At 33.7% G+C, this 71,513-nt stretch overlaps 5 protein-coding genes, 2 long non-coding RNA genes and 1 pseudogene across 20 annotated transcripts in view; all 8 read right to left on the bottom strand.

Annotated features, from left to right (window-relative positions):
* Nucleotides 1–3,934: 3,934 nt before the first annotated feature.
* LOC115979200 (amidase 1-like) lies at nt 3,935–8,351 on the bottom strand. 7 transcript variants are annotated; one of them, XM_031101180.1, is made up of 10 exons: nt 8,213–8,301; nt 8,011–8,060; nt 7,513–7,665; nt 7,003–7,127; nt 6,798–6,923; nt 6,122–6,304; nt 5,616–5,763; nt 5,314–5,482; nt 4,424–4,567; nt 3,935–4,296 (listed from the first exon to the last, which is right to left on the bottom strand). In XM_031101180.1, the coding sequence occupies exons 3-10, from the start codon at nt 7,521–7,523 to the stop codon at nt 4,144–4,146; spliced, it is 1,059 nt and encodes a 352-aa protein (XP_030957040.1). In that variant the 5' UTR covers nt 7,524–7,665; nt 8,011–8,060; nt 8,213–8,301; the 3' UTR covers nt 3,935–4,143. The 7 variants fall into 7 exon arrangements, with proteins under 7 accessions (XP_030957040.1, XP_030957036.1, XP_030957037.1 ...); XM_031101176.1 differs by lacking the exon at nt 8,011–8,060 and having other exon boundaries at nt 8,183–8,351; XM_031101177.1 differs by lacking the exon at nt 8,011–8,060 and having other exon boundaries at nt 4,424–4,558; nt 8,183–8,351.
* Nucleotides 8,352–18,963: 10,612 nt separating this feature from the next.
* On the bottom strand, nt 18,964–22,637 carry LOC115979321 (protein FAM32A-like). Its single transcript, XM_031101345.1, has 3 exons — nt 22,540–22,637; nt 21,021–21,173; nt 18,964–19,448 (listed from the first exon to the last, which is right to left on the bottom strand). The coding sequence occupies exons 2-3, from the start codon at nt 21,166–21,168 to the stop codon at nt 19,186–19,188; spliced, it is 411 nt and encodes a 136-aa protein (XP_030957205.1). The 5' UTR covers nt 21,169–21,173; nt 22,540–22,637; the 3' UTR covers nt 18,964–19,185.
* Nucleotides 22,638–25,241: 2,604 nt separating this feature from the next.
* Nucleotides 25,242–29,501, bottom strand: LOC115979719 (amidase 1-like). The gene is made up of 9 exons (XM_031101784.1): nt 29,347–29,501; nt 28,741–28,893; nt 28,293–28,417; nt 28,087–28,212; nt 27,604–27,786; nt 27,085–27,232; nt 26,781–26,949; nt 25,762–25,896; nt 25,242–25,603 (listed from the first exon to the last, which is right to left on the bottom strand). Exons 1-9 carry the CDS (start codon nt 29,454–29,456, stop codon nt 25,451–25,453), a joined length of 1,302 nt encoding a protein of 433 aa, XP_030957644.1. The 5' UTR covers nt 29,457–29,501; the 3' UTR covers nt 25,242–25,450.
* Nucleotides 29,502–31,563: 2,062 nt separating this feature from the next.
* On the bottom strand, nt 31,564–35,711 carry LOC115979720 (amidase 1-like). Of its 2 annotated transcripts, XM_031101785.1 has the most exons (9): nt 35,541–35,711; nt 34,936–35,088; nt 34,504–34,628; nt 34,298–34,423; nt 33,820–34,002; nt 33,305–33,452; nt 33,001–33,169; nt 31,963–32,097; nt 31,564–31,825 (listed from the first exon to the last, which is right to left on the bottom strand). In XM_031101785.1, the coding sequence occupies exons 1-9, from the start codon at nt 35,648–35,650 to the stop codon at nt 31,673–31,675; spliced, it is 1,302 nt and encodes a 433-aa protein (XP_030957645.1). In that variant the 5' UTR covers nt 35,651–35,711; the 3' UTR covers nt 31,564–31,672. The 2 variants fall into 2 exon arrangements, with proteins under 2 accessions (XP_030957645.1, XP_030957646.1); XM_031101786.1 differs by lacking the exon at nt 31,963–32,097.
* A 2,268-nt stretch (nt 35,712–37,979) lies between these two features.
* LOC115979721 lies at nt 37,980–44,166 on the bottom strand. 5 transcript variants are annotated; one of them, XR_004089170.1, is made up of 6 exons: nt 43,921–44,166; nt 43,614–43,762; nt 42,221–42,339; nt 41,313–42,049; nt 39,415–39,483; nt 37,980–38,338 (listed from the first exon to the last, which is right to left on the bottom strand). It is a non-coding gene; the product is annotated as an uncharacterized LOC115979721 (long non-coding RNA). The 5 variants fall into 5 exon arrangements; XR_004089171.1 differs by lacking the exon at nt 39,415–39,483 and having other exon boundaries at nt 43,614–43,806; XR_004089168.1 differs by lacking the exon at nt 39,415–39,483.
* A 7,892-nt stretch (nt 44,167–52,058) lies between these two features.
* On the bottom strand, nt 52,059–53,617 carry LOC115979722. 2 transcript variants are annotated; one of them, XR_004089173.1, is made up of 2 exons: nt 52,744–53,617; nt 52,059–52,541 (listed from the first exon to the last, which is right to left on the bottom strand). It is a non-coding gene; the product is annotated as an uncharacterized LOC115979722 (long non-coding RNA). The 2 variants fall into 2 exon arrangements; XR_004089174.1 differs by having other exon boundaries at nt 52,059–52,381.
* Nucleotides 53,618–61,142: 7,525 nt separating this feature from the next.
* On the bottom strand, nt 61,143–65,661 carry LOC115980063 (annotated as a pseudogene). The gene is made up of 9 exons (XR_004089304.1): nt 65,363–65,661; nt 64,766–64,917; nt 64,329–64,453; nt 64,124–64,249; nt 63,438–63,620; nt 62,923–63,070; nt 62,621–62,789; nt 61,566–61,700; nt 61,143–61,454 (listed from the first exon to the last, which is right to left on the bottom strand). The product of XR_004089304.1 is annotated as an amidase 1-like (transcript).
* Nucleotides 65,662–66,287: 626 nt separating this feature from the next.
* The window catches only part of LOC115980064, a 6,012-nt gene continuing 786 nt past the window's right edge, over nt 66,288–71,513 (bottom strand). The window contains exons 2-7 of the mRNA XM_031102269.1: nt 70,173–70,267; nt 69,706–69,785; nt 69,558–69,613; nt 69,322–69,434; nt 66,951–67,012; nt 66,288–66,738 (exon numbers count right to left, since the gene is read on the bottom strand). Of these exons, the coding sequence (XP_030958129.1) occupies nt 66,441–66,738; nt 66,951–67,012; nt 69,322–69,434; nt 69,558–69,613; nt 69,706–69,785; nt 70,173–70,267 (704 nt within the window). The 3' untranslated portion in view covers nt 66,288–66,440. The remainder of the gene's footprint in view (nt 66,739–66,950; nt 67,013–69,321; nt 69,435–69,557; nt 69,614–69,705; nt 69,786–70,172; nt 70,268–71,513) is intronic.

Below are 71,513 nucleotides of genomic sequence, written 5' to 3'. Positions count from 1 at the left end.
CACATTAGTTTAGGTTGGTCTCTTATCTTACTCCCACTTATTTGTCAAAAGTTTGGAAGATGATGCGAGATTTTAGCCTTGCCCCACCCTGCGTTAATAAAGGATATAATTCTAAATTTTGCATGCCCTAAATCTCTATTATTTGAATAAACAAATCAACAATAGCTTATTTAAATGCGTGGGATATTAAGATTTTTGTTTTTGTTGTAATATTGTCTTGTTAAACACTTGAATAATATTATTCAATTTTTGCTAAAAATTAGTTTAATTTAATGGGATAAATTTAATTGTAATTTCAAGTATATTTATATTAATGAAATAGAATTATTAAAAAAATTATAATAGTTGCGCGGAAAATTAACTCGAAATAGAATTTTACAGGACGAGAATGGAGCAAAGAAGTTTTTCTTGTCATACAAGGAGAGGCAGGACAACGATATGGTAAGAGAAAACCATGCGGGGCGGGATGAAATCCCATCCTTAGTCCCCGCGCCTCCCATTTCCATCCCTATCAATTCCCCATTACTATCAAATTATCAGGAAAAAAAATTCTCACTTGCTAACTCATAAGTGTGTATTTAAATGAGTTTATTTTAGTTACCTTATTTTTGTTTAATGTGTTGAGGGGGAAAAAATACTTTTGAATATGTACATGAACGGACACCTTGAAACTAAAACAAAAAAGCACTAAATCACATTATTCCCATCCTATCCCATAAACAAAATTTTGAATAAAAATTAATAATTTAACAAATATTCAAATTTTAGTGGGCAAGAAAATTATAGAATTAAATTTTTTTGGTGAAGAATATAGAATATAAATTTAATTGTAAAACAAAAAAAAATTGAACTAGAGGATTCAAAAAAAAAATTTCTTATTGTTTTTTGTTTTTAATTTTCATGAGAGAGAGAGAGAGAGAGAGAGAGAGCATGTGCCCTTTTGATAGGTAGTCACCCTCATATGGATCAGTGAATGTGAGCATGAGAACCTAGAAGCAGATTATAATTAATTTAATTGGTAAAGTTCTTTGTTATCGAATAAGGCTTGAATCTGCCTATACTAAAAATAAATTAGTATATTAACTTGATAATATAGAAAAAATAATCATGAAATTGATTTGATTGATATTATCAAATCTCATATTAAAAAAAGAAAAAAGATTACTATCAAAATCAATCTACCTATAAACTTATGACATCTTGCATAACAATTTTGGCACCATAATAATATAATACAATTGAAAAAAAAAAAAAAAAAAAACTCTAAATTAGAAATTAGGGTAGCCTTGTTGGAAAAATGGTTTATTAACCTCATGGACACTTTCCCAAAACCATTAAGGTTAATGAGAAATTGATTTTGTAAGTGTTGGCCCAAAAGTTGCGCTTATTTCAATGTCTGTTTGTGTGCACTTTACTTAATGCCAAACCAATATGTTTATTGGCTATTGCACTTTTTTGAACTGGTGCAAGTTTGTAACAATATTTCTATTCACTATTGCATTTTTTTTTGAACTAGTGCAAATGTGTAACAATAAGTCTATTTAGCATTGCACCTATTCTAAACTTTTGCCAGTATGTCTATAAATAGACATCCCTCATTTCATTTAAGTTAGTTTATTCATTCATTTCATTAGAGTCTTCAAAGACAGAGAGAGAGAGAGAGAAAATTATGTTCATTGTGCAAGGAGATTGTAATGTTTTTTCTACGTGTTGTCGATCATTGTATCTTAAGAAGTAGATGTTTGAGAGACTTAAAGCATTGCTGAATAAATAGTGTGAGGAAGAAATCTGGCTTAAGGAGATAGTGTCAAACATTAGTCTTTATCAATTTTGTATCAACCATTTTGCATTCATTTGATTTGTAAGTTTTACTATATTTTCTCTCGTACATTCACACATAAATTTGTGTATATATTGATTTTTTTTTTTCCATCTTGTTCACAAAATCACAAAAGTAAATTATTTGTGAAATAATTCCACAAGCTCTACTAAAGAGTTTCAAAAAATTTATCTATTTATTTTAAAAATAGTGAATTTGATTTTATCACATAATTAATACTAATTTAAATAGATACCAAAATTATAATTATCAATGTTTTGTTTAAATCTAAAGTCTAAATAGGGGGTATCCTTCTATTGTGCTTAAACAAAAAATTAAGTTAATCTAATAAAGGACGGAATGTTTATAAGAAATAAGGTTAGATGATCATTGAATAGTATGCAAGCTCATTTTTACTTTGTTGTGTCAATTGTGCGATTGGGTGTTTCCATTCGATCATCCTAAGTCAACTCACATTCATGATTCATGATTCATGATTCATGATTCATGATTCAACTCCAGCACCTTAAAGATTCATGTTCCATTTGATTGGGTCGTGTTTTGCACAAGGTTGATAGGCGCTTGGGTTTCCTCCTTCTCCACCAATGTGGGTTTACTTCCATTATTTTTTAGAGGTCAAAAGCCCATCATATTTAGCAGTCCATCTTTGATCATATTTGTTTATTCAACTTTCAATGGAAGATGATTGAGGGAGTCTACATTCTACAATACACACCTACCTACCTTCTTGTTGACCATGGGCCTCATTATTGTGAACAATATTTCATTCTGTTCTGTGAAACCAGGCCTAATGTTTTTCTTAAAATAAAAAGGAAAAAAAGTCAATATGAGTCCATACAACAAGAAATCAAACGTTGTCCTTTATACTCAAAAGATGATGTTTGTGGCACATCAATCAGGGGCGGCTGCACATTCATTTCAGGGATTCAAATGACCCCCCTGACTTGAAGGGAAAAAAAAAAAAATATATATATATATATATATAATATTGCTTTACTAATTTAATACTTTTAAAAATATTTTTGCACACTTTATTTTAAATCTTGCACACTCTAATCACATATCAACTTATTTCACAGTCAAACAACAACTTATTGTATCATTTATGGATGGATGAGTATGGTTATGTGAGTTAGTAATTATACCGTGCAAGTGGAGTTAAGATTTTTCATTTAGTTTAAAATATTTTTATTAAAAAAATGACAAATATATACCCATAATTTGCATAAAAACAAAAATATTATACAAACTTAACAAAATAAAATGGTCATACTTATATTAACAATAGGTAATAAAAACTGATAATAAACTATCATGAGACGATTTCAAAATATGAAAACTCGTAAAAAGAAATTGTAAAATTTCATGTATTTGTGTGTTTTTGTTTTCAATAACTCAATATATTCAAGTTTTTTTTTAATTAAATTTTTATTTAATTTAAGTTTATTAATGACCCCCTTAGAAAAAATTCCTAGAGCCGTCACTGACATCAATCATCATCTTAGAGCCGCCACTGACATCAATCATCGTCAACCTTTTCACTGTGCTTGCTTGTCTGGCTTGCCACTAGAGAAAACAAAAGGGAAAAAAAAGGGTAAAATTTGAAGAGGATGTTTGAAGTTAGAATACTAATTTGTATTTTTCTTTCACTTTCTCTGCATAAGCAATAAACCAAACAAAAAATATGTGTATGTTGCTTCATTTGATCGTTTGGAAGATGAAGATAACTCAAATCTAGACCTTACTACTTTTTTAAGGTTGAGATAATATTAATTGAACTTTTCTTCTTCTACTCTGGGAAAAATAATGAAGCATAACTGATCTTGCAGATCCCTTCTATGACTGTTTTATGTTTACATAAAACATGAGTTCATTTTTAGATACATCGACAGCATACAAAGTTGTCATTCTGCTAGCCATCTTATGCAATAGCTCCTATCTTTTTGTCCAAGTTATACTATCCAATCTCCAATATTAAATGATAAATTTAGATAAGTAAATTGTTCCAAACCTTAATCTGTTATCCCAAAGGAATATCTAGCACATCATTCTTGATTTTCTCAAAATGAAGATAAAACTGGAGAAAGTTCTGGCTACGTTAATCCATTAAGTTGGAAATAACACAATATATTGATGATCAAGTAGTTATTAATTAGTTACATTTCAGAGTGACTTAGAGAATTAAATGTTTCAAGAAGAATTACCTCTGTGGCACAAAAGTGCAAGCAGAAAGCTCTTTCCCCTTTTTTTTAATCTTTGAGTAGGATATAAGATTTACAATAAAACATAGGGACTGAAAGAATTCAGTAACCCTTTTGCTCAGCAATGCCAACCTCTTCTTGGAGAGTATCATAAAGAATCTCAACAAAATTAAGCAGGAATCCATCTGAACCATGTTTCGCCAACAAGGAAATTGCCACAGGAAGATTATCATACATCCCTAGTGGTATGCTCACCTGTAGATATGCAGAAACAAATTTATGTGGTTTTTCAAAGGTATTAAGATAAACAAGGAAAACGTAAAATTGTCATGTATTACAACAAACACACAGAGAGAGAGAGAGAGAGAGAGAGAGAGAGAACTTGGCAGAATCCAGATACTCCAGCAATTGACTGCAAGCTAGAAGCCTTGGCACGAAAAGCTTCCAATGGAATTTGATCACTTTGTAGTTTTGGTGGAGGCCCTGGAACTGTGGGAATTGCCAGGACACCAAAATCCTGAATAATCTTCAGAAGTGTTACTCAAGCTAGTAGAGAAGTTGAATTCATATATTAGAGATGGTGGCACTTTCTTTTGCTGCAATAGGTTGCTTGTGAGAGCAAAGAGAAGAGAGATGCAGATATGGAAAACTATAATTCCTAAAGTTACTCAATTTTGAAATACAAACATGAGGTCATAACTGTATGCTACTCTCACTACCCTTACCACTTTTCAAAAATTTTAAACTCCATTCAATTCCTTTGGAAAGAAGATGATTACAACCATAGTGGAAAACAGAAATTAATATTGTTCTTGCAACGAACCAATATATGTAATTTTCTAAAAACAATATGTAATTCTTCAAGAAAAATATTACACTTGAAATAGGCAGGATATGCCATCTTCTTTTATATCAATAGCATGATAACACTTTTCCTTTGAATTCAAGAGAATATGATTGAGATGTGTGTATATGATAGAAGGAACAAATGTTTTAAGTGTAGAAATTCATTTTAAATGCATAGATATTATCTATGACTTTTTATTGTCTCTTTTGCCTTAAGGGTGTTTCTCTTTATGGAAGATGAGGGTGTGTCCTATTAAGAGGCATACCAGCATGCATACAAACACATAGTGCCATCTCATAGACAACCATTATCACATATTAAGCTCCAAACTTATTGTTTATAAAATTTAAATTGTGGGATCATGGGATCTCCACACAGCACAATCCTAGTTTTATGAAACATTCAGCGGACAAGAAAGAGAGTACCCCAAGAAGAACATTCAGAGCAGCACGTAGTTCAGTCTTCACAGAGTGACAAACATCCAAATTTTCATCTGTTGCCCTAAGGGCTTCCCGTACACGTTCTGATATTCCAGGACCTAAATCAGGTTTGACAGTACTAATCCACTCGCCATGGTTATTCTTGAATTCATACCTACGCTTTAAAAGATTAAGAATTTCAGGAACCACTGTTTATATAAGAACAATATTTTCATCTAAGCAAGTTCCACACCAACATCACAGTCATTCAAGTCATTTGAATTAGATGAGCTAGTGACCATCTGCACCTTAAAAGCAACTGTACTGCACTTGCAAGAGCTGCCAAAGATGGTATATTATACTCTTGATCGACGTTTCCCTTGATCATAAATTGTTTTAAACTTGGAAGCTTTTCCTTGACATAGTCCCCAAGGACTGCATGCTTTACCAGATCACCTGCATTATATATAAAAATATGAAGTGACATCTCATATAGTGGAAAAAGGTATTTATCCAGATGTGTTTGATGCAGAATAACAATGAGATATTACTACATGACATAGAATTGATGATGAGCGAAGCTTTCTCTTTTCACAGCATTTGAGAGGTATCTTTTGCAGCATGGCTAAGGAGACAGTCTAGTTAATTACCATCACTTTCAGGGGGATACTGCAAAAATTCACTATAGACAGTGCTTTTGTTCTTAAAATTATAAGGAAGTAAAAACGGATTTATTTAGAATTTATATGACGTATGAATTCCTCCCATGTATAGAACTACACAAATAACAAATTTATGTGGTCAATGCACTAACCCCCAAATAACTTGTTCACTGATTTAAGAAGAGGTTCAGTAACTCGATCACTTGGAATGGTTGAAAGCTGGAAACAATCTTCAGCAATAATTATCTGAGAGGGTATGACAGGATCCACCTCAGGTAATTGCAGTAGTACTCGTCCAACTCTGTTCAAAATCATAGGATCTCTAGCAAACCATCCTGGATAAGAAATTGGTGTAGGAAAAAAAATCTTTTCCATTAAAAGGACAAAAATAGAGCAGGAATTACTAATCACACTATTAAACAAAATAGAAGCGATTCACTGTTTTATCATGTAAAGAATAGCTGAAGATATGATTTGAGTACATCACTAAGCTTCTAGACAAACTACTACTGATAGCTTAAACTATATTATTCAAAAGTATTTGAGGTTATATGAATGCATGCATACACACAAACAGACACAAATTCTAAGGTAAGCACAGGATAATTTGCAAGAATGTAAAACAAGAAAACTTTGGTCATGAGACATTGAGTAAAAATGCAAACAACACAAGTTCTTGTTGCATCGTTTTCTAAACTAATGTGCCAATGTCAACAATATCATTGCCATTTGGCATACTTTTCAGGTGCAGAGTTGAATTTTTTTTAGATATATCTAAATATTTAGTTAGACATTTCAAATCAAGACATCAAATACTTGGTTCCTTACCCACACTATCAAAACTCTGTGCCATAGGAATTACTCCAGTTGTAGAAATGGCACCATGTGAAGGCCGAAAGCCAAGAATTCTACAATGCGATGCAGGTATTCTTACACTTCCTCCAGTGTCAGTTCCTATGATAGAGAGAACCTTTTGGTTAAATTTATTGAGGACAAGGAAAGAAACATAAAATTGTCCACAAAAGAAACTCACCTAAGGAGAAATCAACAAGCTTTGCACCTACTGCAACAGCAGATCCACTGGAAGATCCTCCAGGCACCCGATCAGGCGCACATGGATTTTTAGGTGTGCCATAATGTTTGTTTTCTCCATTCATACTGCCAAAACAATGTGGTCCTTCAATCATATGCCCAACAATAATTATGATGTGAATGTTCAAGGACATTCCTCTTCTTCTTTTTAAAGATGAATAACTAAGTGAGAGGCCTCAAGTATTTAGGAAGCAATTAGAAACCGCACAGATACGTACCGTGTGAAAAAAAAAATGTTTAGACTAGGGATATGCCATACATAAAGAAGTGGTTATAATCAAGAATTGAAATTGTCATTATTTCCCCAAATAATATTAGTTTTAAAGGAAATACAAACTCATTTCTAATTACTATTATGAATCATAAATTTCTTTCACCCCACGCCCCCTCATACCCCAAAAAAAAAATGTTAATAGATGGTAATCAAGTTATTGATTTTTTTAATACTAACCTGTATGCCATTTCGTCCAAGACAGTTTTACCAACACATGTTGCACCTCCCCTTAAGACAGCCAAAACGGCTGGGGCTGTTGATGTGGCAGCCGGATGAGTCCTCGCCCAGTCAGGATTTCCGAACCCAGTCACATATCCATCCACATCAAATCTGTTTCCAAATAAAAAACTTCAAGAAAAATCTAATACCCACAACACACCCACAAATTATTCTGCAAAACAACAAATAAAAATACCCAATTGCTGATATTAATATCTGAAACTGATATTGACCGGGACTCACAAACACACATTAACACACAAATCTTCTAAACAACATAGATAATCACAAACAATAGCTGACATTGATGCATAGGCTTGCACACACACACACACACACACACACACACGAAGAATATAGATACAAACATAAAAATACACACAAAGACAGAAACTTTAAACTTCATTAGAGCATGGATTAAACCCAATAGTTAAATTCATAAAAAAAGTATCTCACTCTGAATTTCATTATTTCAACTGTACATGATTCTGCAAGCACCCAACACACTTCCAAAAAAAAATGGAGAAAACCCAGTTGTTAAAATGATGAATGAGTCCAAAAGCAGAAGAAAAAAAAGTACGAAAGCTTTGGATTTTTGGAGGATATAGAAGAGAGATAGATAGTATAACTCTGAGCAAAGAGTGTAATTAGGACTGACATGTCTTTAACAGCAAAGGTGAGTGAATTCAAAGGAAGCTCACGGGCTGATGAGCTTTGTTGTAGAACGAACTTCTCCATGAAAGCTCCATAGTCAGTGTCTTTTGCCATGACTGAGCTCTCTCTCTCTCTCTCTTTCATCTTTATGTTTAAAAATAGAGAAATATATTGTTGGTCTGTAATTTTTACGAACGGCGTCGTTTTCAGTCCATAAAATTTTTAGTCGATTTTTTTTTTTTTTTTTTTTATAGAAATAAAATTTTTAATTGTTATCTATTTCTATAAGACTATATCTATAAATTTTTATAGATTTTAATTGGGTTCTCAATTTTACGTCATATGTTCTATTTTAATTTTTAATTTTGTGTCAAGTGAATTATTGAGTATAAAAATTAAAAAAGTCCAATTCCAATTATATTCTAAATTGGATTTCAATTGGAATTGAATTTTTCGCCACATGTGCATCTAAATTTTTTATTTTTGTGGCAAATGAATTATTAGGTGTAAAAACTGAAAAGTCTAAATCCAATTAAATTCTAAATCATATGTGTGTGTGTATATATATATATATATATATGAGAAATCATTATGTAGGGACACGATTCCTTTGCGGCCCAATACTGTTGTTGGGCTCGCACACGAAAGATCCCTCACAATATGATTTGTAGAGAGTGGACTTGAAAAGCTTGGGTTTGGTCACGGGGCGATGTTCCGGTCCTGATTTTAGAGGAATTCCTGCGGAAGAAAGAGTTGGGTTTGAATATTTAAACCCTATGGCGTCGCATCCTATGGGATTGGACTCCTCGGAATTGATCCGAGGACCATTGAGGTCTTCCCTGGTTTCCCGACGGCGGGTCTTTTTTATAATCTGCATGTGTTATTAGGGTGTTTCCACCCATGGAGTCTTTCTTTCTGGAGGTAGGATCCCCCTCCCAGATTCACTTACTTCTTCTTTTATACTAGCCTGCGTTCGCTGTCCTTCATCCACGTGTAGAGTCAATCTTTACAAAACTGACATTTGTCCCATCAGTCCAATCCCGGAATTGTTGGGGATGGTTGATAAAGCTGAAGAGTACGGCTCTGTCAGGGGCAGAGCATTGAATGGCAATGAGAGCAGCTTTTCCGAATATTCTTAAATTCTCTTTTAAGTTTGGCCTTATACCAATTTTACCCCTCTTCTTCTGGTGGGATTTTGGATCTGCCGAGGATTGAATTGTCCTCGGCTGCATCCCAAAACTGTTTTGTGCTCTGTATTGTAGAGCTTGGGCCATAATTCTCCTCGGCTCGGGCCTTCGGACTCTCTACGGGCAAATGGGTCTGGCCCATAAATTATTGGGCCCCACAATAGCCCCTCAAGGCCCTGCTATCTGACTTCTTGGTTGGAAATGAGGGTTTTGGTAAACCCGGGCAGTCAGTATGGCTTATTTAATTCAGCCCTGCTTTAATGTGGGCGGTTTTCCACCTGTCCAGGAAGCTCGCCGGTTTACAAGATATTCCCTTTAATCTGCTCGTGATTTACTCCTGCCGCTTGGCTGTCCAAGACGCGCCTTTAATGACTCCCCTTTACGAGGCTCATTTATGTCCGGCGGCTCATCTGATGAGCTGGGGAAGTGGAACGGACACATCTTTTTTCTCCAGATTCCTTTGGAAACCTGAATGAGTTTAATACCCCCCGTTTTGCCCTTCCTATAAGAAGGCAAGCAGGAGGCCATCACTTTCGTGCAGACTTCCCTCCATCCTTTTGAGATCTGAAATCCATAGCCTCCCTCAGCGTTTGTTTAACCCGATTGTTATACTCCATATCAGTGTACGTCTACCATAACGAGTGATGAAGGAACCATGCCCCTCCTCAAAACACCATGTTCTAATAAAGCTCGAAATGGCCCGGTCAGGGCAAGGATGGCGCAGACTTAAGATTTGTTCCGCCTCCCTTTCAGCCAAAATCCGAAGCAGGGGCTCGTCACGTCAAACTTTTGGCGCGACTGAGTCGAGAACACCCACTATTAGCACCACCCGGCTCCTCACGAGCATACCTAACATGGCACCAGTGTGTTAGGAGTCAGGGCTGAGGCAGGGGCTAAGTGCTTCTGCTTCTTCCTCTCTTCGTTCACTGGTGCCCTCCTCCGCCTTCCTCTCCTAGTCTTCCCAGCACCAGCTCCGTCCTGGTGCTGTCCTTCTCCCTCTTTTGCTCCTTTCTTTCTCTTTTCATCTCTTCCCCTCTTCTTCTCCTCCTTCTCTTACTCATGTCCTCCATCTTCTTCATTCATCTCCCCCATCTTCTTCATTGATTTCTTCCTTACTATTTCCTTCTCCTTCATTTTTTTTTTTTTTTCCAAAGAGGGTTCTTCTCTTAATATGAGCAACAATGAGGCAGAGATTGGAGAGACTTTGAAGACGAGTTTAAAAGGCGCCTGACCGTTTACTTATCTGTACTGCGGATGTTAGTGCTGCTTCGGCAGCCCCTCTTTTGTATAGGCTTGTTGAAGCCCCTTTTTGTACGTTGTAATAATTTTTCATATTAATAAAAATTGTTATTATTTCATTTTGCATGTTCTGTCTCTCTGTTTTTATAAATTTGCAAGCGCTGCTCGGCACAATAATATAGCATCTAAATCAATGACGACTAAGACCAAAATACTTGATAATAAAAGTAATACTTACCCCATGTTAGCCGAGGAGAGAACCGAAGGCTTGATGCCGTGTGAGAAATAATCATTTGAAGACGTATCACCCACCAAATGAACAGCTCTCTTAGGCTACTGAATACTGGGGCGTTCCACCACCTTCCTTACACCTTTGTTGGCCTTAACCTTTTATGGTGTTTAAGCCGTGGATGAAGTGACCTGACATTTTTATCAAGTAGCCCATCTTACGAAATTCAAACCTTTTCTTATCCAAGTAGTTGGTTTCCCCATTGGCTTGGGTCCGAGGACCATGCAAGGCCTTGGCTCTGTCCAAAACTTGTAATAATAATAATTTTGTACTTGGTTTCCCCATAGGCTTGAGTCCGAGGACCATACAAGGCCTTGGTTCTGTCCAGAACTTGTAATAATAAATCTTTTTGTACTTGGTTTCCCCATAGGCTTGAGTCCGAGGACCATACAAGGCTTTGGTTCTGTCCAAAACTTGTAATAATAAAAAAAATTTTGTACTTGGTTTCCCCATAGGCTTAAGTCCGAGGACCATACAAGGCCTTGGTTCTGTCCAGAACTTGTAATAATAAATATTTTTTTGTACTTGGTTTCCCCATAGGCTTGAGTCCGAGGACCATACAAGGCCTTGGTTCTGTCCAGAACTTTATGCTTTTTTTATGCACTTGGTTTTTCCTCAGGTATCTCACAAGTTGCCGAACAGGAGGTTGTCCTCGGTAACGGTTATTCCTTGGCGTGGGCCGTAGTCCGTGGGCCTCCATGCAGAACGGGCCTGGGCCGCGCATTTACCAGGCCCACAAATTAAGAGGCATTTCCGTAGTCTTTGGTCACGCGGTACTTTTTGGCGTCCCAGTGTTCGAGATGCGCCTTCACGAGGCTCCTTTAATATCGTGGTTGCAGATGGCGTGGGAAATCGAGCCGGAGACATTTTGTCCGTAGCGTTCCTTGGGACGCTGCGTGCATTAAATGCCACCACCTTAGCTTTTTAAATAAATAGGAGAGAAAGCTGCCTTACCTGTGCGCAGGTCCTTCAGTTTCCTCCCTTAGTATATCATGTTTGAAGCGAGGGTTGGGGAAAAAGAATTCTCTCCGCCACAGAGGCGCTGTGTCCTCCTGAGACTCAGAGTAGTGAGTTACGGGCAAAGGAGGCGTAAATTCAAGGGAGCATTCCGTTTTGTCAGAGGGGAAAGGGTGTTTCTCCCTCTTTTAGTCAAAATCCGAAGCAGGTTCTGTTCACGCCAGAATTTTGGTGTGTCAGAAGAAAGGTTCTCCGCCGTCAGCGCCTCTGCCTCTTTGCAGGCAAATTTTTGGTGAAGGCTCCTCAACTTCCGGCTCCCTGCACCTTTCCTTCAGCGGTGTGAGGCTCGAGTTGGGTTCTTTTGCTGCCTGAGTTATGGGCGTGCAAAAGCATTGAGGAGGAATAAGGTCTCGAAGCAGTAGCCAACCTCTCGACTGAGCTACCTCCTCGGCTTTATCTTCACTCTCTTGTATTTTTCTTTTACTTACGTAGTTAAATCTAATGTAAGCTTGTTTCAGCTTTTCATTGTACATTGTACTGTTCCTTTGTCTTAATAAAAGATGTGTTTATTTCTTTATGCATACTTTTCTTCTCTGCAACAACTACTTTGTGCATGAACATTAAATCTAAGCCTGCCTTTAATGATATTCCGGGCAGGAAAATGCCTTAACATAGATTCCTATTGGTTTAAACTCACAAATATTATCAAGTATAACAATGGTAATCCTCAATAGATTAAACCCTTGGAACTAACCGGGATAACTGCTGAGTGCTGCGCGATGCACGCTAGACCAATGTCCGAGAGCGATAAACTCTAAATAATTCGTCCGAGAGGGTAGCCGAGTAGCGAGGGAATTTGATTGTGCTTTTGGGTAATATATTGTACCGTATCGCATCAACCCTTTTGGCACTGGGGATCCGAGGGCAGACCGGGGAACCCGCGCAATCAAGGGATTGACCCAACTGTTAAAGAGGAGTTCTCTTCGGACGGATTGACCCATAGTTGGTTTCCCCATAGGCTTGAGTCCGAGGACCATGCAAGGCCTTGGTTCTGTCCAAAACTTATGATCTTTTTATGTACTTGGTTTCCCCATAGGCTTGAGTCCGAGGACCATGCAAGGCCTTGGTTCTGTCCAAAACTTATGTATGTACTTGGTTTCCCCATAGGCTTGAGTCCGTGGACCATGCAAGGCCTTGGTTCTGTCCAAAACTTTTGATCTTTTTTGTACTTGGTTTCCCCATAGGCTTGAGTCCGAGGACCATGCAAGGCCTTGGTTCTGTCCAAAACTTTATCTTTTTATGTACTTGGTTTCCCCATAGGCTTGAGTCCGAGGACCATGCAAGGCCTTGGTTCTGTCCAAAACTTATGATCTTTTTATGTACTTGGTTTCCCCATAGGCTTGAGTCCGAGGACCATGCAAGGCCTTGGTTCTGTCCAAAACTTATGATCTTTTTATGTACTTGGTTTCCCCATAGGCTTGAGTCCGAGGACCATGCAAGGCCTTGGTTCTGTCCAAAACTTATGATCTTTTTATGTACTTGGTTTCCCCATAGGCTTGAGTCCGAGGACCATGCAAGGCCTTGGTTCTGTCCAAAACTTATGATCTTTTTATGTACTTGGTTTCCCCATAGGCTTGAGTCCGAGGACCATGCAAGGCCTTGGTTCTGTCCAAAACTTATGATCTTTTTATGTACTTGGTTTCCCCATAGGCTTGAGTCCGAGGACCATGCAAGGCCTTGGTTCTGTCCAAAACTTATGATCTTTTTATGTACTTGGTTTCCCCATAGGCTTGAGTCCGAGGACCATGCAAGGCCTTGGTTCTGTCCAAAACTTATGATCTTTTATGTACTTGGTTTCCCCATAGGCTTGAGTCCGTGGATCATGCAAGGCCTTGGTTCTGTCCAAAACTTATGATCTTTTTATGTACTTGGTTTCCCCATAGGCTTGAGTCCGAGGACCATGCAAGGCCTTGGTTCTGTCCAAAACTTATGATCTTTTTATGTACTTGGTTTCCCCATGGGCTTGAGTCCGAGGACCATGCAAGGCCTTGGTTCTGTCCAAAACTTGTGATCTTTTTATGTACTTGGTTTCCCCATAGGCTTGAGTCCGAGGACCATGCAAGGCCTTGGTTCTGTCCAAAACTTATGATCTTTTGCTTTTTTTTTACTTGGATTATTTTTCGACCATAAGCCCCTACACCAGGGCGGGGAAAGTTGGCTTGAGGCTAGAAGCCCCTAGAGATGCCCGCGCCCTTAGCACCGCGAGGCGTAGCCCCTAGCAGAAGTTTACGTCGGAGCAACAACTATATGTCGCCGGAGACGGAGGAGACCACAGAAATTTCTGCTTGCCAAAGAGTTGATTCCACCGCCATCTGCGCCAACGCGCAAGCTTCCCACAGACAGCGCCAATTGTAGGGACACGATTCCTTTGCGGCCCAATACTGTTGTTGGGCTCGCACACGAAAGATCCCTCACAATATGATTTGTAGAGAGTGGACTTGAAAAGCTTGGGTTTGGTCACGGGGCGATGTTCCGGTCTTGATTTTAGAGGAATTCCTGCGGAAGAAAGAGTTGGGTTTGAATATTTAAACCCTATGGCGTCGCATCCTATGGGATTGGGCTCCTCGGAATTGATCCGAGGACCATTGAGGTCTTCCCTGGTTTCCCGACGGCGGGTCTTTTTTATAATCTGCATGTGTTATTAGGGTGTTTCCACCCATGAAGTCTTTCTTTCTGGAGGTAGGATCCCCCTCCCAGATTCACTTACTTCTTCTTTTATACTAGCCTGCGTTCGCTGTCCTTCGTCCACGTGTAGGGTCAATCTTTACAAAACTGACATTTGTTCCATCAGTCCAATCCCGGAATTGTTGGGGATGGTTGATAAAGCTGAAGAGTACGGCTCTGTCAGGGGCAGAGTATTGAATGGCAATGAGAGCAGCTTTCCCGGATATTCTTAGATTCTCTTTTAAGTTTGGCCTTATACCAGTTTTACCCCTCTTCTTCTGGTGGGATTTTGGATCTGCCGAGGACTGAATTGTCCTCGACTGCATCCCAAAACTGTTTTGTGCTCTGTATTGTAGAGCTTGGGTCATAGTTCTCCTCGGCTCGGGCCTTCGGACTCTCTACGGGCAAATGGGCCTGGCCCATAAATTATTGGGCCCCACACATTATATATTTTAGAAATTTGTAGTTTAAAAAAAGTGTAAACTAATACCATATATAATTTGAATATCTTCTAAAAATTTTAATTGTACATGTGCATATGCACGATACACACTAATTTATATAAATAAATAAATAAATATATATATATATATATTAATAGCCAAAGATGAGAAAAAATCTAATTAGATTTCAAATTGGAATTCAATTAGAATATAATTTTGTACCAAATGTCTCATTTAATCTAAATTTTTAAATTTTTGTGCCAAGTTAGTTAATTTAGTGTAAATATTGGATTTCAATTAGGATTTAATTTTGCGTCATGTGTTCCATCTAATCTTAAGGTCTGTTTGTATTGGGCGTCCGCGTTTCAACCCCCCCCCCCTTTTTTTTTTAAATCAGCGTGTTATGCACTGTTCATTGGCCATGAACAGTGTATTTAGGCCAATGAACAGTTCCAAACAGTAATAAACAATTAAAAAGAAATTATTATTTTCAGATTTCAACAAAATAAGTTGTATCCAAACGCACACTTAGTTTTTAAATTTTTGTGCTAAGTGAGCTAATTCAGTGTAAGTATTGGATTTCAATTGGGGTTTAATTTTGCACCATGTGTCCTATTTACTAAGTTATTTTAATTTTTGTATCAAATGAATTAATTTAGTGTAGAAAATGAGGAGTTCAATATAAATAAACCATAAAAAAACCTAATCATATAACTAACTCTTTATATAAAATTAGAGGAAGAGAAAGTTTGAATGATTTTATATTTATGATACATTTTTTTGTGTAACTACAAATAATTCAAATTTATAAGTCATTTATGTAACATACATACATACATATATATATATATATATATATATATAACCAAAGCTTAGAGGAAAATTCAATTATAATCAAAATTGAATTTTGCTTTTGTTTGTTTTCCATACAAATTAAATTATTTAGATTTTTGCTATTGAGATAGATATGTTTGAATTTTCATTTTTTTTTTAAAGTAATGCAATAAGACCTTGTCATGTTCATCCTTACCAACATTCTATACAAAAAATGAATACTAACATTCTATACAAAAAATGAAATCTTTTTAATGATCTGGATTTTTTTCAATCACCTTAATGAAGAAGGTGGACTTCAACCAAGTCAGCCCTTCTTATGAAGTGATTATGGAGATTTCCAAAGGAAAAAAAAAGTCCATGGTGCTCATATTTGGCTACTAAGTACCTCTCTCATGGCAAAAATAAATGGACCAACCCACATCTAAAATCTCCTACATCTAGAAAGGTATTGTTTGGTATAGAGAGACTTTTAGGCAAAACTTGGGTTAGACTTTGATTGGGTAATGGTAAGCATCCAAAGACTTTTGTAATGATGTTTCTGTTATTTTTTTCTCTGTACTAATGGGAATTTTTTATAGAATTCTTTTTCTATTTAGATATTTTGTATGTGAAGATCTTAAATATAACAAATTGTAATTGAGTTGAGTGATCCCATACACCTAACCCCATTCAATTTAGAAGATATTATTGGATCAATTTATTCTTTTATTTTGTGTTGTATTTAGTAGAATTTCATAGAGAACAATTGTGAATTGATATTGTATATGTGTAGACACCTTATTTTGTACCCATTAATAAATTTTGGTCCCCGAACCCAATGATGAGCTTGACATATGTCAACCAAGGATAATTAAAGAGTTCACAATAATTTGGAAGTAATCACAACTTAAAAGTGCTCAAATCGCTTTGAAATCGACACTGAAAAATGACATTTGCTTACTATTTTGATCATAACTTTTGATTCACAAAGAATATTTGAGTGAGATTTATTTAATTGGAAAGAAGACATTCTGAGCTTCAATTTGAATATCAATTTTTCCTAATTTAGATTTCTTTTGAGTAAGTTATGACCGTTTGAAATTGGGCCATCAGAGCTGTTAGGAATTAGGGTATGCGTATGCATGAATCAAGTGTGTGTGCGCACACCTGAAATATGCGTATGCCCACTCATTTTCTAGGTAGTGGAACTTCATTTTTAAGGGCCCAAAACATCATTTTTTGATATGGGCTGGCCCTTAGACCCTTGGGAACATCTAAAAAGCCTTAAAACCCCTAATTTTAACTTACAAATACTCACCTTATGTCTCCATTCAAAACCCTAGCTAGAGAGAGTTTATATCTTGCCTCCATTTTCTCTAAAACCATAGCTCTCTTTTCTAAAACTCGTACACAGCACCTTAGCACATTTTTTTTACAGATTCAAAACCCCTCTTTAGTTAGTTTTAAGACAAACTTGTTCTTAATTGATTTTTTTTAAACCTTTTTTAATTAAACTTTGTTCTTGAGTTGTGGTTACTAAATTCTATTGTGTTCTTTGATTATCATTATTCTCTCAATCTAATCTTAGTATTGTAGGCATTGAGGGGTTGGCTAAACAATCTCAATTCTGTGATTCAAAAGCAAGGTGAGTCTTTTTCCCATGATTTCTCACTTTGTTACATAGGATTCACATGGTTCTTTGTTTGATGTTATCTTAAATGTTCTTATCATATTTGATTGATGTTATGATCTTTTTATCCATATTTTAATATGATTTTAGGTTGTTTATAATTTGTTTTGTTTTTTCTTGTTTTATTATTTTAGTTTCACATTAAGTTTAACATGTTTATTTATTTGATGTAGTTTACTATACTTATTGATTTGTTTCTTGATTATTTTTTTATGTTGATGCTTTGTGCTATTTATTTTATGTTAGTTTAGTTTTTAGATTTTCTAACATGCTTGTTTGATTTCTATATTTATATCTTTGTTTGATTAAATCAATAAAGATGTGATTTTTCAGATCTATGTTAAAGGATGTGTACGCATCATTGAGTATGCATGCGCATAGTTTCAACCATGCATACAATAGTTGTGTACACGTATGTACCCCAAACCCAAATTAGAGAAAAATCTTGTTTATATTATTTTAATCATTTTTCACATGTTCTTTGATTTTGTTTGACTCTGTTTAGGTTAATATATTGTGTTTAATTATTTTTCCATTTTTATTTTGGTATTTTTGCCATGTATGGTATATTTGTGATATTAAGGTGAAATGAACATTTAGTTATTCTCATTATAGGGTTCTTACAACCACCGTCCTAATCATCATCAACCATTTTATCATCTATGTAAACATTGTATATTTGTATACTAGAGCTGCAAAAAAGATCAAGATACAACTTTACAATCAACTATTCAAGTTGTGCCGCTCAGCAACAATTACAGAGCGTGTTCAAAAAAATCAATTAATCAATATACAAATACAAGTACACTAATAAAATTATATATAAGAAAAACATTTTAGTAATATTATAACACAAATTAGTATATTGATCAAACAAATTTAACAACATTATAACTTAAAAAGTAGCAAAGCCAATATAATTTCTTCATTTTGAAACGATGAAACATTTCTTCATTTTTATTACAAGTGAACTAAAAACTAGAAAACATTTGCTTAAGTTAACATAATTTTATAAAAAATAAAAATAAAAAGCCATACTATCACAACATAAAAAATAAAAAAAAATAAAAACACCAAAATCTGATGTTTTGGTAGGATCGGTAGAATCAGTAAGATCCTAAATGATCCTACCATTTTTACAATCCTAATGCGATTCTAAACGTTTTGGTGAAATAGGATTGTAAAATCGTGCGATCCTATGATTTAGATCACGATTTTGACAACCATAGTATCAATATTTAGTATCAGGTTGCTACATCTACAAGGACAGTGAGTTCAATTTTTTCTCTTTTTTTTTATCAGAGAATTCTAAATTCTAATTGTTTAACTGACATGGTTTAGGAATATTTATAACTAGTGGAAAACATGGAGTAGGAACAGATGATAGTCAGGCACTAGATAGCATTAAGATAGTTATAACTTACATGTACGAGTTTTTCTTGCAAATGCAAATTTCAGAGCAACTTTTAATCAAGTTCCAGAACAGAAAGGAACCACCAAACAAAAAATCATCAGCTATATAGCACAATATGATAAAATAAAACACAAATACTGTTGACAAGAACCACCTTGTATACATATAGCATTGACATAAAAGGTTGATCCTTCTTCATACTCATAAACTTGCCTGAATCATCCTGGACCAACTTTAGGAATGTCATAATGCTCACTCATGTTTGCAAGATACTGGTTGAAATCCTGAATCCTGTCACGGTGAGATTTATTAGCTACCTTAGCCAATCTATGAACATCAATTTGATCCCTCTGTTCAATATATCGCTTTTCTGCAGGAGTGAGATGATCGTCACAATGAACAGTCTTCCCATCGCCACTCATTTTTTTGGCATCATCTACATCTTCCTCGTTAGGATCAGTGGATAGCTCTGCACTTCCACCTGCACCAATTGATAAGAAAAATGAACAACATATATACAGTCATGATGTTCAACAATTAGGATGGAATGTGGAAAAGATCTGGACCAAACAAAATGGTTATAGTGTTCAAACAATCTCTGGATTTTACAGCAGCCTCTGCTCCATTCTTTTCCCTCTTTGTCTTCTTTAGATAACATATATTGTCCAATTCATAGCAAATTTTAGTATTTTCAATCAAATCAAGTTAACAGTGAGAGTTCCAGATCTCAGAACAAGACAAGAACGACCTTCCTTCGAAATATATAGAAATCAAAATTGCAGCAAATTTCAAGTCTGCCATTTTGAAGACTTCAATGCAGCAATACCAAGTAGTTGACCACTACCATTACCATGTACACAGTACAAAGAAAGCTACTTTCAGCACCAGAACCAGAGGTAGTAACTGTGCACATGATTACCTATGGTTGTAGAGTTTAAAGCCTTGTAATCAAGGTCGTGACTAAGATTTACTGTAACTGGCTTTTATCCAGCCCATTAAAAATGAACACCACATTTGTCTAATTTTATAGTTCCAATAATCTGGTTCCATGTGCTACTAGATGAATAGAATGGGCCAATGCCACTTAGCAATAGAACTTTATGCCCATGCTACAATATGACTCAATTTGTGGAACTATCTTTGCTAAAATGATACATTTAACAGTTCTCCCATTCTATTATTAGCATAATTAGCATCAAATCCAATTACAGGAACTTCAGGCCACCAAACTCATTCTTCTAGTTATGCTAACAAGTAACAAAGTGCGTTTTTATAAACATTGGTCCAACAATAATCTATACTAATAACATGCAGCAAAACCTATATGCACTATTCATATATAGCAAACTAGCAATTACTCATGTAAATCTACCAATCAAAAAATAAATTTACTCATGTAAATCTGTTTGCTTTTAATATTCAAACTATCACATTTACTTATATTTACATTTGTAACTATTAATTATTAAATTTGCTTTTAGGTACTTTTTTCCTTCAAATTTTCCGTCTTCATTCAGGCATCACCCAGGGTTTCTGAAGTATTAAACAAGAAAGATTAGTGCACCCCCACCACTACAAATAAATGGAATAGAGAGTTAAAATCATAGACTATTCTCATGCAAATGGTAAGTATCAAATATAGAATCATGATCAAGGTCAGCGTATCATTGTTGTTGAACCAGGAGAAGTCTGTTCAATATTACCATAGTGAATCAAAAGCCTGGCACCTACAATTTCCAAAGATTTTTCACACAATCATCAAAGGCAAAATGAATGGAATCCCACTCTCTTGCTACACATGCACCTGATGGGAAGCAAGTGGTAATTGAGCCCTAGCTTATTCTCAAAAGGAATCCCAGTCACAAAATAAAATATTTTCTCAATTTGTCATTTACTTATCTTAAGCACAGAAACACATTTAGAGTGAATTAAAGATAATAATGGAAAGTTATTATCTTAATAACTATGACAATAGGTACATGCAATAAGACTGAAATGAGTTAAAGAGCTTCATTAAACAATTCCATGCCTTAATTGGAGATGAACAACCAACCTGCTGGAAGTTCATTTTCTGTAACCTCTGAAATTTGATCCTGACGTTTCTTATTTTTCTTTTTCTTCTTCACCCCACCAGCCTTGACATCCAGGGCTTTTCCCTTAAGCTTCAGCTTACCCCCAACGACATTCTCATAACCTGACATCTTCCCTGTCAAGAAATTTAAGAGCATAAAAAGTCATATCATGGATTTAAAACTTGAAAATGTAATAAATGTGTACATATTTGAAAAAGATGAGGGTAAAAAATGGAAGTTCAGTGCAGAAAGTTAGAAACAACCAGATCAATGGCCATAAACAGTCCCAACTACTTAAGAATCAACCAAGACTATTTGTATTGTGTCAAATTTTGGAAACACAATCCTCAATTTCACAATATAACCTATTATAATGCTGCTTACTACAGAACATAAAATAATTACAGTAGGCTTATACATACACACACACACACACACACACGAATATTGCTTTTCTTATACTCTGCTTGAATATCGGTAAAAGATCCATTTACATGCATCATCTGAGGAAAAGCAAATTCTTTTCATTCAAATTTTTTTTTTCTCATAAAGAAATATTACAAATTTCACCAGATCACATTCAAATAAATTGATCATTTTAAAAGCACAAAACCAGTTATCTCCCAATTGCCTTCCCTTGAAGAAGACGAACAACTACAACAAAGAGAACAACTCACAGGAGAAAAAAACAAGCTTAAAAAGAAAGCTTTGATTGGGTTTTCACTTAGCATAACTAATTTGTGACTTAAATATTCTACTATACTTGAATAGCAGTGAAATGTAGTATCAAGCATCCTGCTCCTACAATGTTATATCACAACAAAGTTAATAAGTTATTATAAAAAATTACAAGACTCTAACCCTCGCTCTCCCAAGCTCAATTGTAAAGATATGTACTTCATCCCATCTCTCATGAACTTATTGTAAAAACCAAACAACAATAATCTGCTACATACATTTGGTAATTGATAATCCCAAACTCAAACACATATATATTTGATAATTCAATTGTTGCAACAAGTGAAGGGGGGGGGGGATTTGAAGCCCAGTTCTCCTCATAAAGGAGATTAGGCAATGCTATTGAGCTATACACACACGCATATACATAATTTCCATAGAAATATACACACCCAGTTGAATGAAATACTCAAAAAACTACATATAAGTGTTAATTTACATAGATAAACTAAACCCAGATGAAAGAAATACTCAAAAACTGTAATATGTGTTAATTTACATAGATACATAAAAACCCAGATGAAAGAAATACTCAAAAACTCTGTAATATGTGTTAATTTACATAGATACATTAAAACCCAGATGAAAGACACACTCAAAAACTGTAATATTGAGCTTCATAATCAGCAACAAACCAAAGTAGCCACAATGTCAAAACCTTTGTTTGAAACAAACACACCCACATAAAAAGATTAACAGTGAACGAGAATAAACATAAATAGAATGAAAAATTAGAACATGAAACTCCTAAAATATTTGTACCTTTAAAACACACAGCCTGCCACTAACTGGTCTTGCTTGCCTCGCTCGCTTGCGAATCCAAGATTCGGTCTTTGGGTTTGGTTGGATTCATTTTCTAAATAGGAAGGGAAACTTGTAGATCGGGTCAAGTTTATCCGACCGGGACTTAGAGCTTGTTTATTTTGAGTCCGACTGAGTAACTAAGTTGTGTTATTTATTTATTTAATTATTATTATTATTATTTGATAAATTTTTATTATTTTTATTTGATAAGGACCACAGTGAATTTGGTTTGGAAAACCTCTCATATTATATATATAAATTTAGGGGAAAAATGGAGAATTGATGATAGATTTTAAAAAATTTGTTATCTTCTCAAAAAATAAAAATTTGTTAATATAAATTACTCCCCTCTATATGAATTTAACAACACACGATAGATTTGAGTTTTGAGGATTTTGCTGTAATAGAAATATTTGTGAAATTATGGATTTTATACATGATCATTTCAACTCAACATATTAATAAAGGATTTTTGTTAGTGAATGTCCTAAAGCAGTGGTTAAGATGCATTTTATATTTTTTAAAATTTTTAAATATTTTTCAAAAATAAATTTAAATTATACATATACATCCAAAAAAAAAAAAAAACACACACACACACAATGACAATGAATTTGTGTGTATAAGCCAATGAATTATTAACAAGTGTATTTTCTTTTTTGAAAAATGTGTATTACTACTTATTATTGATGCAATCACAACTTCTAAGCCTAACTTAATTTGGTGCAACACCGACTTCTAAGTCTAACTTTTATTATATAATATAGTATATGATGTAGTATATATAGATTTTTTTAATTTTTTTTAAATTATATTTTTATTTAATAAAAAAAGGTGTGATACTACAAAATAATAAGAAAAGTAAATAATTTATTAAAAAAAATTGTCTATTAATTCTTCGAAGTCATATATAATAATAAAAATTTTAGGGACTTTCTCATGCACAAATTTTTCAACAATCATGGGACATTATGGAAGTAGATCTAGCTAAATTTATCCAAACCATTTTTATTACTGCTAGAATTAATCTGGTCTTGATTCCAAAAGTTAAGCCAAGAAACTGTGCACCAACCGCGTCCTATTAGCTTGTGCAATCCGCTGTACTAATTGCTCTAAAAAATTCTTGTTTTGCATCTAAGAAAATTTCTTCCAATCATTGTCCAAGAAACGATTCATCTTATTTAGAGGAAACAAGGGCAAAATGTGGCCGAATACTCTTCTCTTAGAATAAGCATAGGCACATCTACAACAAGACAGTTGACCTTGTCCCAAATGGCACCCACCACCCCAAGGATACACTAAGCTCAACGTTGATGCAAACCACAGCTGTGCTCTAGCAGTGATAGCCAGGGATGAACAAGGCCAAATCATTAAGGTATGGACCAGAATTCTTCCTCATTGCTCCCCCATCCGAGCCAAAGCTCACTCCATCCTTTGGGCAGTTCAACTCGCTCAAGCTGAAAAATTGAGTCATGTCATTTTTGAAGGTGACGCAAAAAACTGCTTTGATCCACTCTCCTCCACCCTATACACTCCTGACTGGACCATTAGCAATATAATCAGTAACATCTTAAATTTTAAAGAGTCTTTTGTTAGCTGTAGTTTTTGTTGGGTCAAAAGAGTTTGTAACAACGCTGCTTATACAGCTGCCAAACTCTCCCTTAATTCTCGTGAGTCCTTTTGTTCTTTTGTTTCAATAAACTCAGTCTTCCATTGGTCTTAAGGACCGCCTGTGAGGTTGATTGTAGTGCTATGTAGTTTGCCTCTCTTTGAATAATATTGAAGATTATCAACAAACAAAAGGACAAAAGGGCCTCATAGCTGCCAAAATTGACTTAGAAATAGCTTACAATGACCTTGAGTGGCCCTTCATAAAATATACCTTACAATTCTTCCAATTCCCACAACAAACTATTGATCTTATCATGGCTTCTCTAACCTCTTCCTCCATCTCGGTGTTACGGAATGGTAAAGCTACCTCTCCCTTCACAACTTTCAGAGGAGTTTGTTACGGAATGGTAAAGCTAGCTCTATTACATACTATCATGTTACACAATGTTGTGCAAATAAATTGTGTGTTAGGAAAATATTTAGGTCTACCCCTCATCACCTCCAGGAAACTTGGTACCTCATTCATCCCTTTATTAGACTGAATCACTGCTCGAATTCGGGTATGGCAACACAGACGCTTATCCATGGCTGGTAGACTAACACTCATCAAATCAGTCCTTTTGCCAAAGCTAAACTACCACATGCAAACCACCTTAATTCCTGCCAATGTAGTGGACCGCATTGCAACAAGCCCTTACAAATCATTTTTGGGGAGACACTGAGCTTCAAAAACACATACATCTCATCTCCTGGGAAACTATCACCAGATCAAAGCAACAGGGAGAAATCATTCTAGATGTGACTGCTTTATGTTTACATAAGCATGAGTTTGTTTTTAGATACATCAACAGCATACAAAGTTGTCATTACTGGCCGTCTTATTCAGTGGCTCCAATCTTTGTCCAAGTTATACTATCTACCCTCCAGCATTAAATTATAAACTGGGTTAAGTAATTGTTCCAAACCTAAATCTATTATCAAAAAGTATATCTAGTGCAAAATTCCTTGATTGTCTCAAACTGAAGATAATCTGGAGAAAGTTCTGGTTATGAAGTTTAATCCATTGAGTTGGAAATAGCACAATATATTGATGATGATCAAGTAGTTATTAGTTACATTTCAGAGTTACTTGGAGAATTAAAATGTTTTGGGATTAAATGGCCTGTGTGGCACAAAAGTGCAAGCAGAAAACCCTATCCCAATTTTATATTTTTGAGTAGGATCTAACACTTACAATAAAATATTAGGGAGAGAGAATTCAGTAACCCTTTTTCTCAGCAATGCCAACCTCTTCTTGGATATTTTTGTACAGAGACTCAACAAGATTAAGCAGGAACCCATCTGAACCATGTTTTGCCAACAAGGAAATTGCCACAGGAAGATTATCATAGAGCCCTAGTGGAATACTCACCTGTAGATATGCAGAAACAAACTTATGTGGTTTTTTAAAAGGTTTTAAAACAAACAAGGAAAAAGTAAGAACGTCATGCCTCACAACACACACACACACACACACACACACACACACATATATATATATATAGAGAGAGAGAGAGAGAGAGAGAGAACTTGGCAGAATCCGGATACTCCAGCAATTGATAGCAAGCTAAAAGCCTTGGCACGAAAAGCTTCTAATGGAATTGGATCACATTGTAGTTTTGGTGGAGGCCCTGGAACTGTGGGAATTGCCAGGACACCACAATCCTGAAAAATCATCATCCAGAAGAGTAACTCAAGCTAGTGGAAAGTTGAATTCATTTATCAGAGATGATACCACTTTCTTTTGCTGCTATAGGTTGTTTGTGAGAGAAAAAGAAAAGAGATGCAGATATGGTGCTCTATACTTCCTAAAATTTACTCAATTTTGAAATGCAAACATGTCATAACTTTATGCAACTTTCACCATCCTCACCACTTTTCAAAAATTTTAAACTCCAGTTAGTACTTGTAGAAAGAATATGACTAAAACCGCAATGGAAAACACCATATATATATATATATATATATATTATTTTTTAATTTTTAAAAAGAAATATATGTAATTTGTTTCAAACAATCTGTAATTCTTGAAGAAAATAATTTCACTTTCACTTTGGGATGCATTTCCAAGAAATAGGCCTGATATACCATCTTGTTTTTGTCAATAGCATGAAAACACTTTCCTTTTTTTCTTTTTCAAATTGTGTTTCACACATAAATAAATTGAAGCTAAATAGACTGAACAACTGCAATCACATCACTCCTACTTCTAAAATTTGAATTAGAAAGAATTTGACTGAGATGTGTTTATAAGATAAAAAGAACAAATGTTTGCGTGTAGAACTTAATTTTTAATGCATACAAATTATCTTTGACTTTTTAGTGCCTCTTTTGCCTTAAGGGTGTTTCTCTTTATGGAAGATGAGGGTGTGTCCTATAGAGGCATACCTGCATGCATACAAGCACATATTGTCATCTCATAGACACATCCACGATCACATATTAAGCTCCAAACTTATTTTAAAAAAAATAATTCTGGGATTATGGGATTTCCATGTAGACGATCCTAGTTTTGTTGAAGCATTCAACAGCATAGAAAGAGAGAGTACCCCAAGAAGAGCATTAAGAGCAGCACGTAGTTCAGTCTTTACAGAGTGACAGACATCCACATTTTCATCTGTTGTCCTAATGGCTTCCCATACCCTTTCTGATATTCCAGGACCCAAATCAGGTTTGACAGTACTGACCCATTCACCATGGTTTTTCTTGAATTCATACCTATGCTTTGCAAAATTAGCAAGTTCAGGAGCCAATGTTTATATAAGAAAAGTATTTTCATCTAGAAAGATCCACACCAATATCACAGTTATCATTCAAGTCGTTTGAATCAATTGAGGTAGTGAAAATCAGCACCTTTGAAGCAGCCGCATGGCACTTGAAAGGGCTGCCAAAGATGGTATATTGTACTCTTGATCTGCATTTTCCTTAGTCATAAATTGTTTTAAACTCGGAACTTTTTCCTTGACATAGTCCCCAAGGATTGCATGCTTTACAAGATCACCTGCATTATTTGTGAAAAGCATGATGCGATATCTCATTCAGTGAAAAAAAAAATACTTGTGCAACCATGGATGTGTTTGGAAACAGAAAAACAATGAAATATTACTCTATGACATAAAATTTATAAAGATCTAAGCTTTCTCTCTCTCTTTGTAGCATTTGAGAGGTCTCATTCACCACATGACTAAGGAGACACTCTAGTTAATTGCCATCTTTTTCAGGGTGATACTGCATAAATCCACTATAGACGGTGCTTTTGTAATTAAAATTCTAAGGAAACTAGATTGAATTATTTCAAATCTATATGATGTATGAACTCATCCCACATATAGAACTATACAAACAACAAATTTATATGGTCTATGCACTAACCTCCAAAGAGCTTGCTCACTGATTTAAAAAGTGGTTCAGTAACACGATCACTTGGAATGGCTGAAAGCTGGAAACAATCCTCAGCAATAATTATCTGAGAGGGGTTGACAGCATCCACATTAGGTAATTGCAGTAGTACTCGTCCAACTCTGTTCAAAATCACAGGATCCCTAGCAAACCATCCTGGATGAGAAATTGGTGTTAAAAAAAAAAGTGTATGCCATTAAAAGGACCAAATAGATAAGGAATCACTAATCACACTATTATACAAAATAGCAGCAATTTTGGTCTTGAGACATTAAGGAAAAACTCAAAAAACAGAAGTTTCTTGTTGCATCATTGTCTAAACCAATGTACCAATGTCAACAATATCATCACCATATGGCCATACCTTTCAGGTGCAGAGTTGAATTTGTTTCAGATATACACAATTTTAAGTTTAGACATTTCAAATCAAGCCATCGATTAGCTTCAGCTCCTTACCCATGCTATCAAAACTCTGTGCCATAGGAATAACTCCAGTTGTAGAAATGACATCATGTGAAGGCCGAAAGCCAAGAATTCCACAGTATGATGCAGGTACTCTTATACTTCCTCCAGTGTCAGTTCCTACGAAAGAAAGTACTTTTTGTTTAAATTTATTGAGGAAAATCCAAGAAACATAAAAATTATCCATGAAAGAAACTCGCCTAAGGCAAAATCAACAAGCTTTGCTCCTACAGCAACAGCAGATCCACTGGAAGATCCTCCGGGTACCCGATCAGGAGCACATGGATTTCTAGGTGTGCCATAATGTATATTTTCTCCATTTATACTGTGAAAAATATGCTGTCCTTCATTGATATGCCCAACAACTATGATGTGAATATTAAAGGGCCCTTTTTTTTTTTTTTTTTTTTTTTCAAGATGAATAACTAAGTGAGGCCTCAACTATTTAGTAAGCTATTAGAAACTAGGCAGACATGTATTTTTTCAGTATCATATTTCATGTCATCTTCCATGTGAAAAAATTTGTTTAGACTATATGTTATACATAGAGACACGTTGATAATCTTGAATTGAATTGTTATCAATTCCAAAAAAAAAAAAAAAAAGTTAATAGATAGTAATCAAGTTATTGATATTTTCAATACTAACCTATATGCCATTTCATCCATGACAGTTTTACCAATACATGTAGCACCTGCCCTTAAGACTGCCAAAACGGCTGGGGCTGTCGACGTGGCAGCCGGATGAGTCCTTGCCCAGTCAGGATTTCCAAAGCCAGTCACATATCCATCAACATCATATCTGTTTCCAAATAAAAAACTTAAAAGACAAATCTAATACACACACAATCTGCAGACCAACACATTAAAAAAAAATACCCAATTGCTGATATTGTTATCCTCCCCACACACACACACACACACACACACACACACAAAATCACAAACAATAGATGACATTGATGCAGAAGCTTGCACACACAATTGAAGAATATAGATACACAAACTTCAAACTTCAAAAGAGCATGGCTTAAACCCAATAGTTGAAATTCATAAAAGACTATCTCACTCTGAATTTTACAGCACATGATTTTCACGCACCAATACACTTCAAAATAAAAAATTGGAGAAAGCCCAGTAGTTAAAAGCAAAAGAAAACAAGTACGAAAGCTTTGAATTTTCGGAGGACAAAGATGATTGATAAATAATATAACTGAAAACTAATAAAAGTGAAAGAGTGTATATTAGGACTGACATGTCTTTAACAGCAAAGGTGAGCGAATTCAAAGGAAGCTCATGGGCTGATGGGCTTGGTTGTAGAACGAACTTCTCCATGAATGCACCATAGTCTGAATCTATTGCCATGTCTGAGCTCTCTCTCTCTCTCTCTCTCTCTCTCTCTCTCTCTCTCTCTCACATCTCTTTTTAAAGTGGAAAATGTTGCCACGTAATTATAATAGAATAGAATTTTTTATTTTAACTTATAGTATAAAATTAAGAGGGTAAAATATGGTAAACATTGTGAGGTTTGGACTAATATAGTCCAAAACTGATTAATTTAGTTCTTAAATTTTGTTTGAATACCGTTTATTTATTTGAAAATTGAAAATTTATTACTAAAAATATTATAACAAAATAAATTTTAAAATAAAAATACTGTAGCAAACTTCTTTTTGGGGATCGGAAAAATGTAGAATAGGTATATTTAAATGAACAAAAGTATAAAAGGTGTAGGCTATCTGTATGGCTTTGGATACTGTAGCAAATTTTACTACTGCATGGCTTTGGATACTGTAGCAAATTTTACTACTGCAGCTACGTGAACATTACTATTGGGGCCACTAAAAACCGCAAACACAAACTTGGGGGAGAAATGTTGTATCAAAACGTATACTTAGAGCATTAGTATTGGGTCTCTCGTATGTCATATGTAGGTGAAATTTATCAACAAATCCTCCAAAACCCACGTTACCCGGTCTTGTAATTGAAAAAAAAAAAATTCAGTTGTGCTAAAGCGCCATCCTAAATGTAGGATGGCACTGTAGCAAAAATTTTATAATGTTTATTATATTTTATTGGGTAGGATGACACTATAGCATTGTAGCAAGTTTGGATTATATTATTTTAATGAGTTGAATAGGAAAATAAAAATTAGGATGTTGGTTGTATTGTAAAATAGTATGGTATAAATGATAAATTAGCTTTTAAGATAGCAAAATAGAATTTTTTGTAGAAATCGGATGTGAATGCTCTTAGTCACTCAAACGTTACTCATTTTCTCTTCTTTCTCAAAGTGATTAGGATCAAATTGGTCAGTTTTAAAAAGTCTTAAACTTGATTGGCATTAACTAAAATACCAAATATGTTAGCTGTATTTTACTATAATTAAATAGTTTGTTAAACTAAAATCCACCCCATTTCAAATCTTCTTCATTTAGTTATTTCCTTGTCAGATTGGATTTTACAAATATAATAGTGTACAGTCTTCAATACATACATGATACAACAGTTACACTTAAAAACATTGGTAAGGGTCATTTTAATACGTTAATAATTAGGGTTGGGGTGAATTGAAATCTAAATATTTTAATTGAAAATACAAAAAAGTATAAGCATGCCTCCATAATTCATAATTTAATTGGCGACTATTTCGAAAAATGTGTGGTAAGAAAAAGTTGAAAGATCTTACCCTTCGGAAAAACACACGATTTTAAGTGTATTGGGACATTGTTTATTTACACACCATATGAACAATAGAGACTGCCCTTACTACCCTTTCGCTATTTCGGACTGTAAACAATACCTTGGTATTTCAAAATGAAAAGAATGAGAGGGCAAAGATTGAAATGTGAACAAGGATTTTTTAGAGCAACCACATCCACAGTTTCAGATGTTTCAACCATGCAGGGATATCCTCCATCTATGATAAGGTGGGCCACATAAAAATAAATAAAACAAGGAGAAAACACTCATCGAATTCAGGTATGACAACACAGACTCTTATCCATGGATGGTAAGACAAAACACTCATCAAATCAGTTCTTTTGCCAATGCAAAACTAGCACATGGAAACCACTTAATTCCTGCCAATATAATGGACCGCATTGCAACAAGCCCTTAGAAATTATTTTTGGGGAGACACGGAGCATCAAAAACACATACATCTCATCTCCTGGGAAACTATCACCAGATCAAAGCAACAGGGAGGAATCATCCTGGATGTGACTGCTTTATGTTTACATAAACATGAGTTCGTTTTTAGATACATCAACAGCATACAAAGTTGTCAATACTAGCCATCTTATTCAATGCCTCCAATCTTTGTCCAAGTTATACTATCCAATCTCCAGTATTAAATTATAAACTGGGATAAGTATTGTTTTAAACCTAAATCTATTATCAAAAGGTATATGTAGCGCAAAATTCCTAGATTGTCTCAAACTGAATATAAAACTGGAGCAAGGTCTGGCTATGAAGTATAATCCATTGAGTTGGAAATAGCACAATATATTGACGATGATCAAGTAGTTATTAGTTACATTTCAGAGTCACTTGGAGAATTAAAACATTAGGGAGAGAATTCAGTAACCCTTTTTCTCAGCAATGCCAACCTCTTCTTGGATATTTTTGTACAGAGACTCAACAAGATTAAGCAGGAACCCATCCGAGCCATGTTTCGCCAACAAGGAAATTGCCACAGGAAGATTATCATACAGCCCTAGTGGTATGCTCACCTGTAGATATGCAGAAACAAATTTACGTAGTTTTTCAAAGGTCTTAAAACAAACAAGGAAAAAGTAAGAACGTCATGCCTCACAATACACACACACACACATAGAGAGAGAGAGAGAGAGAGAGAGAGAGAGAGAACTTGGCAGAATCCGGTTAATCCAGCATTTGACAGCAAGCTAAAAGTCTTGACTAAAAGAGCTTCTAATCGAATTGGATCACATTGTAGTTTTGGTGGAGGCTCTAAAACCGTGGGAATTGCCAGGACACCACAATCCTGAAAAATCGTCATCCAGAAGAGTAACTCAAGATAGTGGAAAGTTGAATTCATTTATCAGAGATGATACCACTTACTTTAGCTGCTACAGGTTGTTTGTGAGAGAAAAAGAAAAGAGATGCAGATATGGTGTTCTATACTTCCTGAAATTTACTCAATTTTGAAATACAAACATGTCATAACTATATGCAACTTTCACTACCCTCACCACTTATCAAAAATTTTAAACTCCAGTTAGTACTTGTAGAAAGAATATGACTACAACTGTAATGGAAAACACCAGTCAAAATATATATATATATATATATATATATATCTTTTTTGACAAAGAAAAAAGAAAAAAAAAAAAGCAACATATGTAATTTGTTTAAAACAATCTGTAATTCTTGAAGAAAATTATTTCACTTTCACTTTGGGATGTAATTCCAAGAAATAGTCCTGATATTCCATCTTGTTTGTGTCAATAACATGAAAACAGTTTCCTTTTTTCTTTTTCAAATTGTGTTTCACACATAAATAAATTGAAGCTAAATAGACTGAACTGCAATCACATCACTCCTAGATCTAAAATTTGAATTAGAGAGAATTTGATTGAGATGTGTTTGTAAGATAAAAAGATTAAAAGAACAAATATCTAAGTGTAGAAATTAATATTTAATGCATACAAATTATCTTTTACTTTTTAGTGCCTCTTTTGCCTCAAGGGTGTTTCTCTTTATGGAAGATGAGGGTGTGTCCTATAGAGGCATACAAGCACATATTGTCATCTCATAGACACATCCACGATCACATATTAAGCACCAGACTTATTTATAAAAAAAACAATTGTTGGATTATGGGATTTCCACATAGACGATCCTAGTTTTGTTAAAACATTCAGCAGCATAGGAAAAGAGAGATTACCCCAAGAAGAGCATTAAGAGCAGCACGTAGTTCAGTCCTTACAGAGTGACAGACATCCACATTTTCATCTGTTGTCCTAACGGCTCTCCATATCCTTTCTGACATTCCAGGACCCAAATCAGGTTTGACGGTACTGACCCATTCACCATGGTGTTTCTTGAATTCATACCTAAACTTTGCAAAATTAGTAAGTTCAGGAGCCAATGTTTATATAAGAACAGTATTTTCATCTAGAAAGATAAACACCAATATCACAGTTATCATTCAAGTCGTTTGAATCAATTAAGATAGTGAAAATCAGCACCTTTGAAGCAGCCGCATGGCACTTGAAAGGGCTGCCAAAGATGGTATATTGTTCTCCTGATCTGCAGTTTCCTCAGTCATGAATTGTTTTAAACTTGGAACTTTTTCCTTGACATAGTCCCCAAGGATTGCATGCTTTACAAGATCACCTGCATTATTTGTGAAAAGCATGATGTGACATCTCATTCAGTGAAAAAAAAAATTGTGCAAACATGGATGTGTTTGGAAACAGAAAAACAATGAAATAATACTATATGGCATAAAATAGATAAAGATCTAAGCTCTCTCTTTCTCTTTGTAGCATTTGAGAGGTCTCATTCGCCACATGATTAAGGAGACACTATAGTAAATTACCATCTTTTTTAGGGTGATACTGCACAAATCCACTCTAGACGGGGCTTTTGTAATTAAAATTCTAACGAAACAAGATTGAATTATTTCAAATCTATAAGATGTATGAACTCGTCCCACATATAGAATTATACAACCAACAATTTATATGGTCAATGCACTAACCTCCAAAGAGCTTGTTCACTGATTTAAAAAGTGGTTCAGTAAGACGATCACTTGGAATGGCTGAAAGCTGGAAACAATCTTCAGCAATAATTATCTGGGAGGGGTTGACAGGATCCACATCAGGTAATTGCATTAGTACTCGTCCAACTCTGTTCAAAATCACAGGATCCCTAGCAAACCATCCTGGATGAGAAATTGGTGTTAGAAAAAGTGTATGCCATTAAAACGATCAAATAGATGAGGAATCACTAATCACACTATTAAACAAAATAGCAGCAATTTTGGTCATTAGACATTGAGGAAAAACTCAAAAAACAGAAGTTTCTTGTTGCATCATTGTCTAAACCAATGTACCAATGTCAACAATATCATCACCATATGGCCATACCTTTCAGGTGCAGAGTTGAATTTGTTTTAGATATACACAATATTAAGTTTAGAAATTTCAAATCAAGCCATCAAATGGTCAGTTCCTTACCCATGCTATCAAAACTCTGTGCCATAGGAATAACTCCAGTTGTAGAAACAACATCATGGGAAGGCCGAAAGCCAAGAATTCCACAGTATGATGCAGGTACTCTTACACTTCCTCCAGTGTCACTTCCTATGATAGAAAGAACTTTTTGTTTAAATTTGTTGAGGAAAATCCAAGAAACGTAAAAATTGTCCACAAAAGAAACTCGCCTAAGGCAAAATCAACAAGCTTTGCGGCTACAGCAACAGCTGATCCACTGGAAGATCCTCCAGGTATCCGATCAGGTGCACATGGATTTCTAGGTGTGCCATAATGTATATTTTCTCCTTCTATACTGTGAAAAATATGCGGTCCCTTCATTGATATGCCCAACAACTATGATATGAATATTAAAGGGCCCTTTTTTTTTCAAGATGAATAACTAAGTGAGGCCTCAACTATTTAGTAAGCAATTAGAAATTAGGCAGACATGTATTTTTTCAGTATCATATTTCATGTCATTTTCCATGTGAAAAAATTTGTTTAGACTATATGTTATACATAGAGACATGTTGATAATCTTGAATTGAATTGTTATCAATTCCAAAAAAAAAAAAAAGTTAATAGATGGTAATCAAGTTATTGATATTTTCAATACTAACCTGTATGCCATTTCATCCATGACAGTTTTACCAATACATGTAGCACCTGCCCTTAAGAGTGACAAAACGGCTGGGGCTGTCGACGTGGCAGCCGGATGAGTCCTTGCCCAGTCAGGATTTCCAAACCCAGTCACATATCCATCAACATCGTATCTGTTTCCAAATAAAAAACTTAAAAGACAAATCTAATACACACACACACAATCTGCAGTCTGCAGACCAACACCAAAAAAAAAAAAAAAAAAAAAACCAATTGCTGATATTGTTATCCACACACAAAAACACAAAATCACAAACAATAGATGACATTGATGCAGAAGCTTGCACACACAATTGAAGAATATAGATACACAAACTTCAAACTTCAAAAGAGCATGGCTTAAACCCAATAGTTAAAATTCATAAAAGACTATCTCACTCTGAATTTTACTGTGCATGATTTTCCACGCACCAACACACTTCAAAATAAAAAATTGGAGAAAGCCCAGTAGTTAAAAGCAAAAGAAAACAAGTACGAAAACTTTGAATTTTTGGAGGATAAAGATGAGTGATAGATAGTATAACTGAAAACTAATAAAAGTGAAAGAGTGTATATTAGAACTGACAAGTCTTTAACGGCAAAGGTGAGTCCACTCAAAGGAAGCTCATGGGCTGATGGGCTTGGTTGTAGAACGAACTTCTCCATGAACGCACCATAGTCTGAATCTTTTGCCATGTCTGAGCTCTCTCTGTCTCTGTCTCTCTTTCTCTCTCTCACGTGTTTTTAAAGTGGAAAATGTTGCTAAGTAATTATAATGGAATAGAATTTTTTTATTTTAACTTAAAATATATAATTAATTAAAAGGGATAATAGTAGTAAACATTGTGAGGTTTGGACTAATGTGGTCCAAAACTGATTGATTTAGTTGCTAAACTCTACGTAGAGCATTAGTACGGGCTCTCTTGTATGTCATATGTAGGTGAAATCCCCAAAACTCACGTTACCCGGTCTTGTAATTGTAAAAAAATTTGCAATTGTTCTATAACGCCATCCTAAATGTAGGATGACACTGTAGCAAAAATTGTATAATGTTTATTATATTTTATTGGGTAAGACGACCCCAGTGAATTTGTTGAGTAGAGGTGCTGATAAGTTGGCTTGGTCGGGGTCTCCTAAAGGCACTTTTGACTTGAAGAGTGCCTATAGGATTGCCATGGGGGATGAAGGGATAGATCTTTTTCCAGCTCGTTGGATTTGGAAAGTGAATACTCTTCCAAGGATTAGAACTTTTCTTTGAAAGTGTGCCCATAACAGCATTGGTGTTAAGGTTTGCCTTGAGAAGAGGGGTGTTAGTCTTGACACTGCTTGCCCTTTATGCCAGGAAGGAGCTGAAAGCATTTTACATGCCCTAAGAGATTGCCCTCTTTTAAGAGGCCTGTGGAATCAGTTGGGGGTGTTACCCTCTAATCAAGACTTTTGGAGGAGCAACCTTCAAGATTGGTTAATGTTAAATAGTAAATTTAAGCACAGTTTAGGTGCTACTCAACCTCCTTGGAATGTTGTTTTTCCTTTTGCTGTGTGGAATGTCTGGAAGAGTAGGAATAATGCGGTCTTCAATGGCAAATGTAGGAATCCGAAGCTTGATTTGGTGATAGTAAACCAAGCAGTAGAATTCTTTCATTGCCTTTCTTCTCCAAGGCAATTGACCCAAAAAGTTGTAAGGAGGATTAGGTGGGAGAAGTCGCTTCAAGGATGGTGGAAGCTCAACACAGATGGCTCTTATTGTGGTAACACAGGTTTGGCAGGCTGTGGAGGGGTGATTAGAGATGATGCAGGTAGGTGGATTATGGGTTTTAGTAGGAGTATTGGCACGACCAACAGCTTTGCCGCTGAGCTATGGGGCTTAAGGGAGGGTCTTCTTCTATGCAGCAACCTTAACATTAGTGCTCTTGAAGTTGAACTTGATGCCAAATCTATTGTGGATGCCTTAGATAATCCTTCTTATGTGAATAATATCATATCGCCTCTGTTAGATGATTGCAAATTATTGATTTCTCACATTCCGCAGTTTTGTATTAAGCATTGCTTCCGTCAGGCCAATAGGTGTGCGGATAGTCTTGCTAGATTGAGCTTTTGTCTTGATGCTGATTTTTCTACCTTTGATAGTCCGCCTGTGGACCTTGTAGATGTGTTTGAGGATGACCTCAATGGGTTGTTTTGTAATAGAGTCTGCTCTGTTTGTATTGTTGCTGCTTAGTTTGTAATGAAGCTCTTTTTTCACCAAAAAAAAAAAAAGCTTGGATTATATTATTTTATTTAGTAGTATATATTATTTTAACTAGTATGTAACCCGTGCTACCGCACAGGAATGAATATATTATTAATCATGAGTTTATTTATATTTAAAAGGCTCAGTTAAGTCTAAATTTATATTATTAACCAGAAAATTTCATTAACAAAACTTAGAAGTATATATATATATATATATATTTATATATATATAAAATAAAGTTATAAGAATTTGATATCATTATGTTTCTTTAAAAGAAAAAAGGGAAGAGAGGAGAAGAAATGGAAAGGAAAACTTAAATTGTTAGATCTATATATCTGAACCATGTCATACTATTTCAGAAAACAAAGTGTTTTAACTTATCATATTTCTTGGGTAAAACTCCATAGTGTTCCATTAAGCAACTGAGCATGCATTCAACTACTCAAAAGATTTTCTCCAAAAAAAAAAAAAAATACTCAATAGATGATGAGAAGAAAACAATAGCCTATTTGACATCACTACATTATAGTCATGATACAAATTCTTACGCAAAATTCAATAGACATTATAAGGAAAATTTTGATGCATTCAAGCAAATATATAACTGATCCAAACAGCCACAATACAATTATATACACTATATTGACTTGGTCGAAAAATTAAAATAACTAAAAACATAGTAATCAAAGATGAAATGAGCACCCTTTCCAAGCTCTGCAATTTGTTTCATAGCAATAGACACGACACAATTATTGATAAAACATGAATATTCAAATAAAATTTAACCTTTTACATGTTTAACTTAGTTCTGTCTCTTTGTTACAATAGGAATGAAAGAAACTGAAAAAATATAACTATAAAAAATTCATATTTCCTCAGTTTCTTTTATATATAAAGTGTGTGAGGACACCATTTTTGCTGATACAAATTTAATATTATGCTTTATATTCATTGCAAGTCTTGTAAGTCTCAGAACATATCTGCCAAGAGGGACATAGAAGTCTCTAAATTTGTGAGAATGTCCTTGCAAATCAAAATGGGAAATTGCTATTAACGTACAAAATGCAATAAATCCATCTACTTTCAAGCTGCAAATTCCCTCTCAAACTTTGATTTCGACATTAAATCCTGAGTTTGGCATCAGGATGAAGCTGCAAATGAAGAAAAGAAGAAGTTCAATATTGTTTACCTAAGAAAGAAGAAAAAAAAGAAGCCTGAAACTGGGGAAAACAATTCCAAAGGATAGATTAAGCAGTCTACATAATTCATTGAAATAATCCAATATTAAATCCTAATTTGTGGTCAAGTGCAAATTTCTTCTTGGCATTCTCTATTCTTTAAAAAGACTTTTGAGAGAGGGCTTAATTTTTTATTCTTTTGAGTCAAAGTAGTGTAAATCTCATTCAAAACTCTAATGTAATTCTGATTGACAACAATAATCAAACACATTCAAGGCAACTTATCAAATGACAAAACACCCAACTCACATTTGCACCAAAACTAAGCTGCCTAACTCACTGGCTTTTGATGAAAGAAAGTCCAAAACCTCAGCTGAAATTTTTTTACTACAAAGAGGCAAGTACTTTTAGCTGGAAAAAAAAGAGAAGAAAATGAAGTCTAAAACTCTTCCCAAACCTATATAAAAAAGAGGAAAAAAAAAAAAATGAAAGAAAATGTTCATCAAAGTGTCCTTCACAGTAAAATATATATTAGTGCAAGGGCATGTTGTACAGTCCCTCATTTGTCCTACTTGCAGGAATGCTATGTATAAAATACAATATCACTCCAATTAAAATCAACTCCAACTATCTTTTATAGAATTTAAAAAATATATATCATATGTTACAATGGTGTCCTTCTAGAAACAAAATATAAAGCACATAGTATGACACAAAACATAGAAATTAGCAGAGATCAAAATACTTGCAGCAAGTAAACTATTTAATAGAATTTACAAATTTCAAATTTCTCAAATGAGCATTAAAACCAAATTATGCTTAAGTAGAAATTGTCCATCAAAAGAATAATGCCTGCTACAAAAAAGCTTACCATAGATATAGGATGGCAAGATGCAGAGAAATAAGTTTCAAAGAACAAAATGCCCATTGTTCCTAATTTCCTGCTTCTTAGCCAAGTTTGCATTCTATTACATGTTCGAATATATATATATATATATATATATATATATTTTTAAATCAATAGAAAAGGGGAAAATCCCTAAACTTACCATTAAATTATGATATTCATTGTAACGCAATTACATGCCTCAATCACTGTGATTTGTGAACTCTTAGACCTTTACATCACAACCCCAGGAAAAATAATTAAAAAAAGAAGCCCTCAAAGAACTTGTAAACAACAAAATAGAAAGAACATAGGAAACCAAATTATAAAGAGGAGCAACATGTGAAAAATAACACCTAGTATGAATTTCAAATTAAATACATAGATAACTCTCACAATCAAATTTATAAATGATTGAATTATAGTATTTTTATGAACTGCATCAATAACTAATAAGCAAAATTTTCGAAAAAAAAATTTTGGTTCAATGAACGAAGCAAGTTAAATTATTGATAATGAGGAGATATTTGATAGAATTTTAATAACAATAATTAATAGTTCTTATGTGATTATTTAATATTAAAAAAGTCTATACTGACACACCACTTACAGCTTCATTACAACCTAAACTAACTTGGATTTGGTTAATAACCCAAAACAAAATGAATTCTAACCCAAATACCTTAATCAAAACCAATCCAATATTACATTACATTACATTACATTACTCCAGTATTTCAAAAACCAAACACAGCTAGCCCAACATGAATGATATGTAAGTAAGTATTAAGATAAAGAATCCAGGCTAGCTAGGAAAAAAAAAACCACTATCAGATTTTTTTTAGGGTAAAAAACAATGCTTTCGGTAAAAAATTGCGATAACAAAATGAAAAAACTACTTAATGAGGGAACATTGTTGCCACCACCATCATCATTATTGTCATACCCAACTACAGACATGTCTTCTTTACATTGAAACTCCATTCAAAATTAACACCCATTTATAACAAAAACTACTTCCTACTTTAATAATAAAAAATTTTCCTTCACCACTTTGGCAAGCTTTATAAATGCAAGAAACATCTAGAAATCCTACTAAAAAAGAACTAATCATCACCAGCTGTTTTACAATGCATGTCAAACCTCGCTTGAATCCTCTGACATTCAACCAGTCTTTGTCTTTTCTATACTTTCTTTCTTCAAAAATATATTGGACAATCCTGACTGTGAACAAATAAGTAAATCACAGCCACAATAACTAAGCCAAACACCACATCATTTTTTCTCATATGCTCAATTTTTTTCAAAATTAGCACTCTTCTTCTTACTAAATTCTGAGATCTCTTAGGTAACCCACTCAAGCATTGTTTTATTTTAATACTCTTCACATGTAAGCAATCACTCAAACTTGTTTTCATAACTCATGTTTGTGTCATAACTCATAGCTTTCTTAGCCCTGCAACCCATTAGGAAAAAAAAAAAAAAAAAACTTTATTGGTAGTAGCAATTTTTTTGTATATGGGTTCTCATTTAAACTCTAATTTTCTTTTCTAAGAAATGCTTCCTTATCTGTATATATCTAATTGTGTTTTCTAGATAAGCAATAAGTAGTTCAAAATTCCTAGTTATCATGCTTTTCATAGGAATAACCCACCAAATTATTCAAAAAGTTTTTCATAGGCACAAACCATAGTAGAAGGAATAACCCACCAAATTATTCAAAAAGTTTTTCATAGGCACAAACCATAGTAGAAAATTACAAAAGCATTAAATGATAATAAACCAAAATACAAAACTCAAACAATATGATCCATACAAATAAAGAACTATAATAACTCTCTACATCAGAATGTTAAAGGTTGAGCATAAGGAAATAAATTCATAGCTATAAATAATTATAGATATAAACACATTCAAAACTTTGTTTTTTAAATAATTCAGTGACAGGAAATTACGAAAGGCCACAGATATAACAAAAATGGGACGATGATCATTTGACAATCCCAACTTTTTTTTACAAATCAAATAGAAGAAGGAAATTAAAAGGAAGCAAAAACTTACAAAAGGATTTAAGTTTGACAGCTTTTCAGCAGCAATTGCATGATGGTAATCTTGCCTACCATATCCACTTTGGGGTGTTTAAAACTTTTTTCTACACCTACACATCAATAATACTATCGATGTTAACTTTGGAGCAAATAGCAAATCACTAATTTTGTTGGTCCATGATTGTAAGAATTTACAAATAAAATAAAAACTAAACTTCTAGCTTACTATTGTCATAAGGTAAGGCAGTATTTATAAAAATTTGAATTAATTTCAATATCAATTGATTGTTTTTATTACTAATGTCATAAATGATGACATGGTTTGTCTTTATAAAGGATGGAAGAACATAATTCTTTAGAATGCAGCTCCTAATCTACAATTGAAAATATTAACTACAAAATAAGATCATTCTTATCTGATTAAAACCATTATAGAAGGAAAAAAGAATAATTGTTTATAATATTTAGCTTTCTGCATCAAATAGGGAAATAAACACCAGATAACAAATTTATTTTAGAAAACAATAAAGCTTCTATGAGAAATTCCATAAAACATACTCTAAATTTTCTAGATTTAGCCTATCAACTACTCAAAACACATGGATTTTAGAAATATATATATTGGGCAGTGTTGGTGTAGTAATCTAAAGCATTTTCTTATCTTTCTTATTCTCTCTCTCTCTCCTTCACTCTCCTCTGTCTCCCTCACTTGCTAATCTAGCATCAAGCTACTATCCCAACTCTTATAACCTGCATTTAGTAGGTAAAATTTTATGAGTTGTTTAATCAGTCATTGATGATCATAAAGAGGATCTAAAACGCAACATCAGACTCATAACATCAAGATTACATGAGAAAATACAATTCTCATGCAGTCGCAGATATCTCAATAACATGGCACTACACAGTACTAAACATTACCTCATATTTGTTCAGTCACAATGGCCTAATGCTTGTCGTGCTGCTTTTTCTCTTAAGCTTTATCTTACATTTGGCTCCCTGGACAGCTTCTACATCTGCTTGCCTTTTCTTCCACTCACCTTAAAATAAAATCAGAATTAAGAAACAATTGACCAAAATTTGAGTTCAAGCCTTTCTTCGAATAGTTTGATGGGAATTGAGAAACCAAGGAAAAAACTGATTTGAAAAAAACAAAAATAGATAATGGAAAATCCTTAATAGAGAGAGAGGTTGAAGCATAGTCAATCTGTGTTTTCCATGCCCAACAACAATAGAGACAGATTACATGTCACTACTTTCATTTTTGCAATAAATCTAATGAAACACACATGAACAATTTTTATCTGTTCTGAAAACCCATTTATCAATGAGGTTTACCAACAAAAAAATTGGGATTATTCAACTGACATGATTATCAATTTTCTTGTTAACCCTTCTCATCGACATTTCTTCAAACATATGAAACCAAAAAGATACAAAAATTGGAATTATTGTCAGTAACAAAATTAATGGCAATGCAGGCAATCCATAGTAAAAGAGAGAAAAGAAAAAGCACTTAATATTTCAATATAAAACAAATATTGAAATCAATAGAAAAGCAAAAACACCAAATAAGAGATACGATAAAGGGGAAGAATTGACAATTTCTTCTTCTTCTTTGGACTTGGCTTCCCATTGAACACCATGAATTCATAAACAAAATTAAAAAAAAAAATGGCTTTAATTAATAGTAAACATCAAATACCAAATCAAATTCACATATAAACAAACAAATGTTTTCCAAGTTTCACACTGTAACAAAGCAAAATGAAAAGAAGAAATCATAAAAGTACTGCCCATTTCATAAAGTAGAACATTCACATACAAAATGATAGTTACTTAATACAAATAAATTTAGCAAAGAAAGAACAGAATGAATGAATGAATCATAATTTCCCAAATCAAAAAAGGGAATAGTTTTATACAATTTGAAACGGTAATTGAATAGGAAAAAAAAAAAAACCATGCCTACCTTCTACTAAATCCACATATTTTTCAGTAGGGATAAAAGTTTTGCTGTTGGTGATGAATCAACAACAAAACCGGTTTTCCAGATCAAAACCCCAGAAAAAAAACAAAAATAAACTATGAACACAGATATTAGAAAACAGGGAAAGGCTTAGTGATTTTTGTAATCCAAAAAAGGGAAAAAAAATCGAAAAATTGAGAAAACAAACATTTTCATGGAGAATCCAAGAGCCCGAAACAAAAAAGAATCAAAACCAAAATCAAATCTAAACCTATCCAACAAAAAAAACTCAATAAAAAGTAATGTTTCATTCCCAAATCTTAAAAAAAATGAAGGAAAACGTACCGGAGCCAGTTCCTACGATCTGATGGTGATAGATATATAGCCCATAGATTTTTCTTTCCCTATGTGCTTGCAGTGGTGCTTTAAGTCTAAAGAGGGAACGGAGAACTCTCCCCTTCTCTCTTATTTCTCTGTTTTTGCCCTCTCCAAACCTAAATCATATATAACCCCAAATTTCAAAAAATCAAATCAAAACCTAATGTTACCCAAATACCTAAATAAAAATCAATCCAACCAAATTTCTCAAAACTAATTCATATTTCATACCCATACCCAGATCTAAGAAAGAATGAAAAGAAGAAAAAATTACCGGTGGTAGTTCTCTCAATGTCTGTCTCCTTCTCATCTCTGTATCGCAAGGTTTATTTTTTCCTCCTTCTCTATCTCTGGATCGCAAGCATCGGTGTTAAGAAAATTGAAAAGGAAGCGAAAAGAAAGTATCCGAATATGAGAAACGGAAGGCGCCCTTACGGTGATGTCTCTCTATCTCTGCCTCCCTATTTCTCTGTCTCTCTTTTTTCTTGATCCCTCTTTCTCCTTTCACCGTGTAGTAATCTTTCTTTCACTTAAATTTTAGACAGGTGGAGGAAAATTAGACTCTAATTTCATATTGAAATTGGTGTGGTCCTCACATGAATCTAGACACATGTCACATAATTAGAGTTCTAATTTGAAATTGTAATCTGGACACGTGGCACAAAATTAGAGTTCTAATTTGAAATTGCAATTTGAGTTTCTCTCTGCTTCACCTATTATTTTATATATAGATGAGTTGAATAGAAAAATAAAAGTTGGGATGTTGAGTATGTTGTAAAATAATATAGTATAAATGATAAATTAGCTTTTCAGATGTTAAAATGAAATTTTTTATAGAAATTGGATGTGAATGATCTTAGTCACTCAAACGTTACTCATTTTCTCTTCTTTCTCACAAGGATTAGAGATCAAATTGGTCAGTTTTAAAAAGTCTTAAATCTGACTGGCATTAACTCAAATCTCAGAGATGTTAACTATAAGTAAAAAGTTTTTTAGATAAAAAATTTACTCCATTTCAAATTTTCTTCATTTAGTTATTTCCTTGTCAGATTAAATTTTACAAATATAAAAGTGTACAGTCTCCAATACATACATAATACAACAATTACACTCAAGAACATTAGTAAGGGTCATTTTAATTAGTTAATAATTAGGGTTAGGGTGAATTGAACTCAAAATATTTTAGTTGAAAATACAAAAAAGTACCAATTGATCAACAAAACTTTTGAAAGGGTAAGCATGCCTCCATCATTCATAATTTGATTAGTGACTATTTTGAAATATGTGTGGGAGGAAAAAGTTTAAAGATCTTATCCTTTGGAAAAACACACACTTTTGAAAGGATAAGCATGCCTCCATCATTCATAATTTGATTAGTGACTATTTTAAAATATGCATGATAGGAAAAAGTTGAAAGATCTTATCCTTTGGAAAAACACACACATTTTTAAGTGTATTTGGACATTGTGTATTTACACACAGTGTATGCAATAAATACTAGGGGTGGCAAAATCTAACACGATCTATGAATCCAACATGATTAACTCGTTTATAAATAGATCATGGGTTGAGGATAAATGGGTTCTGGTCATATTTAAGTTGACACGACTAACCCGTTTAATAAACAGGTTGTGTTCGTGTTCAACATGCAAACCCGTCTAACCTATTTGACCCGTTTAGCTTATAAAATTATTAGATATTTTGATATTATTGTTTAATTAATGGTTGTTTTTATATGTTTATTATTATATTTATAGTTATAATTGTATTTTAATTTTAGATATATGAAAATTGATACAAAATGTATAGATTTGGTATGACCTATTAATCAAATAGATTATTAAATGGGTCATTTGTATTGACCTCTATATGACTTGTTAAATAAATGAGTTAAACGTGTCGAGTCAAGTTGAACTGTTTAATAAACAGGTCGTGTTTGGATTGAAGATTCCTAATACGTTTATTAAACAGGTCGGATTCGGGTTAACCCATATAGCCGAATACACATAGCTCGACACGACATGAACTTAACCCGTAAACACGAATTGCCACCCTAAATAAATACTGCCTTTACTACCCTTTAGTTATTTCAGATAGTTTACTGCAACTTTGTTTTATTATTTTAAGAATATTGTTAGTGGAATGCTAATATTGTAAAATCTAGATCATTAAATCATTAAAAAGTGATTAATATATAAGGAAATCTATTGGTAGAATATCCTCAGAAATTAGATAATCTGAATCCGTAAACAATTACTTGGTATTTCAAATTGAAAAGAATGAAACGGCAAAGATTGAAATGTGAACAAGGATTTTTTAGAGCAATCACATCCACAGCTTCAGATGTTTCAATCATGCAGGGATATCCACCGTCTATGATAAGGTCGCCCACATAAAAATAAATAAATAAAACAAGGAGAAAAAGCTTTATAGTTGTGGGCCTTCCATAATGCGAATTACCAAGTTAATAGGTACATCTATATATAAAAACTAGAAAGAGCTAATGACTCTATCTACAGTCAAGTTTTGGATATTAGGAGATGTTTGGTAGAGAAGTTTGAGTAATATTGTTTGGGTATTTTTGATATATATATAAGTGAAAAATGTGTAAAAATATATAAACATGTTTAAAATACTCAAAAATGTGTTTGAAATACCCTACCAAATAAGCTCTATTATTGAAAACGCACTGTTTTAGCCCATGGCTTTATCTACAGTCAAGTTTTGGACACTAGCTATTAAAAACGCACTGTTTTAGTACTTTCAAAGAAAGCTTTAGTTTTGTCAAATTTTAATGGAAAAACGCACCACTTCAATTTGGTGAGCTGACGTATCTTTTTATATTTTTTATGGCTCTATCTACGGTCAAGTTTTGGTTTAGTCAAAGTTTTGGACACTAGCTAAGTAGCTATTAAAAACGCACTGTTTTAGTACTTTCAAATAAAGCTTTAGTTTTGTCAAATTTCAATGGAAAAACGCATCACTTCAATTTGGTGAGCTGACATATCTCCTTATATTTTTTTATTGGTACACCGGCTTTTTTGTTTTGAGAACAATGAGAAGTAATTAGTAGACCAGCTTGGCTTGATCTATATGTTTTTGTTTTTAATATATATATTAAATTACCAAAATATTTTCACAATGTTGTTAATTCTTTTCAAAATAAAATAATAAAATATCATACTGGAACTAATTATAACTAAAAATAAATGTATTGTGAAAAAAAAGTGTTACTTCCACACCATTTTTCATAACATTTTCATAACAAATCTTAGTAAATTGTTATTCTAATTTAAACTTAATAATGAAATTATTTTTTTATCCACCAATAACAACCCTTAATAACTTACTACTTATGATTTGTGATAAAAAATTTTGGACATAACATTTCTCTTATGAAAATGTTAAAACATCTTGTTGTTGTCACAATATTTTCATAACTGCTAAAGTGTTAATTTTCTACAATTCAAACTAAAATATAACAAAGTTATAAATGTATTATAAAAATGTTGTGCCATTTTTTTTGTTTTCTAGAAATTTTTTTTATTAGTCAATTTTTGTTGAACCAAAATTCACTATTTAACTTACAGTTTTCTGGGGTTGAATTTTTGTATTTTGTTTTGTATATATATTTTTTCTTTATGCACCATTTTAAGTAAGAATACATATTTTTACACACACACACAAAACAAAAACAAAAACTTAGGATTAAAACACTTTTCATCCTTTATGTTTGGGGTAGTTCACAATTCCTCCTTAAAACTTTAAAATCAAGCAATTTCCCCCTTAATATTTTGGAAAAAAGCAAATATGTCATATCGTTATTCTCTCAATTAAAACCTAATAAAAGCTTATGATTCTTAAAATATTCTATTGTGTAATGTCTAAAAAAATACTCCCACTAAATTTTAACATCTCAATAATTTTCTTCATGTATTTTGAGTTTTAGATGGTAGTAATGCTTAGGAAGTTGGAATGGTAATATAAGGTGTTTTATTTGTTACTTAGAGAACATTGATTTTCTAGATTTAAATCTTCGAAACTTATAATTTATCTAATGGTAATTAGTTTTTGATGAGTGTTCATCAAAAACTAATTAAACTAAAGATTGCACCTAGACTCACATGGAATGATAAAGAAGAAAGTATGAATGACAAAATTTTGATTGTGTATGTTTGAAGGTATTTGATGAAGAGTCAATTGTAGCATATGACATCATACATTACAAAAATTTAAATATTGTGATAAGATTTTATCAAAACTCAGTTGTTTATTGTTGGAAGATGATGATATTTGTTATTATTCTTAAAAGTTTTTATTGAATGGATATTGTTTTTAGCAAATAGATATCAAAATTCTTATATGAATAAAATTAACTTTGTATGAAATACATTTTTTATGTATATAATTTCATACTTCTTCAAATAAAAATTCAATCTTAACTTTCTCACTCAAGAAGTAGCACATGCCTTGCATGTGCCACCCAGACTAATATTAAAAAAAGTGGGATAATTTGCGCTTTTCATCTTTGATGATTTCACTTTTGATTCTTGACATGGCAATAGTGGGATAATGCCAAAGTGGTAGGCAATAACCAATAAGCAATGGCCAAGCCCACGTGATCACCTCTTTTTTTTGTTTCTATAATTCTATCTCCTCCCTTATTTGAAACACTATGGCATAATCACATTTTTTTGTCCTCTTCAATCGATTGTTTTCATTTTCCCATTCACTTTTTCCATTATTACCTTTCATTCATTGCCTATCAAATCAATCATGTTGCTTTTAGTTTGGCCAATCACCCAATAAAGGTTGTCTGTGTTTAAGAGACAAAGCTAGCAGGCAGTGATTTGAAATCGACATTGAGCAATGCAAAACACTAGCCTCTGGAAACATAGACATCCATTCTTCATTAGCAACCATCAGGTCAAGCCTTAGTTTAGTTCTTTGGTCTCCACTTCGCCCATTACACCATGTGAATCGCTACCCCACAAAGCCCATATCCACTAACCCACATCGGCCCTCATCAAAGCGATGGCCCAAGCTACACCTACCTATATGATGAGTTGCTTCAAGCTTCCAGACTCTTTGTGTAAAGAGTTGAATTCAATGATGAGTAACTTTTGGTGGGAGCAGAAGGAAAAAGAGAGGAAAATGGCATGGACCTCTTGGGAAAAATTGTGCACTCCAAAGAAGGAAGGGGGCATGAGTTTTAGGGACTTAAGGGCCTTCAACCTGGCCCTACTCGCCAAACAAGGGTGGCGGATTCAACAAAATCTTGGTTCTATGGTCCATAGAGTTTTTAAAGCGAAATAGTTTGGAGGTAGCTCGTTTGAGGATGCACAATTGGGCAATAGATCTTCCTATGTATGGAGAAGCATCATGGCAGCCAAGGAGATTGTTGAAAAGGGGTCTAGATGGGTCATTGGTAATGGCAAACAGGTGCACATTTGGAAGGATAAATGGATTCCAACATCGGTCTCTTTCAAGGTAGTCAGTCCAAGGGGTTCTTCAAACAATGTGGAGTGGGTTTCGAACCTTATTAATACTGAAACTAGAAGTTGGGACACTACAAAGGTGAATAGTACTTTCCTTCCTTTCGAAGCTCAAGTGATCTTGGGAATTCCTATCAACCCTCAGCTTCTCATTGATTCCTTGATATGGGCATGGACTCCCAATGGGTGTTTCACTGTTAAAAGTGCGTACAAGGTAGCCTAACAAGGTATGCAAAAGACAAAAGGCAAAGCAGATGGGGGAGAATGTTCAGATGGGACAAGTCTAAGAGCACTATGGAAATTAATATGGAATTTGGACTGCCCAAATAAAGTCAAACACTTTATGTGGAGGGCTTCCAAGAATATTCTGCCTACAAAATGTAAACTGCGAGCTAGGGGGATTGGAGTCGAAGGCAATTGTGACTTGTGTGGAGGTGAGGAAAACACGGGTCACATAATGTGGAGTTGCAAGGTAGCAAAGGAGGTATTGAGTGCAAAAAGGTTGAAACTCCCTTCTTTGCCTGATTCTAATTTGGATTTTGTGGATATAGTGTGAGAATTCATGGTGAGATGCCTGTTGGTTGATTGGGAGTTATTTGCCATTACTGCCTAGGGCTTGTGGAACAATAGGAATAAGCTTAGACATGGAGGCCGATCCAAACAGTTTGATCAAATAGTTAAGGAAGCAGCACAGTATGCAAAGGAAGTTAAACAAGCTAAGCCAAATCCAAACCGCCCCCCCTGCTGGTAAGCCCCTTTGGACTCCCCCTAGACCGGGCTGTTATAAAATTAATGTTGATGGAGTTGTTTTTCATGAATTGAGGGGTTGCGGTATAGGAGTTGTAATAAGGAATGAAAGGGGTCAGCTGATGGGAGCGTTGAGTGGGAGGCTTGATTTACCGTTGGGAGCTTTGGAGGCCGAAGCCAAAGCAGCTGAAGTAGGAGTGCAGCTGGCGTGGGACCTGGGTCTAATTGATGTTTCCCTTGAATGTGATTCGCAAATGGTGGTCAACGAGTTAAAAGGAAGGGACACATGCCACAATTCCATTCAGAAACTAGTTAAAGGAATCCATGAGGGCCCAAAGCAGTTTAAATCGTGGGAGGTAGGCCATGTATGCAGAAACAGCAATGTGGCGGCCCATCTGTTGGCAAAATATGCCAAGGGGTTAAATGATTGTATCATTTGGGTGGGAGACATTCCCCTAGTTATTTTGAACGAAGTTCATAGAGATGTACCCAACTTGATTTCTGATTCTGATTAATGAAAGTTTGCGTATGTTGTTTATAAAAATAAAAAAAAAATAAAAAAATCACTCAATATAGGGGGACTGCAAAGTTCCCAATCATTCAACCCAAGAATGGCGACCAACTGGATTACGTGAATCATGTCAAACAACCTTCGAAGCTGTTGCGTTTAAAAATAGACTAATAAAAATAAGACTTTATACCATCAATTGACAAGGGAATTAAATAGCAATTCTTGAATTTTCTTATAAAGTTTTTTTTCTCGTGTTTCCACTTTCCATACTGTTTCTCATTGACATAACGTCAACCTTATTTATTTTAGTACGATATTAATAAAGTTTTTCTTTTTTTAGTATCTGTCTATTTTGTAGGTGTCTATAATCTCCCGTCCAATAAACATTATGTATTAAAATGAAGAATCTTTTAAAAATGACCCATGTTTTTTTGTTTAGAGATTTCGAACATAGAATCTCATAATCAATTTGCATGATGCATGTATGATGATAAATCATATGCTAAAAAAGTTTATATATATATATATATATATAATCTTATATTAATCACTAATAAATGAAGATTAATTATCTGTCTTTACACAACCAAACGCACAAACAAATTGTTGTAAAGTATCCTTGGGGTGCTCGCTCTTAAAGACAACTATAATCCAACGACATGGATGTTAGAAGTTACTTCAAATTTTCTGTTGAATCTGAACTTTGTGTAGGTTTAATGAGATTACATAAAAGCAAAATGGCCCTTATAATTGTTACCCACCATACTCGGTTTCTAGATGCATCCTAATTGCATAGCATTTTTATATTCACACTAGTTGCTAACTTGTGCGATGCATGGGAAAATTCAAAAAAATGTTCAAGAAATTTTTTTTTTTTTAAATTCATCTTCCTCTAGGTTGATGAAAGCTATAAGATTAATTTCTAATATTCATGTACTTAAACAGCAAGTTTAAATGGTTAAATGTTGCAAGTTTGATGAATCCCAAAATCATAACCTTCAAAAATACTTCATTCCAGACTTACAAAAGTAAATTTATGAATCTTTACACCTCCTTTGGCAAGCACAATTATTTTCCAAATAAATCTCCTTTTAAATATTGTTTCTCATTATTGGTACATTTTGTAGTTGGAAAAGAGATATGCAATTCTAATGTTTTGTTCATATTGTAAAGTTACATGCTATTTATAATTTGTTTATAAATATTTGAAGATTGATCTATTTAATGAGGCATGTTATATAAACTAATTCAATAAAAAAAAATGTCAAATGTTTCTTGAAAATTCAATTGGTTGAAAACACAATCGGTGCTATCTAACAAATTTCCACTTTGAATTCATTATATTTTATTAAAATGCAAAACTCCATTTAAGACCAACAAGTATTTGCTAAACTATCTGCTATGCAACTATATAAGTTGATAGTGTATATATTGTGTGCGGGAATGTGGATATGCATACACAAAAACACAAAATTAAAATACAAATTATGTGTTCCTACTTCTCTATAAAATCTAAAAGGCAATAAAAACCAACATCAAAGTTGAATAAAAATTGTATCTGAAAACATAATATAAAATACATTTCTTACAAATTTTGTGTTCCTACTTCTCTATAAAATCTAAAAGGCAATAAAAACCAACATCAAAATTGAATAAAAATTGTATCCGAAAACATAATATAAAAGACATTTCTTAGTAACTTATATCCCAAAATTTTAAGGAACATCTCAAGTAGTTTAGTAGCTAAACATAGCTTTTAGTAACTATAGCATTCAACAATAACTTTCAATATCTAGCCTAATTTACAATTTGTTTTTCAATAAGTAGCCTAATTTACATACATGACAGCTTAGTAATTGAGAGAAGACTTCCATTGAAACTTCTATGGCACCATCAAACCCCAAACTTGTCAACATGCACTAATAGCCTTTGAGACATTTGTTGGTTCCTCTCTCCTTTAGATTCAATTTTTCCACCATGTTCTATAATAAGTTACATACAATCATCATAGAACTCCTAATCATAACTTGAGGCAAGTTTTCAAGAACTTCATAGAACTAAAATTATGGTTTTCTTCCACTCTATCTATGTGTGGGAGTGTGCCATCAAGTACAAAATTCAATGTAAACATTCATCTTTAGTCTAGAAAAAAAAAAAGGTAAATAATCATCAGTTGAATTATTTCCATTTAAAATAGATTTTGGATGCATGTTTGATTCAATAACTAAGTAAAAAAATAATTAATAGGAGTTTCTTTGAATATATTATGTTGAACCTATGACTATATAAGATTTCAAAGAAAATGTTACCCATTTACAGCTTAATATAAAGGAAAAACAAAAACCTTGAGATAGAAGACAGGTAGCTCATTATCTTTGTCTAAGTCCCCCCACATCACCATTCACATGTAGTAAATCAATACGAACTACAAAACACAAACATAGAAAACTCATCAAATTTTTCCCACAAGTAAAACAATAGTACAAATGCAAAATAAGTTTGTCACTGAATCCTTAACATTAAAACAGTAAGCAACGAAATTGATGTTAGTTGCATTGAAATCTATACGTAAAATAAAAATCCATAAACAATTTCATCTAGAATAAGAAAATTGTGTTATTTCAATTTCAACTAACAAATCAAATGACAAAGCTATATTAGGGGAAGGAAAAGAATTGAAACAAAAACATGCCAACAGACTACCTAGATGTTCATGGCCTTCATGTTGGACTTAAGTTGTTCATGGCTTTCTTGTTAGACTAAAGTTGGCTCCCTAGACAGTAAAAGTTTTAAAATTTCCACACTATTACATTCCCCAAAATTCACCAAATTTGAAACAATATTCTAACTGCAAAATGTATGTACTAAAACCCCAGTAACTTGTTCAAAATTTAAAAATTAACAAAATCAAAATTCTTTCATTTAAAAAAAAAAAAAAACCTTTTTGGATAAACTCTATAAAATAAGCAAATTTAAGAGGAAAAGAGAGAGAGAGATTTATTGTGCACAAAATGCTTTCACTAATTCATTACAATTATCCAACATTTCCAATAATCCAATAGCAATATCAGGATCTACATCATTTTTCTTATATTTCTTGATCACTACATCAATTCTATGTCCTATTTCATTATCTGTATCATAGTTATAGAGTTGAGCGAATGTAGGTTTTTCCCCTTCAATAGGAAGAAGTGACCCAATCCTATGATAATTTTGGCCATTGAATGGAAAACGTATTGCCTGTACCATTATTTACCGACCTGTCTACTTTACTACCCAAAGAGGTAAAAGCAAACAATGAAATTCTTCCAAGCAGAGGTATATTTTCTCTATTTCTTGTCTTCTTTGTTTCTTAAATTTATCATATATTTTCAACTCTTTTCTTAAATTTATATTTTCAACTCTTTTCCTTTCACTTGTGACTCATTTAACTTGAAATTTCATGGAATCAGATAGTTAAATATATAGATGAACAGTTGATTTACATACTCTTTCTAAGAATAACTCCATTGCCCAACCTTTTCATTAATCTTCTTAGTCAAAGTCTAATATAAAGAATATTAAAAATAATAAAAAATATTATTTCTATATAGTATTTTTATAGAATTCAAAACAGGGTTTATATTATTTACGTGTAATCTAACATACACATATTAGTGCATTTGAGGTCCGAAATATTTAATTAGTTAACTCATGATGTTAAACATTACTAACATCTCCTTGTTTAAAATATTGTGTCAAATTTTTTTTGGTTTGTCTTTTGATTGTAGTTGCATATTCTAAACACATTGATTCTAATTCCTTTTCATCCATTTGTTAGTAGAGTAGTAGAGTTTAAACGGAACTCATTTGTGTGAGTAGTTGGATTTTTTTTTTTCTTTTTGTCTCTTCTTTCAGTTTTTACTTTTGTAGTTTAGATTGATTTTAGCATTCTCAAATAGTAGAGTAATAGAATTTTCGTTAGAATCAATTTTCTTAGAGCAAAAATTGTGTCATCATTGAGTTTTTCTTGGAGTTGTGAATTTTCTTTATTCACTTATTTTTTATGTAGCAGCTGGAATTTATATGTTTGAGTAAAGTAATACAATAATTTATATAAAATTGGCTAAGCCACAAATCAAAAACCATTGTACAGTGATAAACTAATATTTATATAATTATTATAAATAAATAGTATCTCTCTCACCAAACAATGGATATTCAAAGTAATTAAAATTATTATCTTAACTGTATAATGCCCCACCAATCAAACTACCAAATATGTTAGAACCCGAGTCCTCCATCAATTCTAAATAATGCATATTCTTATGTTATGATTAGGGGAAAATACAAAACAAAAGGGAGTGAACCCACACATGGGGTAACATGAGAATTGTAGAGGGTAAATGGCAAAAAAGCAAAAGCAACACAAAGCAATGCAAATAAACAAAAAAGCAATGCAGAGCAGAGCCCCAATGCAACCAAACGACATGTTGAGGCAGAGCAAAAGTGATAGAAAAATCAAAAACAAAAGTCAACACACTGTGTCATCTACCTGACGCCTATATGATCCTAGCCAAAACCCATTAAGTAAAAAACAACATAGCATCTCACCAATGAAACTGTCTTAGTCCCTAAAACTTGATCCGTCTCAATCACTGATTTGACGGCATGCCGAAAAGAGTGTATACAGCTGATATTCAGACATTGTAAATGCCAACCTAAACCTTGTAAATGGTTTGAGAGGCAGAATCCTCAGACAATGTAAATGCCAACCTAGGCTAAAACCAAAAACACTACCACATTTAGATTAAAACCCAAAGAAAAAAAAGGCACTCCCACACAGCCACAATTCTACACTCCCACATTTAGATTATAAAAAGAACACTCGAATGCCACGAAATACACTCCCATGTATAGATTAAAAAGAAACATTCCCCCCCCCCCCCCCCAAAAAAAAAACTCCACATCCTATGTTTAGAATTAAGAAAGAAAAGAGAAAATAAAAAATAAAAACCCAACCCTAGTTTAACTCGAATACCCCAAACTTAAAGCATTCTTACCCATATTCCTTAATCAAAATCAAATTTAACTCAAACGCCTAATTCAATATCAATCCGACCAAAATATAAGTACATAACCAAATCCATTAAATCTACATTGACACAAACACAGAAAATTGTTTCAGCTGCAACAATATTGCCTTATTTTGCACATACTACATGAACTAATCTGAGTCGCATCACAACACTCAAGAGGCAGTAGGCAGTAACAAAATGTAAGAAGGGAATAAAAACATAAAGCAAAAAGAATAGAGCAGAAAACCAACTGGGATTTAGAGATACCTGAACTGAAGTATCCAGCTTCTGTCAGTATTTATAAACTATGAGGAAAGGAGTAAGGAAGAAAGAAAGGCTGCCGTTAGAAGGTGGGGAAGGGGAAGGAACATATTTTGTGTAAGAAGTCTGCGGTTAGAAAGTGGGGAAGGGGAAGTCACACAGTTTGTGTGAGAAAATTGCCGTTAGAAGGTGGGGAATGGGAAGGAACACGTGAGAAACAAAAGGGAAGGAAATTAAGGAGGTTGAAACTGTGATTTTCAAAGGGTTTTTAGTTTAGAAGGCTTGGGTTTGGGCTTTAAGTTAGAATTTAATTTATAATTGGTGGGCTGGTGGAATTAAATTTAAAAGAAGTGGAATTTATGGTGGAGATAGTTAGGAAATAATTTTAGTTTTATTAGTATTTTAAAATTGATAAAAATTATTTTAAAATTGTAGGATAAATTTAGGAAAGAGGATGGGAATGACATGGCTGCTGACGTGGCTCAATGTGAGCGTAACAACATTAAATGCTACGTTTCAGCTTTTAGTAATATATAGATATAGATGTGTATGCAAATTATGTCACATTCTTTGCAAAGTATATAAATCATGATCAATGGATACTTCATATCTTTTTTAAAATTATTATCTTCATTATTTTGCAATTGTTAGCAAATTTAGGTCTCTATGGATTTTTAAATTCTTTAGCCTAATTTTCCATTTGTCGCTTTTATTTTTAAATGAATCTCCTCTTCATTTGTTAATGCTTGATAAAAAATTTTAAAAAAATAGAAAAAAAACAATATAAGAAGATTTTTAAATGTGTACTCTTTGTGTAAAAATAAAATTCGTTAAAATTATTTTTGGTACTTCACTTTGTTATAATAAAAAAAAATTGGATAATGCAAGAGGAGTGCGACAAAGAAATTATGGGTGATAGAAATGGTCCTACCTAAGCTAGGAAATACAAGAATGATCATGGCTCAATAGGATTCTCACGAATCTCACCACATCATTATAGCTTTTTTTTTTAGAGAGAGTTTCTACCTATGATGTCTGCTCTTGATGATAATTCTTTATTATCAAACTAAGACACTAATAAGTTTTTGGTGTAAGTGAGGATTGAACTCCAAATCTCTTATTTAATTATTAGAGACTTTACAAATTGAGTTAATTAGAGTCTATCATATTATTATAGCCTTTATAGGGGGATAAAGCAAAAGTGGTAGGCAAGCGCCAAACACTTTTGAAGTTTTGATTATTTATTTACGTTTCTTTTTCTCATTTTAGCAATTTTGTCTTCATTTTAGCAATCATTTTTCCATTATTAACTTTCATTTTCATCCTACTTTAGGGCCCGTTTGGTTTGAGGGGGGAAGGAGGGGGAGTGGGGGAGAGTAGAATAGAGTTAGCTGAAAATAGACTAATTTTGGACTAAATTTACTCTACTCTACTTTTCCTCCCTCCCTCTCAATCTAAATAGACCATTAGTTTTGACTAATCACTCCGTTGAGGTGGGGACCGCAAGGGTCCTATCATTCAATTCAATAATTGCGACCTCCGAATACCTTGCATAAAAAAATAAAGTAAAATTCTTATCTTTTATATCCTCAATTGATAAAGGGATTGCATAACAATTCTCAAATTTTCTTACCTTGTATTTTCTCGAGTTTCTGTATCATTGTTCAGAACATGAGAACATCAACTTCTTTGTTTATTTAAAGAACCATGGTGTACAAAGTTATTTGACTACCTAGGCTTTCCCTTCAAGCACAATCACCAATTACCTGCTAAAGCTTGGATTGAGGAAAGAAATATTAATAGATAAGGACCATTTTGAATGATTGCATATTATTGAGAGACAATTTTTTCCACATGCCACATGTTTTAACCTTACTATATTTCACCTACTCAGTCTGCTCTTTCCATCACCACCCCCCGCGGGAACAAAAAAAAAAAAAAAACCTACTCAATTGGCGAAAAAAATACACAGAATCACAGATATCCTTTACAGGTTATTTTGGGCCCACCTCACTTCACTAAAGAATTGGGCCAAAAACTCACCATTACATCGCCAAAGCCAAAGCCCAAGATTTGTCCCTATCTAAATAGTTGGTTTGAATCCTTTTATTGGTCGGCCAGATTCGTCAAAGTCGGGTTATTGATGGACGGTCCGAAGCATAGGCTAACCTTTTTTTTTTTTTTTTTTTGAGCGGATTTACATGATATTCAATCTGTTTGATGCAGAGGCAATCCTTAAAATTCCATTGAGCAGGAGGCAGGTGCAAGATAAAATGGTGTGGATGCATTGTCGCAATGGAAAGTACACGGTAAAATCGGGGTATCATGTTGCTCGAATGCTAGCTGGAGACAACAATGGAAGAGAAGAGAGCTCAGAACAGAAGGCGAATCACCAGGTCTGGAATAGGCTTTGGCAACTCCGTGTTCCTAGCAAAATAAAAGTTTTTGGCTGGAGGGCTTGCCTTAATATTTTGCCATCAAAGGTGAACTTAGTTAGACGGCAAATTCTGAAGGAGGACAGGTGTGGTTTATGTCAACGATGTCTGGAATCTGTGATTCATGCACTTTGGGAATGCAGTGCTGCACAAGATGTATGCGCTGGGTCTACTGCTTGAATACAGAAGTGTGGAGGTGTGAAGGAAGACTTTCTGCAACTATTTCAGTTTGTGATGTCCAAATTGTCGGAGGAGGAACTTGAGGCCTTTCTAGTTCAATAATACCGTGTGTAGATTTTATAGTTTATATAGTCCCTCCTGCTGAAGTTGTTTTGTACGTTATAAATCTGGATGCTTCTGGTTTTTTTTTTGGATAAAAGGGGAAAGTATTATTTGTATATAAAAGAGTTTATACAACAATATGCTCAAAAACCTCCAAAGGATATAGTCCACTAGTCCCGAGGTGCTTCATATCTCGTACAAAAGTTGTATATACAAAAGATGAGCATGTATCATAAACTTCCAAAATACTCTGTTGTTGACATCCCCTTTTAGTTAGTGCATCCTCATATTCGTTAGCCTCAAGGTATATGTGAAGTAGATGAATAGTCTATGCTTGCGCCATAGGCTTCTTGCAATTAGAGATTAACAGGACAACATCTAATGATAAATCACCTCATAGTATATCGATGCTTCTGGTTTATATTAAGGGTTTCAGACTGAGAAATTCGGCTAACAGTACTGTTGATTACTATTAGTAGATACATATTCTATGAAATATATATATATATATATATAAAGAGAGATAATACCTAGGTTTGTAGCACCTCTCTGTTTGTTGATAGTTTTAGGTATTACCTTTGTTTGTAGCATCTTTCACATAGAGAAATTAGGCTAATACAGAAGACAGTGGACATACTTAATTTCAGCTAACAACATCGTTGATTACTAATATCATCTCTTGCATGTCTATTGTTGCAAAATTTGCCCAAATTGAGACCCTGAGTTCTCCTGCATCTAAGGTATCGAGATACTATCCAGCTTACTCACTTAGTGGTACTATTTTAAGGGGAAATAGAAGTACATTTAAGACCTCACTACTATTTTAAGGGTAGGAGACTAGGAATAAGACCACATAGGACTATTGGAGGGTTTTTATAAATTTCACTTTTTTTTTTTTTTCCTCCTAGGAAACCTAATGAAAATTTTACTTTTCTTTCATTTCTCTGAAGAAATTTTCATTTGTAATATGCACAAATTAAATTAAAATTTTAAATTTAGATTTCAAAAAAAAAAAAAAAAAAAAATTTCGTCTAACCCTAGCACCCTAGGATATATAAAACCATAATTCTAATTTCTAGTAGAAACGCTAGAGCCCAATTCTCCCTCTTAGGAGGATCGTCATAGTAGAGTCACCGAAAAATGAAAAATTTTGATTAGAAAATTGTTTTTAACAACCAAAATGCCATCAATGAAGCATTTTTAGATCAAACCAAGAACTAACTAGTGTTAGTTGGCCTCTCTTGCCCCTAACCAACCCTTTCCCTGCTTTTCCTAGTGCCGTTGCTAGTAGCTTCTGACAAAGCTCGCCAAAATATTTTAAAAAACGTTCATGTTTTTAACTAATTTTGGATCCTTCTTGTATTTCATTCAATCAAGCTTATCTTTCTATATTTGAGATCAATGTCACTTAAATCAGATTTCTTTAATTAAAATTGGAGAAATTTGAAAGTTAGGTTAGGTCTAAGACATGCTTTAGGGATTTCTATGTTCTAGTTATGTTTTCTTTCATTTGACTACGAAATCATAAAATTGAGGAGCCAAATTGAAGATTTAAACCACTAATTGATCAAAATAGTGGCTTGTTAACAAATTCTTAAAAATTGCATCTTAGGGTTAGTGTTTCATCATTCATGCATAAATTGGGGATTTTGTAATCCGTTTGTTAATTCATTAAATTGATCTCTCTATATTAAGAGTTCCAATACAATATTTAAACACCCAATTAGATCTGAGTTTGATCGAAATGAAATTATTTAACAAAAAAAGGGGGTTTAAATATTAGGTTTATTGATAAAATTAGTATTTTTCAATCAAATAAGGGTTTAATAAAATCGGATGAAATAATATGTAATTTTTACATCTGATTAGGGTTTTATAATGCCAATTAGGTGAAAACATTATAATTTTGAACATAATCAAATAATTAAAATTGTTAAGTTTAGGACTTAGGCCAAATTTGGGCTTTTGATGTTCTAAATACTTTAATGTCAAATTGAAGGTGAAATTATCAAAGTATGATACCTCATTATAATAGGTTTTGAACATCCAATTGGGTGAGGTGACCAAGGGCGAGGATAATTTAAATCTATATATATATCTTAAAGTTTGATTTAATAATCTTACTAATTGACAATGAATAAAATGAATATTTGAAATTTCTTGGTCCATAAAATCTCTCATGTTAATCATTTGGTCATTTTGGGAGATCAGATGACTTAACATGCAATTTGGTTTTTGAGAGAATTTATTTGAAATACAAATGTCTTATCGCTGGTTAAATATGGATTTTCTTTTATTTTGCTGGGTGTCACACCACTTCTTTCTTTTCCTCTTGGTAACCAAATGAAGCATAACTGATCTTGCAGGTACTCTTTCTATACTAAAGTGTGATTGCTATACGTTTTACATAAACTTGAGTTTCTCAGCAAAAAAAAAAACATAAACTTGAGTTGGTTTTTCAGATACATCTGCAATATACCAAGTTATCATCATCCTATCCATCTTATTCAATGGCTAACATTTTGGTCCACATTATACAACATAATCCCCAGTATCAAATTATTATTTCAAATATTAAATCAGCAACTGTATCTGTTACCATAAAAGGATCTCTAATCTCTAATCTCTGATCTCCAATGTGAAACATGCTCTAATAATCTCAAATTGTAGTTAGAGCTGAGAAAGTCCAGGCCTTTGAAGTTAAGGCATTCAAGTGGAAATGGATTTGCATTATTTAATGAAATAAAATGATAATGAAGTAGTTATAAGAAACATTTCAGAGCCACTTCGAGTATCATTTGTTTCCAGAAGAAAGAGAAAGAGCCTATTTGGCATGCAAGAAAAAGAACATTAGGAAGAGACAAAATTCAGGAACCCATTTTCTCAACAATGCCAACCTCTTCTTTGAGAGTGTAATACAGAGTCTCAACAAGATTGAGCAGGAACCCATCTGAACCATGTGTCGCCAACAAGGAAATTGAGACAGGAAGATTATCATACAACCCTAGTGGTATGCTAACCTGTAGAAATGCAGAAAGAAATTACAAGTTTTTCCAAGGTGATCTTACATAAACAAACAAAGGAAAAAAAAAGATTGCTATGTCTCACACAGAGAGAGAGAGAGAGAGAACCTGACAAAATCCAGATGCAGATGCAATCAACAGTAAGCTGAATGTCCTGTCACAAAAATTTTCTGATATAGTTGGATCTGTTTGTAACTTTGATGGAGGCCCCAGAACTGTGGGAATTGCTAGGACACCAAAATCCTGAATAATCATCATTGTTAGTCAAGCTAGTGTAAAAGACTAAAAGTTGAATTCATAAATGAGAGATGGTGTCACAATTTCTGCTACTATAGGATTTCTTGTGACTGGAAGGGGAGAGGAGAGGTAGTTAAGGTATTTACTTCCTAAAAGTTGCTCAGTTTTGAAAGCAAACATGAGTTATCATAATCATATGCGAATCTCACTACCCTGACCAGTCAAATATTTAAAGCAAAACTTTCCAAACTCTTTTTGGTACTTGTGGAAGGAGGACAAAAACCACATTGGAAAATAACATTAATATTGCTTTTGCAGCAAAATAATATAAGGTAATTTTATTGAAAACAAATAGTAATTCTTAAAGAATATAGTTCCAATTTTATCTTGGGATCATTTCTCCAAGAAATAGGCTAGATATACTGGCATAATTATCATCAATAACGTAAATACAATTTTTCTGGGTTTTGTTTATGTCATCAATGAGATGAACCTAAAGAGATGTTGACAATAACATTACTCCTACATTTGAATTCTAATTCCTCGAGAATTTGAGTTAGAATGTTAGATGTGTGTATAAATATAAATATAGAAAGGAAAAATCATTAAGTATATACATCTTTAATGCATAGATAAAATCTTTGACTTTCTAGCATCAATCGTGCCCTTATAAAATAGGGTGTTTGTCTTTATGAAAGATAATAACAAACTATTTAGATGAATACATGCATGCATACAAGCATATAAATGTGATTTTATAGACATATCCATTGTCACATATTAAGCTCCTACTTACTCAAAGGAAACGTTTTCCTTTTATTTAAAAAATAAAAATAAAAATAATTTTTTTTTAAGAATATCAGATTTCCATATAGCCAAATCTTTGGTTTGTGAAACATTACAAGAAAGAGAAAGATAAAGAGTACCCCAAGAAGATCAATAAGAGCTGCACGGGCTTCGCTCTTCACAGAGTGACAAATATCCAAATTTTCATCTGTTGTCATAAGGGCTTCCCATACCCGTTCTGATATCCCAGGACCCAAATCAGGTTTGACAGTATTGATCCATTCACCATGGTTGTTCTTGAACTCATGCCTGTTATTTGAATGGTTAATAAGTTCATCTGGCAATGTTTATATAAGAACAGTATTTCATCTAACAAGATTTTGACTAATATCAAAGTTATCATTCAATATTGTTGAATCAATTAAGAGGTGACAATCAGCACCCTATAATCAATCGCATGGCACTTGAAAGGGCTTCCAAAGATGGTATATGAGACTCTTGATCTGCATTTCCTTTATTGGCGAATTGTTTCAAACTTGGAACTTTGTCCTTGACGTAGTCCTCAAGGATTGCACGCGAAACAAGATGACCTGCATTATTATTTGAAGCATAAAGTGAAATCTCACTGAATGAGAAACATATTGATCTAAACACATAAAACGTATTTTGACAAAGAAAATAATGAAAATTTTCTTTATGACGAAAGATTCCTAATGAGCAAAGGTTTTTCTTTTTGCTGCATTTGAGATGCATCTTTTGTTGTGTTCCTAAAAGGAGAATCTAGTTAATTAACATCTTTTTCAGGATTACAGCATTCTACTTCAATAAATCCACCCCAAATAATACCTTGAATTGCTATGAAATCCAAATAGAGCTTTTTAAAATTTATGAAGTGTATGAATACTCCCATATGTAGAATTTAGACAAATAAATTAGGCATATGGTCAATGCTCTTACTCCCAAATAACTTGTCCACTGATTTGACGAGAGGTTGAATAACTCGATCCTTTGGAATGTCTGAAAGCTGGAAACAATCTTCTGCAATAATTATCCGACTGGGTCTGACAAGATCCACATCAGGTAATTGTAGAAGCACTCGTCCAACTCTATTAAAAATTACAGGGTCCCTAGCAAACCATCCTGTATGAGAAGTTGGTGTCAAAGAATCAGATCCTCCCCCAACCAATGCTGTAGAAATTTCTGTAGCATACTATTCAACAAGGAGCAGTAATTGGTCGGTTTGTTGTGTAAAAAAAATCATTGTTGATATGATTTCATCATTTCAGTATGACCTTAAGGTTCTGGAAAAATCACTTCTGAATGCTTAAACTCTGTCATTCAAAAGTATCATAGGTTATTATGAATGTGCGCGTGCGTGCACACATGCCATACAGCAGACACGGATAGCTAGTGCATGAATATTTCATAACAACTTGGAACGATAAAAACATGGTCAAGAAATGTTAAGGAAAAACTGAAACGACTAAAGTTTTTTTTGCTGCATCACAGTATAAACTAATCTGCCAATCTGAACAATATCACCAGCATTTGCTATACTTTCAAGTGCAGAGTTGAACTTTTTCCCACTACATTTTAATATAACATACAACTTGACTCAAGCCATCAAACAGTTTGTTCCTTACCCACAGTATCAAAAATTTGCACCAAAGGAATAACTCCAGCAGTAGAAATGACATCATGTGAAGGCCGGAACCCAAGAATTCCACAGTATGATGCAGGTACTCTTACACTTCGTCCAGTGTCAGTTCCTATGATAGAAAAAACCTTTTCGTTACATCTATTAAGGCAAGCCAAGAAACATAACAAATTTTCTTTACAGAAACTCACCTAATGCAAAATCAACAAGCTTTGCACCTACTGCTACAGCAGATCCACTAGAAGAGCCTCCAGGTACCCGATCAGGCACACATGGATTTGTAGGTGTGCCATAATGTTTGTTTTCTCCATTAATACTGCCAAAAACAGGTCATTCAATTACATCCCATCAACTATGATATGATCATTCTAAGGACCTATTTTTCCAAGATGGCTAATCCACTAAGTGACAGCCCCTGCCCATTTAGGAAGCAATTGGAAATCACAGAAAACAATTGATTGGACTAGAGATATTTCATACATGGAGATAAAATTGTATAAACACAATGGAATTGTTATCATTTCCCAAAATTATTATTTGGAATCAACCTACACATCTTCTACCCAACCCCCTTCCCAAAAAGAACTAATACTAAAATAGTGAAGTTATTGTTATTCTTAATACTAACCTGTATGCCAGTTCAGCCGTGACAGTTTTACCAACACACGTGGCACCTCCCCTTAAGACAGCCAAATAGCCGGGGCTGTTGATGTGGCAGCCGGATGAGTCCTTGCCCAGTCAGGATTACCAAACCCAGTAACATATCCATCTACATCAAATCTAATTCCAAATAAAAAAACTTGTTAAAGAAAATGCGCAACACAAGCTTCTAAAGAACATACATAACCAGAAACAATAGCTTTATGCATATATAAGCTTGCAAGCCCACTTAAAGAACATAGATAAACTACTACCTGATATTAGTATACGAATTTGGGCACAGAACACACACTTTCAAACATCAAAGAGCATGGATTAAAGGCAATAGTTAACTTGATGAATGAGTTCAATGGAACACACAAACAAGTAAGGTACTTTTGTACTTTGGAATTTTCATGTATCCAACATGAAATTTGATGTATGACTTTTGCAAGGTTAAAACCCATTAATTGATTTGATGCATAAGGTCATAAAAGAAATGAAAACAAGTACTATTCTTATAAGTTTCACGTATCCACCAATACCATGGGGATTTTTCTTCTTAAAAAAGAGTGATAGGACTCACATGTCTTTAAAAGCAAAGGTGAGGCCATGTAAGGGAAGCTGATGAAGTGAAGGGCTTGGTTGTAGAAGGAACTTCTCCATGAAAGCTCCATAGTCTGAGTCTCTTGCCATGTTCTTTACCATTTACTACTGAGCTCTCTCAGACTGACTGAAGCTCATCCATACGTTTTAAAGTAGAGAAATGAATGTTGTCAAGGAAAATTTTACAAGGTTAAAACGCTGTCGTAGCAATCTTATGAATAATTGGTGGGGGTGAAGTTGCCTTGGTGTTTGCAACATAAGTCAAGAAACACACATGGATACTTTGATATGTAGCCAAATCTAGATTCCTTTGATACAAGGAAAGGCCAAATCTAGATTCCTTTGACTACAACGAAAAGTGTGGGATGAGAAGGTGCCCTCTCACAACATGTGAGATATTTCATAAAAATAAACATGTAAGATCTACCTGCGTGGAAGCCACGTATGTTATGAAAAAAGAAAAAAAAAGAAAAAAAAAAAGTCTCATGATCATGTTTCAATGGAAAATTTCAATTGGAACTACCTTTATTTATTGGGGCAATTGCTTCGGTGGGCTTTTTTTAAATTTTTTTTTAAAGACTAGACAAGGTCGGACATGTAAATAAGATTTCTACAGCAAACCACATCCACAGGAAATTCGATGCAGGAATATTCCATCTATGATATGGAAGAATGAAGAAAAAGAAGAGAAATATTATTACATAGATACAAGATCGCAAATTAAGCTAGAGTGAACTCAAAATAGACTTGAAGGATATCATAAACCCAAAAATCTCAAGTTCCATGGGGTTTACAAGATATCTCAGGTAGAGAGTGAAATAATATGGTCAAAGGCCGGAACACCATTTCTTTATATTAAAAAAGAAAAAAGAAAAAAAGACCAAAATGTTATATCACTTTACTCATCTGAGTCAATCAGACTTCCAATAAACTTGCAGTGAGGCACTGGAAAAATATGCAAGTTAAGGCTCTTCAATCTTTACTAATTTTAAAAACAAAACACAGTAACAATATATTATGAAGGAGAACAATTCTAAGTGCTTTAATTGCAAAGAAATTCAATCAGGTCCATCAGAGTCCTCATCAAAGATATACAAGTAAGGTATTAGAGGTGTCTGTTCAATAGCTGCTCCTTCAGAAGCCTCACTGGTGACTCCATGATAACTCCATCCTAACCGCTGCATGTAAACTGCGTCATAGGCTTCAATGTTCAAACCTGAGGCAAGAAATAGTTCCACCTCATTTACAAATCGGTCTGTTCTTGCTCCTAGAAAACGCCTTGCTGCGTCAGAGACTAAAGCCTTGAACTCTTCTTGTTTTGTTTCAGACCTTTTTAAATGATACTTTTGGTCATTCCTGAAAAATGAGTGTTTGGTGCAAATTCAGGCACAGTGAAAATCAATAGAATATCATCATCCAATAAAATGATTTTTTTAAGCTATAAGCCACGTTGTCTTCCATCAAAAACAAATATAAAGAGAATGAGGAAATAGATTGTGAAGAGTATGGAATGTTTTTCATGATCCATTCATATTCAATTGAAGACGCAAACAGTGATAGCATATCACCTTGTTAAGGATGTTACAATCACACCAAGTATGTGGTGAAGGATAATGTCAACATCTTCCTCCTAGACATAAAGTCGCAAAAGGTAAACAAGAGTCAAGAATATGTAGTCGCCTTATAAAACAGGTAATATATATGGTACAACCTCCTCATATGTAGTTTCACTGTAAAAAAATTCCACAAGAAGATTAAGGAAAATTCATTCAGACATCTCATTAAGCATCATTTTACTTTTAGACCATGATTGGTTGCAATCGGCTAATAAATTCAAAATAGCAAAGTTAAACAATCAAAGGATTTTTGAAATTCACCGACACTTAGACACATCTTGAAAAAAATAGGTTAAAAGAATTGAGTATGCGGCATTAGCGCAAGCACATGCTTATTTTAAATAAAGTGCACATTCTTTAAAACAATGAAGTAAATTCGAAAACAATTATCAATAGGTAACACGACAATCAAGTGATCAATTAACCATATAAAATTTAAACATGACATTTTATATAATTCTCTTGTGCTTTAAAAACATACAAACTTATGATATTTGATAGCCATGATAAAAATGTACTACATGGTTGAATCATATATGCCCAAAAGGCAAACCGCCAAAAGCACTAGAACAGTAAGCAGTGACTTCTATGAATAACATAAGCAATGCAATTCAATGTAATTCTAAACCCTAAACCCTAATATACCCAAAGGGCAAATAACAAAAAGCACTAGAATGGTAAATAGTGACTTTTATGAATAACATAACCAATGCAATGCAATCTTAAGCATAATAACCTTCATCATCTTCCTCATCTACTTCATCTAAATTAATAGTCTCTCTCCCTCATTAGGACTTAAGATTTGTGAACTAGATCTTAAATCCATTGTCCTTCCTAGTGACCTCAATTTTGATCTCATGTTGAAAATTTCTTCTCCAACTCCAGCAGCTCTAGCAACATTACACCACGTCAAGTAATAATCGTCAAATGCAAGATCATTGTCAGCACATTTATTGGGTTATCTTTCTTCCACTCTCCCAGTAAACCCTCATTCTTATCATCTATAACTTTCAAAGATATTGGACTGTGTGCTCCTTTTATTTTTTATTTTTCCCCTACTTTTAGAATTTATAATGAGGTGTGGGCCAATGTGTATCACAACATAAGATTGGTATTTATATAACAAATCAGGGCCCATATATATAGTATTAAGATATAATGCATTTAATCAGTTATTTATCTTTACAAAAAAAAAGAAAAAAAGAAGCACAAAATGCTGGATGAATCCTTGCCAAGTCAGGAATTCCAAACCCAGTCACATATCCATCGACATTATATCTGTTTCCAAATAAAAAACTTAAAAGACAAATCTAATACACACACACACAATCTACAGACCAACACATAAAAATACCCAATTACTGATATTGTTATCCACACAAAAACACACGAAATCTTCTAAATAACATTGGTAATCACAAAAAATAGATGACATTGATGCATAAGCTTGTGCACACAATTAAAAAATATAGATACACAAACTTCAAACTTCAAAAGAGCATGGCTTAAATCCAATAGTTAAAATTCATAAAAAGACTATCTCACTCTGAATTTTACTGTAAATGATTTTTCAGGCACCAACACACTTCCAAAGAAAAAATTGAGAAAACCCAGTAGTTAAAAGCAAAAGAAAACAAGTACAAAAGCTTTGAATTGTTGGAGGACAAAGAAGAGTGATAGATAGTATAATAACTCAGAGGAATAAAAGTGAAAGAATGTTATTAGGACTGACATGTCTTTAACAGCAAAGGTGAGTGCATTCAAAGGAAGCTCATGGGCTGATGGGCTTGGTTGTAGAACGAACTTCTCCATGAATGCACCATAGTCTGAATCTCTCTCTCTCTCTCATCCTTTTAAAATGGTGAATTTTGCTTAATAATTATAATAGAAAAAAAAATATTTTAACTTAAAATACTATAATTAAAAGGTTAAAATTAAGTAAATATTTGAGGTTTGGGCTAATACCAATCAGATTCAAAGTGTTCCACTTTGCTTTACCCTCAACACTTTGCACTTTAAGTGAGATTCAGTGCTCTTTTGCCAAAAATGGTATGTCTCTGTTTTTGTCTTTTCAATTTAATGAATAAGGTTGGCCATAGTCAGCTTTGGATGCCCAGCAAAAATGGAGTTGGTGGATATACAGATTTTTCCTCTAGAATTTAACCTATGCAAATTGGCTGATGCTAACATGATAATAAATGGTTGGAAAGCTTCATTCAGGATTAGCAACATGTTTTATTACATGCAGCTTGCGTTCTATGTCATAGTCTACAATCAATTTATAGTGTTCATAAGGAAACATTAGACTGGTTAATTTGCAGACCTGTATAAGAGCTTGTATTTCCCTTCTCAACCAACTTTGGAGCCAGTGGTTTGGCTGAAGATACTTATGAGATTTCCAATACCATAGTACATTGAATATGTCATCTACAATACCTGATTGAACACATGGTTAACCGAAAAGCATAAATACAGGTAATAGTGATTTTGTCAGGAAATAATGTTACAAACAGTAGCATTAAGAAGAACCAATAAATAGAATGACAAGCAGCATAAGACCTGGTTCAGTGTAATAGCACTGTAATCTATACTTGTGTGCTCTTGTTAAGAGAAAGCTGCAACATCATTACATAAAGTAACATAAATATAGAAATATAATAACTGCCGGGGAAAAAAACTGAAAGAAAAGAAATCAAAAGGACGATACCTATATCCAAAATCTCGATTAATGTAATGCCGTTGAAATGAACTTCCATCATATCCATGTAGTATAGAAAAATTTTCTGTCTGCAAATTAGACAAAATAGCCATTCAAGTCTCAAGTAATGATAATATTGTTGACACACAATCTAAACAGCCCTTTGCATTCTTTTCCACCCAGACGAGCATGCATATAATTTTTTGCAATATTGAGGGCTGATTTTCAAATCTATTTGACACGTCAAATCTGGATCAGGAAATTTTTAGTGCATATTGCTTTCTTTGAATGAAAATTTTTTAGATCATAGTTAATCCCAGAAGCTATTACCCACCAAAAAAATGGGGAAGAAGACTGGAGTGCAATTGAATTGGAAAAAGAATTAAAACCAAAAGAAAAATGAAATTAAAAGAAGAAGAAGAAGAAATCTAACTGGCATGTAGTAGAATTGTAAGAACAGTAGAAAAAAACTGAACCTTGCACAGAGGACATTTTACAGAAGTAGGTGGGCTAGAGTGCTTGCGTGCAACCACTTTGGTCCACTGTACAATGCAATTGTAACAAAACTTATCTGAAACACAAAAATGGAATGACTAGGCTTAATAAATAACTAAATATGATTTACAGCAGTAAATTCATTATTCCAAGAGGAAATTACCAAAAACAAAAACCATCATGTGTTAATTCCCTGCACAATTGGAAAATTTATATATAGCATTCTAACTTCTTGAGCCGTATGCAACGTAATAAAGGAATATATATATATATATATATGGGAAAGATGTTCAAAATAACTTTATTTATTTTTAATATGTAATAGAATTTCATTTAGAGAATCAACCTCTCCAAAACAAATTGGGAGAAAGGCTGCCTACATGACCACTCCTTGGCCCCACAAAAAGTTATAGCTTTGGGCACTAGGTACAACTACATCCATGTAATAGAATTTCATTTAAAAAGTGCAAAATAAAGTGCTATCTTAGTACATGAGGTCTATATAAAAAAATAGTGAGGAAAACGAAAAGGACCAAAGAAAAAGAGATTAGCATCTAAAAAATAGGTCCAAGAAGTTAGTCATGGAGAAATTGGAAGAATTGAAAGTACACTTGTATATTGTCTTGAGATAGAGAAACTTGAGATGTGGCATGGATAACTCCTTTCCCTTGAAAGTATGTCTCTCTTTCCAAAGACACCACATGATACATGACAGAGTTGTAACCCAAATATCCAAATATTCCCAAATTCCCTTTCCAAGAAGCCAACAATAAATTGTAAACAGTCACAATTCTACAGAGATGTAAGTATCTACCCTGCCCTAGGCTCCCAAATGCTTATGTTCTTTAGTTTATTGAGATTTTCCCATGTCCCTAGTACACTGCCTGTGAACATGCATGCTATTTTCATTTCAAAAAAACTTATATTACTTCTATAAATATATATAAAGCTTACTGAGATTTTCCCAACAACACCACTCCAACAGAATACAAACAGACTTGCATATAACTATCCTTGCTACAATAAGCAAGTATAACTTATGCTCAGAAAGAATAATTGGAGAATAGTTAAAATCCTGCCAAGAATATATTATTATTAGCCATCCCACCCCAGTTTCCCAAGTGCTTATTTTCTCTAGCACCGAATTTTTCTTCAAATCAGTTTGGAGGAAAATTCTTCCAAACCATTAGATTTCAAATGAGCAAAACGGCAAAACCCCCACCCCCATCAGCACCACACTCACAAAACGGCTGCAAACATATCACCATAAAAAAACAGTTCATGTTTTCCTAGTCTTCAATACTTAAAATTACTTACCATTA

This window comes from Quercus lobata, chromosome 3 (assembly GCF_001633185.2).
Source record: "Quercus lobata isolate SW786 chromosome 3, ValleyOak3.0 Primary Assembly, whole genome shotgun sequence".
In the NCBI taxonomy this organism is placed as follows: Eukaryota; Viridiplantae; Streptophyta; class Magnoliopsida; order Fagales; family Fagaceae; genus Quercus; species Quercus lobata.
This window is presented reverse-complemented; position numbering and strand designations above follow the sequence as displayed.

Coding starts and splice junctions, on each gene's coding strand:
- LOC115979200 (XM_031101176.1), bottom strand. CDS start 8,322: ATGGCAAAAGACACTGACTATGGAGCTTTCATGGAGAAGTTCGTTCTA. Junction 7,128..7,512: donor TTGGACGAAATGGCATACAG/GTTAGTATTAAA, acceptor TTGTTTTGGCAG/TATGAATGGAGAAAACAAAC. Junction 4,297..4,423: donor GAGTATCTGGATTCTGCCAA/GTTCTCTCTCTC, acceptor GCATATCTACAG/GTGAGCATACCACTAGGGAT.
- LOC115979321 (XM_031101345.1), bottom strand. CDS start 21,168: ATGTCAGGTTATGAGAATGTCGTTGGGGGTAAGCTGAAGCTTAAGGGA. Junction 19,449..21,020: donor AGAAAATGAACTTCCAGCAG/GTTGGTTGTTCA, acceptor CAATTGGTGCAG/GTGGAAGTGCAGAGCTATCC.
- LOC115979719 (XM_031101784.1), bottom strand. CDS start 29,456: ATGGCAATAGATTCAGACTATGGTGCATTCATGGAGAAGTTCGTTCTA. Junction 28,418..28,740: donor ATGGATGAAATGGCATATAG/GTTAGTATTGAA, acceptor TATTTTTCACAG/TATAAATGGAGAAAATATAC. Junction 27,787..28,086: donor ACAGAGTTTTGATAGCATGG/GTAAGGAGCTGA, acceptor TTTCTCATCCAG/GATGGTTTGCTAGGGATCCT.
- LOC115979720 (XM_031101785.1), bottom strand. CDS start 35,650: ATGGCAAAAGATTCAGACTATGGTGCGTTCATGGAGAAGTTCGTTCTA. Junction 34,629..34,935: donor ATGGATGAAATGGCATACAG/GTTAGTATTGAA, acceptor TATTTTTCACAG/TATAGAAGGAGAAAATATAC. Junction 34,424..34,503: donor GCTTGTTGATTTTGCCTTAG/GCGAGTTTCTTT, acceptor TTTCTATCATAG/GAAGTGACACTGGAGGAAGT.